Genomic DNA, 57814 nt, shown 5'->3' with positions numbered 1-57814 from the left:
AGCTCAACCCACTGAGCCACCCAAGCGCCCTCAAAGCCGAGGGGTTTTGACTGTGGCTCTGCTGGTCCCGGACCTCAGCATGTTGTAGATGTACCACTTCACACTGTCCAAGGCCTGAGGCAGAGGAACTCTCATGACCCAGAGCAGAGAGTGGGAAGTTATTGAAAAGATCCAGAAGAGCTTCCTCAGCCCTGCAGCAGACTTGGACCCTGGGCCAAAGGGTGAAGGGGGTTGTACCCAGGAGCCTGTGGCTCTTCCCACCCCACCATGGGGAAGATTCAGACTCACTCAACAGGAATTCATTGAGTGCTGCCTTTGTAACAGGCACTGTTCTAAGCATTGAGGAAGAATAGTGAGCACAGACAAGTTCTTGGGGGAGACAGACAAAAGACCCTCGTTCTATAGAAACATCTTACAACTACTTACATCTTGAAAAAATTTAAGTGCAACTTCAGATCATCTTATTGACATTAATTACTTCTCAGCCTTTTAGCTAAGATCAAGTGTATCATCTTGTTAATGTCAATCTACTTGGAACATTGACCTATTGTAATTAACAAAAAATTTTAGTCCCTTCTTGCTTGTGTATAGAGCCAGATTCTGTGTGTCCTGTGTATAATTTATTTAGATTTATGCCTTCCATCAATCTGTCATCTCAAACAATACATTTATCAATTCAACAAATATTTATATGTTTTAAAAAGCAAACTCAGGTTGTGTGCTAGATCTAGAAGGAAATATAATATTAATTTGAGAATAGGTAAAGAGATTTAAGTTCTCCAGCTGGGGGTCTGGGTGGCTCAATTGGTTGAGCACCCAACTCTTGGTTATGGCTCAGGTTGTGATCTCAGGGTCATGGGATTGAGCCCTATGCTGGGCTCTGTGCTCAGTGTAGAGTCTGCTTGGGATTCTCTCTCTTTTTCCCTCTGCCCCTCCCCGCCGCTGGCATGCACTCCTGCACTCTCTCCAAACAAATAAATAAAATCTTAAAAAAAAAGAGAAACTTAAGTTCTCCAAGTACTTAGAATTTTCCAAGGAAGGACATATTTTCATGAAGTAAAAATGTAAAATGCTACACGTGATTATAACTAAATATTGACATTAATAAAGGGATTTTAAAAAGAAATATTGTATAGCTTGAGCTATGTGATGATTACACAGGTGTATATGTATGGAAACATTCATCGAGCTCTCCATTAAGATTTGTACATTTTAAGGTAATAGCTCAATTTAAAAGTTTTTAAACACGATAAATGATTCATTGAACTATAATTTACACACCTTTCTGTATGTATAATATATTTTAAAAGTCTAGACAAGTGTCTGAGGATTTGAAGAAAGTGGAACGCTTGTACATTGCTGGTGGGAATATAAACTGGTTCAGCCACTAAGGAGAAAAGTATGGCGGTTCCTCAAAATATTAAAAATAGAAATACCATATGATTCAGTGATGCCATTTCTGGGTATATACTCAAAAGAACTGAAAGCAGGGACTTGAACAGATAGTTACACACCCATATTCATGGCAGCATGATTCACAATAGCAAAAGCAACTCCAGTGCCCTTGGATCACGAATGGATAAACAAAACGTGGCATATGCATACAATGGAATATTATTCAGCCCTAAAAGTTAAATTCTGACACATGATACAACATGGACGAACCTTGAGGACATGGTGCTAAATAAAATAAACCAGCCACAAAAGGACAAATACTGTATTATTCCATTTATATGAGGTTCCTAGAAAAGGCAAATGATATCGACAAAAAGTAGAATGGTGGTTGTAGGAGCTGGAGGGAGGAGAGCACGGGGAGTTAGCATTTACCGGCTACAACTTCAGTTTTAGAAGATGAAAAAAAGTTCTGGTGATGGATGGTGGTGATGGTTGCACAGCAATGTGAAGGTACTTAGTAACACAGAACTGGACACTTAAAAATGGTAAATTTTGGGGCGCTGGGTGGCTCAGTGGGTTAAGCCTCTGCCTTCAGCTCAGGTCATGATCCCAGGGTCCTGGGAGCAGTGAGCCTGCTTCCTCCTCTCTCTCTGCCTGCTTCTCTGCCTACTTGTGATCTCTGTCAGATAAATAAAATCTTTTTAAAAATGGTAAATTTTATGTTATGTACATTTCATCACAATTTTTTAAAAGACTACTTTAAAAAAAGACAAGTGATAAGAGATGAAGTCAGACTGAGGTACCGGGCTCCTGGGCCGGAGGAGCGGGGGCGAGGGGGAGTGCGGGGTGGGAGGGGGGGAGGGGAAGCCAGTTGAAGGCTATTAACCTAAGCGGATTAGCGCACAAAACCGGGCTTGGCAGTAACAGAGGCTCCAAGCTAGGTGAGTCATCCGCCCCCGAATAGCCATATCTGCAGTCCCTAGGCCTTCGTGACACATGGCACTGCCCTGGGGACAAGTGGCTACCCTTAGCGACGGGTAGGATGCCTCAAAGACTGCTAAACCGCCGCATTTCCGCTTCACTAAGAGTCCTGTGATTGGCCAGGCTGAAAGGAGCGCCAGCCAATCAACTGCGGGTCCAGGGGGCTTGTGCACCCCCACCCCAGCACGTTGACAGCCACGTGGGCAGCCGCTGGGAAAGCTCCTGCCCCTGGCTCCAGCGCCGAGCTCTGCGCAGGCGCACTTCGCTCTGCTCAACTGGGACTTGGGTGGGGGCACGCGTGGGTGGTGGTGGTGTCGCGGACCTGGCCGCGGCCTCCGGAGCTCCCAGTGTCCCTTCTTTTGAGGCAGTTATGGCTCTCTTTTTCTTATTTATCTTTAGAGAAGTAGTGGATTCAAACACAAGCGTTTACATAGATTTTTTTTTTTTTAATTAACACAGAGCCCAACAGTTTGCGTGGAACACCGATACAAACCCTTTAACGCAGAGTCCTCAAAACAACCCCAGGGAAAATAGCAGCTTCACAGGGTTGGATCCTGGCAGACAGCTCCGTTAACTAGGAATGGAGGTTAAAATCACCAGCAGTGAGTCACCGTGACATCATAAGCCCCGGTATGAGAAGGGAACATCACCTCTCTGGTATCCTTCCCAGTAATGTGAAAACCTCAATCTAATCGACATAAACTAAACTGAGAGAGGGTCTACACAGTCACTGGCGGGCTCTCTTCAAGAGCGTCAGATCATGAACGACTGAGACTCTGTCACTGACTGGAGGAGTCCAAGGAGACATGACAACATAATGCAATGAGATCTTGGATTGGGTCCTGGAACAGTAAAAGGACCAGTAGAAAACCTGGAGAAAACCAAATCAAGTCTGTAGTTTATTAATAGTATTGTACCAAGGTTAAGCTCTTAGTTTTAAGAAATGTACTATGGTTATGTAAGATGTTAACACTGGGGGCAGCAAGGTGAAGGGTATATGGGAACTCAATGCTATTTTTGCAACTTTTCTGTAAGTCTAAAATTATCTCAAAATAAAAAGTTAAAAATAGGGACGCCTGGGTGGCTCAGTGGGTTAAGCCGCTGCCTTCGGCTCAGGTCATGATCCCGGGGTCCTGGGATCGAGTCCCGCATCGGGCTCCTTGCTGGGCGGGGAGCCTGCCTCTCTCTCTCCACCTCTGCCTGCCTCTCTGCCTGTTTGTGTGCTTTCTCTCTCTCTCTTTCTGACAAATAAATTAAAAAAAAAATCTTAAAAAAAAAAGTTAAAAATAAACCTAGGAAGCAGGCACTATCAATATGCCCATTTTCCAGAGGAGGAAACTGAATCACAGAGAGGTTAAGATACCTATCCAAGGTCACACAGCCAGGAAGCACCAGGGCATGCCCCAAACCCATGGAATATGGATCCAGAGCCCCCCCACCCACCCAACTCTTAACCACAGCACCACAGAACTGTTATGTCATTGACACAAAATGCTGCATACTCTGCCTTTATCTGTGTCTGTCTCACCTGTTCCCTGTTGATGGACCTACAGAGTGATTTTATTAAAAGGCCACTGCAGGGGTGCCTGGGTGGCTCAGTGGGTTAAAGCCTCTGCCTTTGGCTCAGGTCATGATCCCAGGGTCCTGAGATCAAGCCCTACACTGGGCTCTCTGCTCAGCAGGGAGCCTGCTTCCCATTCTCTCTCTGCCTGCCTCTCTGCCTACTTGTGATCTCTGTCAAATAAATAAATAAATAAAATCTTTAAAAAAATAAAAAAAATTAAAAGGCCACTGCAATAAATGTTCTTTTCACACCTACGCTTGTACTTCTTAGGTATATTCTTAAAAAAGAGATTTTTCTGGATCTGAAGGTGTATTAGATAGCAGGATTCTCCAGAGAAACGGAACCAACAGAATAGAGAGCGGCAAAGACAAAGACTGTGTGTGTGTGTGTGTGTGTGTGTGTGTGTGTGTGTGTGTGTGAGAGAGAGAGAGAGAGAGAGATTATAAGGAAATGACTCACATGATTATGGAGGCTGAGAAGTCAAGTATCTGCAGTTGGCAAGCTGGAGACCCAGGAGAGCAGACGATGTAGTTCTAGTCCCAGTCTGAAGCCCCGAGGACCCAGGGAGCCCATAAATTCCAGTGTGAGAGCTGGCAGGCTTGAGACCCAGGCTGATGTTCCAATTTCAGTCCGAAAGCAGGAAAATACCAATGTCCCAGCTCAAAGAAGTCACATATAAGGAGTTTCTTTCTCTCTCTCCTTTCTATAGATTTTATTCATTTATTTATTCTTGAAAGATTTTATTTATTTTTGCGTGCGCATGAGAGAGATCACGAACAGTGGGGAGGGGTAGAGGGAAAAGCAGACTCCCCGATGAACAGGGAGCCCAATGCAGGACTCAATCCGGGACCCTGCGCCAAAGACAGACGCTTAACCACCCAGGGGTGCTAAAGATCTTATTTTTAAGTAATCTCTACCCCCAGTGTGGGACTCAAACTCACAACACCAAGATCAAGAATCTCATGTTCTACTGACTGAGCCAGCCAGGTACCCCATGAGGAATTTCTTCTTATTGAACAGAAAAGGTCAGCCTTTTTGTTCTATTCAGGCCTCCAACTGATTGAGTGAGGCCCATCCATATTGGGGAGGGCAAGCTGTTTTACTGTCTATAAATTCAAATACCAATCTCATCCCCAAAATACCCTCACAGACACAGCCAGAATAACGTTTGAATCTCTGGGTACCCCAGGGCCCTATCAACTTGATATGTAAAATTAAGCACCAGAAAAGGTAAGGACTGGGGCACCAGGGTGGCTCAGTGGATTAAAGCCTCTGCCTTTGGCTCAGGTCATGATCCCAGGGTCCTGGGATCGAGGCCCACATCAGGCTCTCTGCCTGGCAGGAAGCCTTCCTCCTCTTGCTCTGCCTGCCTCTCTGGCTACTTGTGATCTCTCTCTCTATCAAATAAATAAATAAAGTCTTAAAAAAAAAAGAAAAGGTAAGGACCTTGTCATTTTGAAAGCTATCAACACATCGCCCACATCCATCAACCCCGTTACCACAGCTTCCCCAGCACCACCTGTTGTCAAATGTTCTGAATTTTGCCAATCTGGTAGGCTCTTCTTGTTCAAGAAGATGTTTTTCCTATAAAACATCTTGCAAAGCTCACAGCTGGACAAGGCAGCGGTGGAATGACCTACATAACCCCAGCTACATCCCCCATCCACCCTCCAACTGATCTTCCAGGGGAAGGTTGGTATGGAAACACAAAAGAGACACCCAGCTCCACTGTCTTTAGTCCAGGAAGTGCCTGGAAAGTATGACCTTCCTCTGGGCGTGGTTAAACACCAACATTTCAGACAAATGTGGTTCGAGTCCTGGATCACCAGTTTTTTTTTTTTTAAGATTTTATTTATTTATTTGACAGAGAGAGAGATCACAAGTAGGCAGAGAGACAGGCAGAGAGAGGGAGGGAAACAGGCTCCCCGCTGAGCAGAAAGCCCGATGCGGGGCTCATCCCAGGACCCTGAGATCATGACCAGAGCTGAAGGCAGAGGCTTAACCCACTGAGCTGCCCAGGTGCCCCCTGGATCACCAGCTTTAATTCCATTTATCCAGGGAGCGTTTTTGTTTTTGTTTTGTTTTTGAGTCCCTGTTGAGTGCAGGCACTGTACCGGCCACTAGAGTCAGAGCAGTGAACAAAACAAGCAAAGTCCAGGGGCGCCTGGGTGGCTCAGTTGGTTAAGCCTCTGCCTTCAGCTCAGGTCATGATCCTGGAGTCCCAGGATTGAGTCTGACATTGGGCTCCCTGCTCAGTGGGGAGTCTGCTTCTCCATCTGACTCTCCCCTTCTTGTGCTCTCTCTCTCTCTCATTCTCTAACAAATAAAATCTCAAAAACAAACAAACAAAAAACAAAGCCCAGGATCTGTGGAGCTTTTATTCTCATAGGATGAAATAGAAGTAAGCGAAAGGAGATGATAAGAAAAAGAAAGCCTGGAAGGGAGATAGAGAGCGGTGGGGTTTTTAAAATTTATCTAATTTTTGTCATTAAAATACACTTAACATACAATGTCATATTAGTTTCAGGTGTAAACGGGGGCTTTAAAAATGATATATTGTTGGGGCGCCTGGATGGCTCAGTGGGTTAAAGCATCTGCTTTCGGTTCAGGTCATGATCCCAGGGTCCTGAGATTGAGCCCCGCATCAGGCTCTCTGCTCAGCAGGGAGCCTGCTTCCTCCTCTCTCTGCCTGCCTCTCTGCCTACTTGTGACCTCTGTCTGTCAAATAAATAAATAAAAAAAAAATCTAAAAATGATGTATTGTTAAAGATTTTATTTATTTATTTGACAGAACTCAAGAGAACACTAGCAGGGGGAGTGGCAGAGGGAGAGGGAGAAGCGGGCTCCCTGCTGAGCAGATCTTTAACCAACTAAGCCACCCAGGTGCCCCGTTAAAAATGATTTTTTTAAGTAAAAGTTTTTATAGAGGCAGACATAGCTAGGTCAGGTGCAAACACTAATTGAGTAGTTCCTCATGCCCATCTTTTCCCAGTCAGTCTGAGGGTGGGAGATGCTATTGTCTTAGAGCAGATCTGGAGCAGGGAAGGCCTCTCCAAAGTGAGTGACATTTGAGCAGAGGAAGTAAGGGAGGGGCCATGCAGGCATCTTTTGGAAATGTTTCCACTGGAAGGCACTGCTAGTGCAAAGGTCCTGGGGTGGGAGCATGTTTGGGTGCTCAAGAAATACTTGTGGAAGGATCTGGAAGCAGCAGGAGCAGTGTAACCCTGGGAGAGTGGCCTGGACTCTCCGAACCTCGAGTTTCCCTATCTATAAAATGGGCCTGCAAGTTTCCACCCCAAGAGAGTGGCAAGGAGGATTAAATGGTTGAGCTTGGCACAGTGCCTGGCATGGAGTGAGCTCTCCAGAAACAGAAGCCATCATGAACAACAGCTTCTGCTTGTTTTCAGGAGTGGGGAGCTAGGTGAGAGGGGCCTGGCCGAGTGGGGCTGCCCAGACAGGTAGGTGCAGGGGGAAGGGGGCTGCGACTCTCTTCTGGAGATGCACAAGTTGTGTGTGTGTGTGTATTTTAGATGGCCCTGAGAGAAAGGAAGGTTTGGGGGCTCTCCAAAGAGTAAGGCAAGGCAGAGATTTTCTTTTCATGACTGTCCTAGGTCCTTCGGGTAAACTCCATTTCTTATGAGATCCCACCTTTCATTTAGACGGGAAACTGAAGCACAGAGGCGCTGGGGCCTGGGAAACACCAGAGAGGAGTTAAGTAGGGGACTGTGTAGGGGGCCAGTAATGTTGGGGGGGGGGTGTCCCCAGGGGTTGGACCTCTGGATGGGATCAGCCTTCTTGTTCTGCTTCTGCCCCATCAACCAGACAGAGACACATAGAAAGACAGAAACATAAAGAGACATCGAGTGAAAAAAACAGTGACTTAGGTGAAACAGAGACCCGGAGATGGCGAGATATTGGAGAGAGGGGAACAGAGAGAGAGAGAGAAACAGTGAGATAGGCAGATTCATATACAAAAACAGGAAAAGACTAGGCAAGGTCGAGACGGGCAAATTGCAAGAGCTGCAGACACAGAATCCGAGGGACACTCCAGACCCAGAAAGGGCCACCCCCTAGGGAGACCCCGGGCTGCCCCGTCGGGGGACGCGCCAAGAGCGTCCCCACCCCGCCCCCGTCGTGCCTGGGCCGTGACTTCAGAGTCCGCGCGGATTCTATAAATGGCCAAGCGGCCGCGGGCCGGGGGCGGAGCCGACTGAGTCAGCGCTTTGCGTCACCGCCGGCCCGACCCCGCCAGGCCCCGGCCCCGCCCTCGCTGCTCCTGGGCCGCCAGGGGGCGCCGGTCGCCTGCTCTGCCGAGGCGCCGGCTCTCACTTGCGTAGTAGCGACCCGCGGCCCCGCCGGGGCGGAGGTGGGGGGGAGGGGCCGCGCCGCTCCGCGTGGGCAGGATCCCGGAATCTGCGCGTTCGAGTCATGGCCGCATCGGTCTTGTGCTGTGCAACGCCAGGCGCTCGTCTTCACCTCTCTGTGCTTCATACAGACCCCACCTCCGAAGGCTGTTGTGAGGAATGAGTTAACAGACCCAATGCACTCAGAATATAGCAGGAGCTAATTGTTAGCTCATTCTCCCTTGTCCTATTTTAGTCCCCTTGTCCTTAGCATACTGGTTTAACCCAGTGGTTCACAAACAGGAAGGATATGCCCTCCCTCCCCCCCCCCCCCCCCCCCCCCCCCCCCCCGTCCCCGAGGGACATTTGGCAATGTCTGGAGACGTTTCTGTTTGTTAAGACTAAAGGAGTGCTCTAGGCATCTAGTAGAGGCCAGAGATGCTGTTTAAAGTCTTAGGAGGCCCAGGAGAGACTCCAGAAGAATTATCCAGCCTTGATGTCCACAGCGCTGAGGGTGAGAAACCCTGACAGCCTGGTGACATTAGGCACAGGGGCCTGGCTTCAAATTCTGCTCTGCCACTGCCACTTGGAAAGGGATTCCATGCCCCTGCCTCAGTTTCCCCATCTGTAAAGTGTGCATAATAACAGCATCCATTTCTGAGGGTGTTGTGAAGCATGAATTGATACACGTACAGTACTTGGAACAGGGCCTGACATTAGCATGTTACAGCCATGCCCTAAGCATGTGGCCAGCAAACTGTATGTCCTTAAGGTATCATCAGTATATGGCAGGTTGCTGACATGTCATCCAAGTGTCACTAATGTTGCCTTGACATACGTGGCATGATGTGGTCATGTCATCAGCCTCTGTGGTCCTGTGGCTGTTTGCAGGTGTTTCCTCCAGACCACCCTGGCTGGGACAGGGAAACACAGGGGGAGTCCGTGGCCTGAAACCTGCTAACACAGTCACTCCATGATGACCCACAGGTAGATGGAGAGGGTGTCATCCAGGATCTCTGCTCCCCCAGATCCTTATGAGGGACTGGAGGGGACAGAAGGGGGGGTGCCAGATGTTCATTGGAAATATTACAGTTATCCTGAGTCCTTCCCTGTGCCAGCCACTACACAGTGAGTACGCACTATCCATCAGCCCATTTCACAGACGTGGCAACAGAGGCCCACTTAGAGACTGTTGGTGTCTTAGGTTAAACCCAGGGTGATGCTCACTAAGCTACCACAGGTTGCAGGGAGACGAAGAGAGATGACCTCAGAGATGAGGAGAGATGGCCTCAGTGACAGACACAAAGAAACCAGGAGGCCCAGCCAGAGGTCCAACGAACAGTAGAGGGTCGGCAAGGTTGGGGAACACTTCATCTCTTATGACCAAGCCCCCCTCCCAAATAATAACCCAGGCTGCCCCCCTAGGTGGAAACAATGACACAATCAGCTCCCAATACCAAGGCCCTGACATCACGGGGTGGGGGGGATGGAGGAGGGAGGAGGATCGCTGAGGTGGGGTGGGGGGGAGGGTGCCCCGCCCCTTGGCAGGCCCCTGCGGCCAATGGGAGGGCCTTGGAAGAGGCCCGGGCCGCCTCCGGAGCTTCAAAAACGTGTGAAGAGGGAAGAGGTTGCAGACGGAGCCTTAGCAGCTGCCTTGGTCCTCAGAGGGTCCTTGGAGCTACTGCTACCGCCGCCCACCGCCAGCCAGCATGTCCTCTGCTCACTTCAACCGGGGCCCTGCCTATGGCTTGTCTGCTGAGGTCAAGAACAAGGTAAGGCCCCCACCAATGGGTCATCAGCAGAGGTCAAGAACGAGGTAGGGCCCCCGCCCAGCCCACACACCCTAGCAGGCCAGAGACCCACTCTTGGGGTTCCCTGGACTCCCTCTTGCATATTCCATGTGACCTGGAACCAGAAAGGGAAAAGGACAGATACAGGGTAGGGTCTGCCTTAATCCCCATCCTGAGCATCCCAGAGCCCTCAGCTACTGTTGGGGGGCAGGCAAAATGGAGGGCATACAGGCAACCACAGGTCAACTGAGGGGGTCGGTCCCTTGTAAAGTCCCCCACTTGATCAGAATCTTCTGTTAATCTGTCACCTGTTGCTTATGTGTTCCTGGGGTGCTGGGAAAGGGCTTGATTTTCCTCACACAACCCCATCTCGGAAAGAAACTGGGGAGTGCTTTAGAGCTGGGATTCTGGGGAGATCCTGAAGGAAGAGGCAGACAGCTGGGGAGGTGAGAGTGTGAGCATTAGGAACACGTTAGGGGTCTCCTAATTTTGAGCTGGGAAAACATCCAGATACCGCCTTCGTGATATGGCTGGGTAAACTGAGGTCTGGAGAGGAGAGGCGAGGAGCTTGGGTTCTACATAAAGGAGTTGCAGAACTAGGATCCTGGCCTCACGTCCCTGGAAACACACACACACCACGGAATGGGGTTCAGCTTCTCCAGGGCAGTGAACTTCCAGCTCCCTGGAATGCTCCCGTGAGTGTTGCCAGGAGTCCCAGCGCCCCATTTGACAGAGGGGATCATTAAGGCCCGAGGTGGCTTTTCCCAGTGTACAGCGAGGAAGTGGGGAGCTGGGATTGGATCCTGAATCGGGGGATCCTCGCAGCTGGAGGAGGGGGCTGGTGGGGGGCGGGTGCTCTGGCCAGGCGGGATCCAGCGCCCCCCTCCTCCCCCCGCCGCTGGCCCCAGAGCTGCGCGAAGCCGCCGCGCCATATAAGGTGGCCTCAGGGAGCCCGGCCCGCGGGGCCGCGCTATATAAGGGCCGGTTTGCTTTATAAAGCCGGGCTGGTGGGGAGGGGGGCCGCAGGGCGGGGGCCAGGTGAGGGGCCTACCTCTCCCACCTCCTCCTCCCCCAGCAGAAGGGCCAGCTCGGTCCCCCAGAGTCTTGGAAGCCTGTCTGGGCTGGGGCGGAGGGTTCTGAAGAAACGGAGGGGGCAGGGTGGTGGTGGGGGGGAGAGGGTGAGAGACGCAGAGATTCTGGGAGCCTGAGACTTGAGAGGGACGGATGGGGAGGGGAAGCCGGGAGCCAGATAAGACCGAGACAGGGATGGAGAGGCCGAGAGAGGAGACAGACGAGCCCCACCCCCACAGAGGCAGGGAACCTGGAGTCGGAGACCAGAGCGACTGGCGAGGGAGAGAGGGGCGTGCCAGGCGCCCTGCCCCAGCCAGACACGGAGAGATGGGGACAGGAAGACAGGGCCGTGGAAAGACGGAGCTGGGGAGAGACAGAGGGCATGGGGATGGGGATGGAGAGAGAGAGAGAGAGAGATACAGCCATGCATGTGTGTGGCCAGGATTAAGACAAAGACAAGCCCCCCCATCCCCAAGCCTCCAGCGAGAGCCCAGGGGATGAGGACCTAGGGAGACACTGAGGCAGGCAGACATGCAAGACAGAACAGTCCCAATGCAACGCAGGACTCAGAGCCACCTCCCTAAGGCTCCTCCTCCCCTGCTTGAGGTGCCCAGGGTCCCAGCAGGGGGTTGGGGGGCAGGGCGGCGGGGGTGGGGGAAGCTAAGCCCCAAGTTTGGCTTGGAGGGGGAACCAAGAGGCCAGGCACCGGCCCCCCAGCTGAGTACCCCGCTCTCCACCCCCCTTTGTCTTCATTCTCTGGTGCCAAACCTCAGAATGTCCGGAATGGCCCCCTGGGCAGGTGCCACCTCAGCCCTGGCCCTCAGCCCACTTCAGCCCCCCCATGGACACTGGGGCAGAATTGCCTTAGTTGGGAAGGGATGAGGAAGATCAGGCCTAGGGAACCTTGAATTGGGTCCGGGGAGCTAACTCTGCTCCCCAATGCATCCTTACCACCTTTTCTGTGTCCCCCACCCCCAGCTAGCCCAGAAGTACGACCACCAGCGGGAGCAGGAGCTTCGAGAGTGGATCGAGGGGGTGACAGGGCGCCGCATTGGGAACAACTTCATGGATGGTCTCAAAGATGGCATCATTCTTTGCGAGTGAGTGGAGCTGGCTCTGCCTGGGCTGCCCCCGATCCGGGCATTTATCCCTTCCCCCTCACCCCCTCAACTGGGAGCTCAGAGCTGGGTTAGCACTTTATAGCTGAGACCTTGAAAGACGGTGGTAAAGAATCATTGTACCCATTTCAAAGGGAAGAAAACAGAGGCTCAGTTCAATAAAACACATCACCCAGAGTCCCGTTCTGTTCCCAACAGAAATGACCAGAATCTAGGCTTAACCACCATCAGAGAGGGCAGGCCCATTTATGGTCTCCAGAGTTCCAAGAAAGAGTTCAAGCATAGTGTGCTCAAGGAGCAACTAAAAGGCAATGGGCAACAAGGGCCTTTCGTCACTGGCTTGGTGACAAGAGAGTTATGCCATGGTAATTTGAGTAGGTCTTGGTTTTCTACTCTTCTCAGAACTTAAATCACCGAGAGGAATGATTCCCTGGTTCCAGATTCCATAGCAACACTAATGCAGGATAGGGCCCTGAGGCCATTGGGGTCCTGTCTGTATCTCTGAGTCTCATCCAGGGCAGGGCGACTGTGATGGCCAAAGAGTGACCTTGGGAAGCTTCCCGAAGGTGCAGGCTTACCAAGATCTAGGTGCTAGAAAGGTGGCGCAGTGGGGAGATCTTGTTCTACCATATCCAGTGGGAATAAGGAGTACGAGGACATCTTGGTGTCCCAGCTCAGACGGGGTTGCTCGGGCCTTTAAGATCTAGAACTACCCACTCACTCAGTCATTCATGCACCAAGAATTTATGGAGCACCTGCTGTGTGCCAGCTCTAGGCACTGGGGAAAATAAACAAAACAGACTCACCTCTGAGCCCACATAGAGCTTGAGTCCCAGTGGGGGAGATTGATCAAATAATTAATGAAATAATCCAGTACTTGCCTGTTGTGGGAAGTGCTATGGAGAAGAGAAGCAGGGAAGGATGGGGGAGGGGAGGGGCAGGTAGAGCAAAGGGTTGCTGCTTTGCACAAAATGGTCTGAGAAGTCTTTCAGAAGAGGTAGCATTTAAGCAGAATCTTGGATGAAGTGAGTGAGGGGGCTGTGAGGGCATCTGAGGAAAGAGTGGGCCAGGCTGAGGGAGGAGGAGAGGGATAGCTGTGCAAAGGCCCTGAGGTGTGAGCAAGCATCGTGTGTTGAAGGACCAAGTGAGGAGAGATTAGGGGAAGTGGAGGGAGTTAGCTGGGGGTCTTTTAGTCACGCTAAGGATCAGGATCTGCATGCTAAAGGGAGACTGGGGGGGCAGATTTGAGCTGGGAGTAGCTGGAATTATTTTGAAAAGGCCATTCTAGCTATGAGGGTCTGCAGGGGACAAGGTAGAAGCTGGACACCACAGGAGGCCCCTGCAAGAGCCCCGGAGAGACACACCGGGCAGCTCAGAGCAGGGCAGAGGTGGCAAGGAGCCATAGGCTTCTGAATATCTTCAGAAGGCAGAGCCAATGGCCATGTGGAGGGGTTGGGTGTGGGAATGAGAGAAAGGGATAGGAGAGTCAAGTGCAAATCTGAGGGCTTTGCCTGAGCCTTTGGGAGGGTGTGTTGCCTGAGCCTGGGAGGATGGAGGGAGTTGAGTTGGGGGAAGCGGGTGCCAGGAGTCTGGGGTGGGGTGTCTTTGATTCAAGATGCCATGGAGGGCGCTGGAATGGGGACTGGGAGGCCCGGCTGCAGGGAAATAGCGGGGAGTTGGGCGGATCAGTGGCATTGAAAGGTGAGAGACTGGAGGAGATCAAGGCAGTGAGTGTGGCCAGAGAAGGGAAGTCTGAGGCCTGAGCTGTGGGCTGTCCACAGTGCAGGTACCCCCTAAAGGTCAAGGAGATGTATACGTGGTTGCCAGGGAGATGGGGGTGCAGCGGGAGACTTGCTTAGGGGGGATGAGAGGGCTTTCTGCTAGAGACCTGAGCCCAGCTTCCGGGAGGTTAGTTCTCTACTCAGTGCTGCCCGCGTGTGCGGGGTGGATCGGGGGCTGCGGCTGGGCTGGCTGTAGTAGGAAACGGCAAGATGGCCACTGGCGGGCGCCTGGGTGGCTCAGTGGGTTAAGCCGCTGCCTTCGGCTCTGGTCATGATCTCAGGGTCATGGGATCGAGTCCCGCATCGGGTTCTCTGCTTGGCAGAGATCCTGCTTCCCTCTCTCTCTCTCTCTGCCTGCCTCTCCATATACTTGTGATCTCTCTCTGTCAAATAAATAAATAAAAAATCTTAAAAAAAAAAAAAAGATGGCCACTGGCTGTCATCCTGACCCCTTTGCCCACGGCGCTGGGCATGGGTGCGGAGGGTGGGGCTCACCTTTCTCCCCGCCCTCCCTGACCCCTTGTAGGTTCATCAATAAGCTCCAGCCAGGCTCCGTGAAGAAGGTCAATGAGTCAACCCAAAACTGGCACCAGGTGAGCCCAGGCTGTTTTACCTCTCTCAACCCCTGGCCCGTAGCCCCTCAGCCCCCTCACCGTGCTCCCCCTCCACTGACCACCGCCTGCTCCTCTCCAGCTGGAAAACATCGGCAATTTCATCAAGGCCATCACCAAGTACGGGGTGAAACCCCACGACATTTTTGAGGCCAACGACCTGTTCGAGAACACCAACCACACCCAGGTGCAGTCCACCCTCCTGGCGCTGGCCAGCATGGTGAGTGGGGCTGAAGGGTAGAGGTGTGGGCCTGGGCACGGGTGGCTTTGGAGGGTCTAGGCTGTGAGGGGGGACACCCAAACGCAATGTGGGTGGGAGGGGGAGAGCAGGGGCCAGGAGGGGACCATGTAGCCCCGAGGCTCCCTCGCCAGCCCGCCGCTCCCTTCGCCCTCTCCAGGCCAAGACGAAAGGGAATAAGGTGAATGTAGGGGTGAAGTACGCAGAGAAGCAGGAACGGAAATTTGAGCCAGAGAAGCTAAGAGAAGGGCGGAACATCATCGGGTTGCAGGTACTGGCCCTTCCTCACCTGGGTCTTGCGGCTGAGCTGAGCAGAGATGGGGATGGGAGGGACGGGCGCATCGAGGAGGCCGGGAGGGCACCCAGGTCCTGCGGGCTTTGTGGCACAGACTATCTGGCTTTAAGTCACACATATGGTAGGCACCGTGCTTGCCATTTCCGTACCTTAACTCACTCCTCCACACAGATGGGGGAACGGGGCCTGGAGAAGCTAGTTCACTTGCCGGGACTGCCCAGGAAGATAAGTGGCTGGGCTGGGGCTCGAACCCTGGAGGTCAGGCCCTGGTGCTCTGAACCACTTACAGGTCATGGGACATGCCTTCTCTGGGCCTCAGTTTCCAGTCCGGACCCCTGAGACTGGATGCCGTGACTTGTTAGAGGGCCGCGCAGGCGTCCTGGTGACATGTGATGTCTCATGGCCCGGGATGAGGCTCTCTGTGATCTTTGGGGTGACTCTCCTCCTGCTTTGCTAGATGGGCACCAACAAGTTTGCCAGCCAGCAGGGCATGACGGCCTATGGCACGCGGCGTCACCTCTACGATCCCAAGCTGGGCACGGACCAGCCCTTGGACCAGGCCACCATCAGCCTGCAGATGGGCACCAACAAAGGAGCCAGCCAGGTGGGTGCGGGGGATCCTGGGGTGGGGCCCCAGTCCTCCGAGGTTCCCCCCCGCCCCCACCCCAGGCCTGATCTCTCTGCCCTCTGCAGGCCGGCATGACTGCACCTGGGACCAAGCGACAGATCTTCGAGCCCGGGCTGGGCATGGAGCACTGTGACACGCTCAACGTCAGCCTGCAGATGGGCAGCAACAAGGGGGCCTCGCAGAGGGGCATGACGGTGTACGGGCTGCCGCGCCAGGTCTACGACCCCAAGTACTGCCTGACGCCCGATTACCCGGAGCTGGGCGAGCCCGCCCACAACCACCACGCGCACAACTACTACAACTCCGCCTAGGGCCCTGGGCCCCCACCCCGCCTTCCCCACCAGGGAGGCTGGCTGCTGCTCTCGGCAGGGCCAAGCCGGCCCCGCCGACCCCCTCCCCCTGCATGGCGTCCTCCAGCCCCCTGGCACCTGCCTACAGGGTTAGCGTCTGGGGGGGCAGACTGGGGGGAGTTGTAGGTTGGGGGGGAAGGGGGCCCTCTTCCCCAGAGCGCCGCAGGATCCTACATTGAGCCGGGTGTGCCCAACAGCACCCAAAGGACGCACTGAGCACAGCTACCCCAGCTGTCCCCCCTCCACTCCCTCCCAGGTGGGTCCCCGCAGGACAAGAGGTCCCCCCAAGCAAAGCCCCAGAGCCCAGGCTCGGCCTGCCCCCACCCCATTCCCGCAGTGGGAGCAAAGTGCATGCCCAGAAACCCAGCGGACACACGCGGTTTGGTTTGCAGCGACTGGCATGTGTGGATGTGACAGCGGCGTTTGTCAACGCGAGCACTTTCTTTTTCTATTTCACTGGAGCACAATAAACAGCTGTAAAATCATTGCCTTGGGGCTGCTCTGTCCTGGAGCTGCGTGGCTCTGGCGCATGCGCCGACAGCCAGGCCTCAGATGCGCTCCGTCTCCCTCATACACTGGGGCGCGGGCACACATACCACACACACCGTGAGACACACACACACAGAGCCCACAGCCCTCGGCTGGACCCAGGACAGGCACGCACGCACTTGTGTGTACAGTGTGCATACACTCTGCAGCCTTGGGCGCACACACACACTCCCCTTTCACAGACAGACTCATGCAGGACCCGCTTCCACTCAAGACACATCAACACACAGCCTCCCCCACAACACACACGGTACCCACACACATGCTCAGCTCTGGCGTGCCTCTCTGGGAAGCCTGGGGTTGGGGTGAAAAAACGCCCAAGCACTGGGACAGGCACAATGGGGTGTGAATCACAGTTCCACTTCCCATTAGCTGGGTGACCTGCGGCAACTCACTTGCCCTCCTTAGGCCTGTTTTCCCATCAGGAAGAGGACAGACAGCCTCCTGGGGACAGGGGGAGGTTGACATGAAACAGACGGGGGATGACATTTGGCACTGACTGATGAAAATGGACAAGCCGGGTCCTGGAGGCTCTCGTGGGCAGCAGGGCCCCTTCCGCCCTGGGAGGGCAGGTGGACAGGTGGGAGGGGTCGAGGCAGTGGAGGACGTGGGCACTTTGGGGGCCCAGAGCAATGGCCCTTTGAACACTGGCACGGAGCTGGTGAGTAGCATTGCCTGGCACAGCTGCCCTGTGCACTCGGCTCACCTCTTCTCAGGGCTGATTCCTGAGCCTGGCCTGCCAGCCCAGGGCCCTAGGAATGTGTGGACAGCCTCAACCTCCCCACATTTCAGAGGGGACCCTGTCTTCCCAGGGATGTGGGCCCTGGTCGTCCTGCCTGGAAGCCACCACCTGCAGAATTCCAAGGAAAGAATGCAGCCATGGCGGGGAGGGGGTTAGAGAACAGTGCTCTCCCCTTCCTTCCCCATAGCAGGGATGATGCTGGAACACAGGGACTTGCAGAGACAGACACCAGAAGACCGGCACGCACAGACGCATGCAACCCCTGGGGCCTCGTAAAAGGGATTCCAGGCGCTCTTGGCCTGTCCAGGGCAAGTCCTGCTCCCCCAGGACCAGCATGGGGAAGCTATGCCGAGGAGGATCCATGCCTGGCCCAGGGCCTGCCTCCTCAGGAAAACAGCACCATATTAGCACTTGGCCTGTGTGACTGGGGTGGGCGGGCCCTGGAAGCCAGAGGAATGAGCCCCCTTTCTGCTGGACCCCTGAGGGCAACCCCCCGACCCAGGCTCCTGTCCACGGCTCTGCCCATCCCCACTGGCTCCTACCTGGGCCAGAGGACCTTACCTGGGACTTTGGAGGGGGAGGTGGGAACACCAGGGAAGGGCATGTCAGGGGGAGGGTGGGCCTCTGGGGGGGTGGGGGGGTACATGCCAGACCCAGTGGCTGGCCTAGTGGCCCAGGCTTTCAGCCAGCTCAGCATCTCCCTCCGTCGGCTGTTCACACCCCTTACTGCCCTGGGTGGGTCCCAGAGTCATTCAAACCTAGGCACTATGTTGGGGTCCTCCAGCCTCAGCATGGTCCAGAAGGTTCCATCATCCTTCCTGCTATACCAAGGAGGAACGCAAAGCACAGGTCACCTGGTGCCCAGGTTGGAGGCTGGGAGCAGGTGCCGATCAGCCCCAGTCAGCCAGAGCACCAGGATCTCCATAACTGCGAGACTGCCTGAGGCCACCGTGTGACACACGGCTGTTCACCATAAGCCGGGTTCAGAGGCATTTTTTTCCAGAATCACCAAGCGATTCACTCAATTCCACCACAACCTAGAGGACACATCAGATCCCACAGGATAAGGGCTCCATCTCATGAGACTGTCCCTCCGCTTTTGGGCCCATTGCCAAGTCCAGGTTGTCACCTGTGCTTCTGATCCATCAGTAATATATCAGGGCTTCCCATGACCACCTCCCCAGGTTTGACTCAGTTACTAGAGTGGCTCACAGAACTCAGGGAAACATTGTATCTTACTAGATTAGCGGTTTATTAGAAAAGAATGTAAATCAGGAACAGCCAGAGGGAAGAGGCGCCCAGGCCGAGGTGCGGGGCTCGGAGCGTGGAGCTCCCACGCCCTCTGCAGGTGCCCCACTCTCCCGGCAGCTCCACGGCTCGCCAGCCCAGAGCTCAGCGGATCTCACTGAAGTCCTTATACAGCTTAACCTGCAGCTCCCCTTTACCTTCTCAGAGCTCGTGGGAGTTACTGAGGGGCCCACTTGGTGAGCACGCCGTCTTTTTGGTGACCAGCATCAACTCAGGTGTGATCAAAAGGGGCGCCGTTGAGTGACACCATCATTCAGGAAACTGCAAGGGTTTGAGGAACTCTGTGCCAAGAACCAGGGACAAAGGCCACTATTTATTGTACCTCGCGCATGCAGCTGGCCCCATGTCCAGCCTTCAGTGACCCCCTCATCACCCCTGGAAAAAGGTCCCTTTTGTGGACCCTACCTCTACCGTGCTCTCAATTCCTCCCCAAAGAAGCTGCGAGCTGCTCCCTCAGCCTGGACCCTGGACTCACAGGAAGACGGACTCTGGGCCATGAAGCCAGGCCTCCCGGGCTCAATGCCCAGCTCTGCAGCCTTCTGGCTAGGGGACTTCAACCCAGTAACTTGCCATTTCTGGCCCAATTTGTCACCTGTGAGCCTGGAGCACCTGCCTCATGGGGGGACAGGGTGGGCCTGGAGTGTGTACTTCCATCAGGTCACCCCCTCCCACCCCAGGAAGCCTTCTCTGGTCGTCCTGACCAACCTCCCATCCCACCCCAGGCTCCATTGGTCCCATTTTGTTGTGCGTGTAAATGCCTGGCCAGACGTCCGTGGGTTCCTTGGGCCCAGCACTGCCCCAGTTTCACCCCGAATGCCTGTTGCGTGGACAAGATGGACAATTTGGACTAACCAAACCCCATCCCCAAAGGCCCACCGGGCCACCTCTGAACGCCTCTGTCTCCTCCTCTCCCTCACTGAGCCCCTGGGCCTGACCCAGAACCCAGGAAATCACAGGGAGGCAGGAGTTTGCATCGGCTGCTTTATTTAAGGGCTTGTGGCTGACAGCTAGCCCCGACCCAGCCCCTCCTCGGCTACAAAAGCAACTGAACATGAAAAGGGGCTGTTCTGCCAGGGCCTGGCCAAGGGGGCTACGGGATCGTGGCTCTCAATCTCAGGCCACAGGCGTTGGAAGGCAGGGAAGGAGGGAGGGCAGTCCAGTTCAAACGGGCAAGGTGCTGGTGAGGTGGCTGAGGAGGCTGGAGGGTCCTGAGGCAGCCTCTGCTGGCCTTGCCCTTGCCCAGAAGGTCAGGACACCAGTTCCAGGCAGGAGCAAGCAAGTTCAAGGCTTTCAGAGCCCAGTGAAGCACTTCAGACCCCCGGGGGCCCAACAACCCCACCTCACCTCCAGTCCCTGCCCACAAGCACACTTACAACCGCACACACTCACAGCCACACTCACTCCATATACGCAGAGGGCTGGGAAGGCCCTGGACCCACACCCTGGACCCTGGAATGTCTCTGGACTGGCAGCCAAAGGGGCAGGTCCACGGCAGGTGGCGCTGCCAGGGGAGCGGGTCCTCTGCATCGCTACTGATTGGCTGCCTCACAGGCATCTATCCAATCGCTGTACACGTCCACTGGTTCTGACAAGTCTGGGCCGCTGAAGTCAAGGATGACCGGTGGCACTGGGCCCCTTCCCTGTACACACCTCTCACTGGTGTCAGCCAGGTCCCCACCCTGCACCCTATGGAAACCAGCGGGTGGCTCCTCTTCCCCCAGGCAGCCACAGCCCTGCACCGCAGCAAAGAGCAGGGCCAGATGAGCAGAGATTCGAGTCCGGTCCCCCTGCTCCTGGCCAGGTGCCCTGGGGTAGCCCACCCGGGGCAGGGGAGTCCTGACTGCCCCCAACCCTTCCCATTCGACCCCACCTTCCAGGAAAAGCCTGGTTTCCCAAGGATACATGTGATGGGCGTCTGGAATTCCTCTAGGCACACAGTACAAGAGATGACTCCAGTGTTGCGGGCACGATCCCTGGAACAGGAGGAGGGGGAGGGACTGGTGAGTAAAGGAGTCTGTGTCTCTTGGTGATGATCCCCCCACCTGGGAAGGTCTGGGGCAGAGAGGAGGATGGTGGGAGCAGGGAAGCTGCCTCCTGACTTTGGGAGGAGGGAGAAGGTCGGGGCCCCCACTCACATTTTTACATCACAAGACTTCTCGTGGTTGCAGAAGGGGCAGGTGAACTGGGTCTCTAGGGTGCCGGTCATCTTCTTTTTGGGGGGTGGCTTCCGTTTTGACTTTCTGCGCCCCATGTCTGAAGGACGGCAAACCTGGGGGTGGTGGGAGCAGAAGTCAGCAACTCGGGGAATCCACAGAGCCCTCCAACTTGATGCTCTAGGAGGCAGGCTGGGAAGGCGGCCTGGCTGGCACCTCAGGCCCTGCCCCTGAGGGAGGAGGCGCCCAGTCCCCAGGCAGGTGGACAGGCAGGGCACACTCTAGGCAGGGGGCATGGCAGCAGGCTCTGGTATCAATCAGGAAGCCTGAGTTTTTTTTTTTTTTTAATTTTTTAATTTTTAATTTATTTGACAGAGAGATCACAAGTAGGCAGAGAGGCAGGCAGAGAGAGAGAGGAGGAAGCAGGCTCCCTGCCGAGCAGAGAGCCCGATTCAGGACTTGATCCCAGGACCCTGAGATCATGACCTGAGCTGAAGGCAGAGGCTTAACCCACTGAGCCACGTAGGTGCCCAGGAAGCCTGAGTTCTAATCATGGCCCTCCACTTACTGGGTGACCCCAGGCTGGTGACTTAAATTCTCTGTGCCTCAGTTTCCTGTCAGTAAAATAGAGATGAAGCTGCTATTTCAGAGGGGTCTCGTGGAGCTGCTATGACACATGATAAGTGAAGTACAGGACCTGGCCCGTCCATCATTGGCGCCCACAAAGGACGCCACTGTTCCTGGTGAGGAGGACACAAGGGACTCCAACTGACCAGCTGCACAGGGCTGGGCAAGGCCTAAGCACTCAGAAGCCGATGATTTTTTTTTTTTTAAAGATTTTATTTATTTATTTGATAGAGAGAGATCACAAGTAGATGGAGAGGCAGGCAGAGAGAGAGAGAGGGAAGCAGGATCTCCGCTGAGCAGAGAACCCGATGTGGGACTCGATCCCAGGACCCTGAGATCATGACCTGAGCCGAAGGCAGCGGCTTAACCCACTGAGCCACCCAGGCGCCCGAAGCCGATGATTTTAGGAGCAGCTGTTCCTCTCGTCAAAGGGACATGCAAGTGGCACCAGGAGGAACGACTCTCAAGGCATTTGACAGATTCTCGGGATGAACCTCCTGGGCCGCTCTCCACAGATAAAGAACTGGTGGGCAGAGAAGATGGGAGAAGCATCAAGTATACAGAAATGCCACATACCAAGTCTGAGGACAGGTGTCTGAGGCCAACATTTGGAGACCACACAGGCGGGGGTGAGGAGCAGGGTAAGGAGGGAGCAGGGGCAGGTGGGGGGGTTTGGATGGAACCTGGGGGCAGTGAGGAGAGGAAGGATGAAATCTCTTTTTTTAATAAAAGATTTTCTTTATTTATTTGACACAGAGAGAGGGAGAGAGAGAGAGAGAGATCACAAGTAGGCAGAGAGGCAGGCCGTGGGGAGGGGAAGCAGGTTCCCTGCTGACAAAGAGCCCGACACGGGGCTCGATCCCAGGACCCTGAGACCATGACCTGACCTGAAGGCGGAGGCTTAACCCACTGAGCCACCCAGGTGCCCCTGAAATCTCTGCCTTTCTAAGGCATCAAGGAGAACCGGGCAGAGGTCTGGATGAAGTCGGAACCAGGGCTGGGCTGTTCAGCGAGGAGGGATGGCAGTGGCTCAGTCTGAGACGCCTTAGCGGAGTGAGTGTGGCAAGAGAAGGAGGGGTCCAGGATGACTCCCAAGATGGTGGGGGATGGAGAGGGTGAGTGGGAGAGAAGGTGGCATCGTTCTCTGATGTCTAACACACAGGAAGAACAAGATGTGGGGGAAAATGATGGGGTCAAGTACCAGAGGGACATTTAGGGACAGACATCTTGGAAGCAGGGGTGACCACTGAGCACATCCCCATGCCAGACACTGTGCTCAGGGCTCCATGATCACTGAACCTGGGAGTGCCTTCCCAAAGCACTCTCCCCCCTTGCTGCTCCCCCTCTCCCCAACCTGTATGGCTTTAACTATTCCACACTGACACGAGAGGCCAGAAGCCTGCCACAATAAACAGAAAAATAAATTTCACTCATATTTAGCAATCGCTCTCTACATCCCATCCTCATTCTTAACCTGGGGTGTTCCCAATTCTCTGAGTGACCAGAAGTAGTCATTAGAATACCCACAAGCCCCAGGAATCCCCCATTCTGCCTCCCCTCCTTTGCCCTGAATCCCAACAACACTCTCTCCTCTAGCTCATTAACAAACACAGTTATTAAATACATCCTTAAAAACAACCACCTCATGGGGCACCTGACTAGTTCAGTGGGTTGAGCGTCTAACTCCTGATTTCAGCTCAGGTTATGAACTCAGAGTCATGGGACTGAGTCCTGCGTAGGACTCCCCGCTCAGCACACAGTCTGCTTGAGATTCTCTCTCTCTCCCTCTGCCCCAGCCGTAGCTCACAAGCTGGAGTGCTCTTTCTAAACAAAAAGACAACCACCTCTTCACTCTCTGGGCTTTTCTAATAGAGCTGTCTGCACTCACTGCCTGCATTCATTTCCTCCCATTCTCCCCCTACCTCCCCACCAATCTGCTCATCCCCTCCTCAGGGCACTGAACACATTGTTCCCTCCTCCCACCCTTCCCCCTGTGGTTCTCAGAACTCACTGGTGGCTCTTTTCGGTTTCTGCTGCTGCTGCTCCCCCCAGCCCCATCGTCTCTAATGGTATATGAGCCCCGAAGGTCAATCTTTGGGGGTCTACTTCATTTGCATTCACCTCCGTGGAGATCTCGCCCCACCTCGGGGCTTCAAATGCCTCCTCTATACTGATGCCTCCTGATCTCACCATCCTCAGTGTCTCCTCTCAACTGCAGACTGGCTCGTTTAACTGCCTCGGCTACACCTTCACCTGATGCTAAGACACATTTAAACATAGCAGCTTGGGTTTTGTTTGTTTTGTTTTAATTTATTTGACAGAGATCACAAGTAGGCAGAGAGGCAGGTGGTGGTGGTGGGGGGGAGCAGGCTCCCTGCCGAGCAGAGAGCCGGATGTGGGGCTCCATTCCAGGACCCTGAGACGAGGTCCTGAGTGGAAGGCAGAGGCTTAACCCACTAAGTCACCCAGGCACCCCAGCAGCTTGGTTTTGGGATGCTCTTCCGGTCTTCCCCATCTCAGCAGATAGCAAATCCATCTATCCAAAAAACTTGGACTCACCCTTGATTCCTTTCTCTCTCTCTCACACCCGTTATCTCATCCTGATCTTACTTCTCTACCTCTAAAAGAAATCCAGAATCTGTCCACTTCTCGTCAAGACCAAGGTCTGGGTCCAGAGTCCTGGTCATGCTCACACAGCCTCCTCATTGGTCTCCCCGCATCTCTTTCCCCACCCACCTCCTTCCAAATGCAAATTATATGGCGGCAGGGATTTCCGTCTTTTCTTTGTATCTCCAGAGCCTGGAACTGCTGGCACACAACCAATGTTTACGGAATAAATGAATGAATGAACCAATGCCAGGCCCTTCTCTAACCACAGCAAGGCTGCATTCGAGGCAGACAAAGTGCATGCTCTCATGGAACCTCTATTCTAGTAGAAGACGACAGACCCTCAACAACGTCGTAAGAAAAATAATTTCAATTATCAGTAAGTGCTATGAGATTAATCAATCAGGGCTACGTGAATACCTCCGGAATGGGGCTACTTCAGGTAAGAGTGGGGTGGGAAGGTCCCTCTGGGTAAAAGTCATTTAAGCCGAGGCCTGAATGATGAGAGAGAGCAACCACGTGAAACAGTCCAACCTGATGGAACAGCAATTGCAAGGGCTGAGGTAGAAGCAGCTTTTTTTTTTTTTTCTTTTCCCAGAAAGAGAAAGATCGGTACAGCTGAAGCTCAGTGAGCAATGGGGAGAAAGGGTACGAGATGGGGCAGCCGAGGAATGCAGCCAGACCTCAAAGGTGTGGCCATTTCTATTGACCCATGTTTCTCCACTGCTAGGGGCAGTGTTTTGTTTTCCCAAAGCCGGTCCCGGGTACCATCTGTAACAGAATCAACTGGCGGGGGGGATGGGCGTGGTGGTGGATATTTCCGAACCTCATCTCAGATCTGCCCCCAATGGAACAGCGTGGGAGGCACGATTTGCCCACCGCTGAATCCCCAGCACGGGTAGTGCCTGGTATGCATTAAGCGCTCAATAACTACTTGTTGAATGAATAAGTCTCTTGAATCAGAAGGTACGGATGCACCCCAGAATCTCCTTTTACCCGGCATCTGCAGCACCCCTAACCCAACAGCGGAACAGGGGTCTGGCTTGTACACAAAGCTCCAGGGGCCTTAGCCTGCCCTGTGGCGACCTAAGTCCAAGCGCGCCAAGGGGGCCCGGAAAAGGAATCGGTCCCTAACCCTGCCGTTACTCACGAGGCGGCGGGTGAGCGGTCCGTCCAAGCTCACCGAGGTTTCGGCGACGCCTCTCGCCGGCCGCCCGTGGGAGCCGGGCCACCGTGCAGCCGCGCTTAGCGGGCTGGGGTCCGAGGGAGCCAAGCTCCCCGGCAGGCCACCTCCCCCCCCAAGCCCTGGGTCCTCGACGCCTCCTCCTGGACCCCCTGTGCGTCTCCAAGCAGAAGATCGCCCAGTCACGCCAAGCCCAACGCCCGCCGGTGCGAACAGTCACCTACACTCTTCTCCCTTCGTTGCGACGGCCTCGTTCACCCGGAGACAGTGACTTCCGTCTCCCGCCGGAAGCGGAAACCCTTCTCCTCTTCTCACCCGCGACGAGGACCGCCCCGCGGGCAGGCCCCGCCTCCTCCAGTGCACACGCGTACTCGCGTACCGGGCCGGGCGGCGGGGTCGCAGTGCGCCTGCGCGGGGGCGCGTGCGCCTCTGGCTATGGTACTGCACGGCAACCCTTCTGCTGCGTTCTCAGAAGGCTCGGCTACCGGGTTTCCGGAGGGGCGGTGGCTGAGTTTCCAGCGAGGGAAAGGCTGACTTGCCCTTGGCCGCAGCATCTTCACTTGTCTTTTCTCCCAGTTCAAGCCCCAGCCCCTCGCAGCCCACCTGGGTCTCCCCAACTGCGGACACATTCAAACATCTCAGGGCTAAGGAATTGCAGATACCATTACGGCTGAATCGGTGACGGGGGAGCTTGTCGGACTGTCTTCTCAAACTTTAATAAGAGCCTGCGGATCTTCTTAAAGTTCAGGTCTGATTCTTTAGGTCAGGTGTGCGGTCTAAAAGTCTGCATTTCCGACTAGCTCGCCAGTGACGTCCATGCTGCTAGTCCGCGGACCACGCTGGGTGCTGAAGTTGTAAGAAAAGACTGGATAGGCATACATGGACCAGACCACGTGGAGTGTTGTGGGCCATGTTAGGGACCGCTTTGGAGTTGGAGGAAGAAGGAATAAGGGTTTATGAATCCCACAACTTAGGGAAGAGGCTGGACATAAAGAATCAATTACTACACTCTTCAGGGTAGTACTGCACTGTCGCAGAGGAGAATGTGTGGCTCTCAAAGCATATGATGTGGTGGGGACTGCCAAGCCAGCCTGAGAGCTTAGGGAAGGCTTCTCTGGGAGGCTGACGCTCAGGCTGAAATCGAAGGCTGGGCCGGAGTTACACAGAAACATGAAATTTCTGGAGTGAAGGAGAGAAAGGAATCAAAGATGAAAGCCACTATCTGGAGGCCCTGGGTTCTGCCTCTCAGGGAGATGATTTGGAGGAGAAATCAAGCGTTGTGTTCTAGCCATGATTTTTGAGACAAGCAAAAAGAGGTATGGGACAGGTCATTGGAAGTGGAGTCTGGGGCTCAGAGGAAGGATCTGGATGTGATTTTGAGAGCCACTCACCTATGGAGGTGATCTGAAGCCTTGGAGCCTGAGGAAGTCATCTGGTTTCAGGGTGAGGGGCAAAATATGGCAAAAGAAGAGGGCTAAGAAGGAGACTAGGGGCACCCCATCCTTGGATGTTAGGAAAAGGTGTCAGCAAGAGACAGAGCAGACTGATGAGGTAGGGCGGGGAGAGGTAGGTGTCCTTTTCCAGCAGCCTCCAGAAGAAGGTGTTTCAAAACAGGGAGAGTTGGTCAGCTGTCTCACATGTGGTTGAGACATTCACTGAGATGAGGAAAGAGAATTGACTCTTCTGACTCTGCAAGTGTTTGGTCACTGGTGACCTTGATAAGAGCTGTTTTCATTAGAGCGTTCAGGAAAATAATTATCGAGAGGTATTTTAAGTTGAGCTATCTTCAAGGTAACCCCTAGGGGGCAGTATTAGCCTTGGAACTGACTAGCGACCTTTTTCAGTGCGGATACAAACTTGTATACGCTGTGGATGGGATCCCACTGTATGTTACCTTGAAATTTGCTATTACCCTGAATAGTCAAAACACATCCGAGTAGCTTTTGTTTTTAGTAGCTACACAGTTCGTATTGCAACTCAGCCATAGTATATATGGACAATCCCATATTTGCTCATGATTGCCGGGTTTGTTAGTTTCTTTTCTTTCTCCTTCTATTTTCTATTTCTGTCTTTCTCACTTTCTTCTACCTTCCTTCCTACCCAGCTTTATTAAGATAATAAGTGACAGAAAATAAATCTCAGGTAAAGTACGAAATTTCATGTTTTGACATATGTTTCCACCCATGAAACCATCACCACAATTAAGATAGTGAATGTATCCATCACTCCCAAAAGGTGTCTTTTTTTCTTTTCTTTTTTAAGATTTTATTTATTTAGGGGCACCTGGGTGGCTCATTTGGTTTAGCGGCTGCCTTCGGCTCAGGCCATGATCTCAGGGTTCAAGTCATGATCTCAGGGTCCTGTGATCAAGCCTCATATTGAGATCCCTACTCAGTGGGGAGACTGCTTCTCTGTTTCCCTCTGCCTTCTGCTCTGCCTTGTTGTGCTCTCTCTCAATCTCTCTGTCAAATAAGTAAATAAAATCTTAAAAAAGAAAAAGGACCAAACTCCTAGCATGGCCCACAGGGTCCTGCATGGCCTGGCCCTTCCTATTAAATTAAAAAAAAAAAAAGATTTTATTTATTTGAGAGACAGAGACAGAGCATGAGGAGGGAGGAGGAGCAGAGAGAGAGAGAGAGAGAGCAAGAGGGAGAAGCAGACTCCCTGCTGAGCAGAGAGCCCAATGACAACATGGGGCTTGATCTCAGGACCCTGAGGTCACAACTTGAACCCTGAGATCATGGCCTGAGCCAAAGGCAGAGGCTTCTCCGACTGAGCCACTCAGATGCTCCAGCACCCCGCAAAAGTTTCTTCATGCTTCTTTGTAGTCAGTTTCCTGCCCCTGCCCCCAGCCCCTGGCACCAACTGATCTGTTTTTAGATCCTATAGCCCTTATATTTTTCAGAAAGTCCTATGGACAGAATCATACGTTATGTACAGTCTTTTGACTTTAGCTTCTTTAGCTCAGCTCACTCAGTTTGAGACTTGTCTGTGTTGTGTCTATCAGTTGTTTCCTTCATTCTATCACTAAGTTGTATCCCATTGTGTGGATGGACCACAGTTTGTTTATCCTCGCCCCTGTTGATGGCCATGTGGGTTGTTTCCAGTTTGGGGCAAGTTATGAGTAGAGCTACTCGCAACCGTCTCATTATTATCTTTGTGTGGATGTACTTTTTCATCTATTGTGTCTTCTTTCTTTCTTTCTTTGATTTTATTTATTTATTTGACACAGAGAGAGAGAGAACACAAGCAGGGGCAATGGGAGAGGGAGAAGCAGGCTCCCCGCTGAGGAAGGAGCCTGAGCGGGGATCGATCCCAGGACCCTAGCATCAGGACCTGAGCCAAAGGCAGACGCTTACCCAACTGAACCACCCAGGCACCCCTGTGTTTTATTTCTATACTAAAATATGTGATCCCTCCGGGTTTTAGTTTTTGTCTCTTGTCTGAAGTAGGGCTTAGGCTCTGTCTGGGAAAATTGACAAGGCAAATAACACCTTTCTGCGAAGTTACAGCACCGCCTTCAACCTGCGTCACATTCTCATGCGTTCTTGAATTTGTTTCTGGATTTCCCCTGGATGTTTTCTCTGATCTCATGTCACGTTGTTTTGATGACAGTGCATATCGTAAGGCAGGTCTCTTACCTTCTTATTTCTGATTCTTGGCCTGCGAGGTTGTTGAGGGTATACACTGACCTCCATGACCAGCTGCTGGCCTCAAGAGAACGCTACTGCCTGTCCTGGCCCTGGTGCGAGGAGCAGAGTTGGGGAGATAATAATATCCATGGTGATGGTGGTCGGATCACTAGAGGTTGCCTGGGGAGAGTGAGAGGAGATGAGAGCCTGTGAATGGCCTTGAGGAGCTCTGCATCGTGTGGTTTCTTTCTAACAGTGGCTGCGTGCTAACTGGCATTCTCCCCAGAGCAGGATGGAAGCCTTCCGAGGGCGAGGGTCTGCCCTGCCATATTCTTTTTGGCTTTAATTGGGTCTGCAGCTTCCTGACACAAGGCTTGGTGCTTGGCAGCAGTACTCGGTTGCTGTGGAGAAGGGGGCCTGGCTGACCATCTCGCTCCCCGCCCCTCATTCCCTGTGTCAGCTTGGATGTGTCACTTCTCCTTTCCACGTGCTGGGCCTGTGAACAGGGACATTGGGCTAATTCCACACTCTGGGCCCTGTGAACAGGGACATTGGGCGGACTTCTGATTCAGATCCCCGCCTGCCCGGAGCCTCTGAGTCAGTGGGAAGAGGCTGGGTAGCTGTGAACCGCCTGGACAGTTGTGGTTAAGATTAAGGGTCTGCCACTTCCTGGGCTTGACCTTGGGCACATCACTTAATCTGTCAAGCTTCTCGAATATCCTCAGAGAAGCAAGGATGACTCTGGCCCTGGCCTCATGGGTTGGGACTAGAAGTGATGGTGTGTTGTTGTGTTTGTTTTTTTTTTTTTTTAAGATTTTATTTATTTATTTGACAGACAGAGATCACAAGTAGGAAGAGAGGCAGGCGGAGAGCGAGGAGGAAGCAGGCTTCCCGCAGAGCAGAGAGCCCGATGTGGGGCTCGATCCCAGGACCCTGAGATCATGACCTGAGCCGAAGGCAGAGGCTTTAACCCACTGATCCACCCAGGTGCCCCTTTGTTGTTTTTTGCATAGAGCTTGGCAGGCAGGTAAACGTCAGCTGGAAGGAGCCCAGGGCTAGCATTTTGGTGAGAGGGCTTGGCTTCATGTCCACAGGAACCTGCGCGTCTGTAACAAATGTAACAAGATCGACTTCTTTTAAGTAGCAAATAGAAGGTGCCCCTTTCAGCCTGTTCCTCTCCCTGGAAGTAACTCAGTTGCATTTTGTCGAAGTTGTTATTTCATTTCACTTGGTGGGGCTGACAGTTGGAGCCCCACAGGTGGGTCCCTGCCCTGTGGCAGATGAAGTGACAGTTGAGGGCGGGCCAAGGGAGCAATGTCTGTGACCGGCCTGTCCCTGGCTGGTTCAGGCAGTGTGTGGGTGGGTGTTACTTAACTCCCCCCACCCTGACCCCCGCAACCCCCTGGGGGAACTAGACTTCTCTGCAGTTTTCGACTTAGGATGTCCAATGTCCATTCTGCTTTCAACATTTTATTGTAAGAAACGGGCCCTGATATAGTTCTGCTTCTGGAAGTTTTGCTATGTACCTACTTGCACAGATATACAAAGGCACACGGCTCCAAGGGTATCCCCTGGAGCTGTGTGTTTTTTGTTTTTTTAAAGATTTTATTTATTTATTTGAGAGAGAGAGATTGAGAGAACAAGTGGGAGGAGGGGCAGAGGGAGAAGCAGACTCCCTGCAGAGCGGGGAGCCCAATGTGGAACTCCATCCCAGGGCCCTGGGATCATGACCTGAGCCAAAGGCGGGGCTCGATCCCAGGACCTGAGGACCATGCTGTGAGCTGAAGGCAGATCCTTAACCGACTGAGCCACCCAGGCACCCTGAAGTTGTGCTGGAAAGAGGGAAGGATTGGAAAAGATTTCACCGGACCCCAGCCAGGAGCCAAGCTCCATGGCCATTATAAAGAAGGGCGGTCCTACTTGTGGGTACGTATCCAATTTATCCTACAAACATATTTGTACACGTAGGTAATGAACACATAGAGGCATTTCCCGCGGCAATGTTTGAGGACAGCAAAATTGTTGGAAGCAATGCAGACAATCCTCAGTAGGTAGCTGGCTAGTTAGATGGACAGTGGGACGGGCGGGGCCTCTGTAGCTGGGCAAGAGCCAGAAGCTCCCCTGAGAGCTGATGGGCAGATCTCCAGGTGTAACAGGCGGCAACAGCCAAGTGCAAAGTGAACCTTTGGGGCTGTGGGAAATGCTTCTATCTTGATGGTGGTGGTGGGTTTGTGGCTATGTGCCTGTGTTAGAACTCAAGGAACTGAGTTTAAATGTGTCAATGACACGGCCATACCACCGGTTTGAACACAAATAAGCAAGGCGCAGATCCATGGGAGAGGGGAGAAAACAAGTTCACGTACGCTCTTCTTTGAACAGAGAAACCCTGGAAGGAAACAAGGCATTTACAAAGAGTTTTTTTTTTTTTTTTCCTTCCAGGAGAAGGGGACAGAAGAACAGGGAGGGGAGCAGATAGTTCCTTTTTCTATAAACCTTAGTTGTTGTTTTGTTTTGTTTTTTTTTTTTTTTTTATCCCCATGATGGCATTACCAATTCCATACAGAGATGAGCAAAAGGGAATGTTCTGTTATGGACATGTTATGTTGTTGTGAGCAGGAGCGTGCGTCCAGCTCTGTTGTGTCTGTCGTGTTGTCTTATGCAGGAGGAAGGCTTGCTTGGCATGGTAACCCTGCTTTCTGTTTGGTCTTTCCTTAAAATCTCATCCATGCCTCAGGCCAGCTGAGATGGAGGCCCAGAGCAGCGAGTGGGAGGGTCTCCAACCCTCTGGGACGCAGGTGATGGGACATGCCAGTGAAGGGAGGAAAGAGACGCTCAGGGCATACGTTCAGCCAATGCAACTGTTCTTTTATTGAATATTCGGCAGTGACAGAAAGATGCTCGATTCAGGAGAAGGCTTTCCCTCCCTGCCCCCCACGCCCAGAGCTTGGGTTGCACAAGCCCGGCTACGGGGCTGCAGCGCTCCAGCTGGTACACGTGTCCCTGTGTTTTCCACATACGTGGACGTCTTTGTCACAAGGGCCACCAGGGACCACAGCTCCTTGTCTGTGGTTCTACTCCTGCTCCACTGCAGCCCGGCAGGCCTGTGAGAAAGCCTGCCCCTGGGCATGGGTCCCAGCAGAGCCCACCCACCCCCTGGCAGGGAGGTTCCTCTGGCTCAGGCCTTAGGGTGGTGGACTCGTGGGCGCTCGGGCCTGGCTCGCCTTGGCAGTCTGGTCTTGAAGAGAGACTTGCCCGAGGCTTCGATGTAAGTGACGCTCATCTCTTTGGGGCTGATCTCCACATAGGCAAAGCCACCCAGCGAGTCCTCGGCCCCATAGTGGAAGCGCAGGTAGCCGTTGGGGACCTTGCGCTGATGCTTTTTCGAAGGGTCCATGAAGTTCCCGGCCCCGCTCAGCACGTAGCCCACGCCATTCTCATCCTGAAGGTACTGTGTGCGGAGGGCACTGGGTCAGTGGGGGGCCCCAGCCCCTTCGAGAGGTTGTCTGTGGCCCCCCTGTCCGGAGTCCAAGGTCAGGTGTGTCCCTGACCAGAGAGTCACCCTGGGCAAGGACCAGAACCCCCTGGGGTCTCGGCCTCCTTCCCTGCGGCCATGTATCGATCCTGCTTCACAGCCCGAGAACTGAGTAAGCAATTGGCCACTGGTGGCTAGTATGCTGACTGTTAGTAACTTCAGGCTGTTTCCCTGGTTAGACAGCATACAGCTTGAGGGACATTTGGGAGACCCCCCCCACCTCCCCTGCAGACCACTCACCTGCAGGTTGTGGTCATGGCCACACAGGTAGGCGGTGACCTTGTATGTGGCCAGCAGAGGCATCAGCTGCTTGACCAGACAGCGGGTGGGCCCGTGCTCGGCAATGGACCACACGGGGTAGTGGCCGGCCACCAGCACGTAGTCCTCCTCGGCCGCTGCCAGCTGCTTCTTGAGCCAGGCCAGCTGTGTGCGGGCCAGCGCCGGGTCCCGGGGCCTCTCCGGCTGCCGGCTGAGGAAGTCGTCTGAGTTGCCACACAGCGTCACCGTGTCCAGCATGAAGATGGCCACGGACACGTTGGACCGTGGGACTTTGAAGCGCAGACGGTAGTAAGGACTGGGGAAATTCCTGCGGGGGAGACGGAGGCAGGGGGTACGTGTCTTGAGCAGAGGAGCCCCAGGTTCAGCGCAGGCCTGGGGGCCTCTCTGTCCACTGGGGCGAGGCAGGGCAGAGCGGGTGGGGCAGGCTCACCAACGCTGAGAGATCCTGGAATAGGCTATCTGTGCCGAGACGTTCCCCAAGTGGTCGTGGTTGCCAGCCAGCACGTACCAGGGCACATTACGGAGGGAAGAGGCCGAGAACACATCCTCGAAGGTCTCCTGCAGCCCACAGAAGGGACACCCGCCCCCCACACCCCAGGGTCAGGCAGCTCCCCAGATGCTCCCACCAAGTTGGGGGCTGGGGACATGGAGTGCTCTAGGTACCCACAAATGTCAGCTTCCCCCACCCTCTCCAGAGTCCACAGGTCAAGTGGCTTTTCCACGTGTGTCCCCCACCCCACTCTAAGGGGCACACACCTGAAACCTCTTGTCATTGGCATCCTGCACCCCACTGAAGTAGAAATTGTCCCCCAGGGACAGGATGAAGTCTGCACCGAGAATCTGCACAGTCCTGGCAATCTCCTTGGCATTGGCCATTTCCCTGGCAGTGTGGAATGGGGCATTGGGGACTCCTCCCCAGTCACCCAGGGCCACAAAGCGCAGGACGGGGTTGGCTCCATCAGCCAGGGGGAGCACCAGCCAGGCTTGCAGGATGAGCAGCACAGTCTGTGTGTCCATCTGGGAGGAGGAGAGATGAGTCCTGTGCTGAGGCATGGGCAGTGGGCCTTCAGGACCCCTGCTCAGAGACAGGGAGACAGCTCCCTGCAGGGCTGGCCCAGGGGGAAGCCCTGGGTGTGGCCCTTGTTCCCAGGACTTCAGGCAGGAGGATCAGAGGGTAGGCAGGGTCCAGGGTCAGGGAAGGGTGGCTGTGCTGGCCCCTTTTGGTTGCCCTCATCCCACACCCAGCACTCACCCTGGGGGAGGCACAAGGCAGTCAGCCGGGGGCTCAGAGGCAGGTGAGCTCCTGGGCAGAACTGGTGGGTCACCGAGCCTTTATTCCCTGGGGCGGAATTGGATCATTAGTGAGGATGATGCAGTTTCTCCGCAGACTGTTCCAGAAGCCCTCCCCTTGGGTCATGTGAGCTTTGGAGTTCCCCAGTGCTGGACACGGGATTCAGGTGGGGGTCTGGCCCCCGAGTGAGTGCAGCCTCTGTGTTTGCCCACATGAGCTTGTTTGTGTAATGGGCCCAAGGCTCCCCGTTATCTGTGTGTGTGCCGTGTCTGTGGCTGTATATCTGTGTGCCCCAGCCAGACCCATCTTGTGTGTCCATGCACTCCCAGGACGTGTTTGCCTGTGTCTGGGTGTGTCTGCGCTGTTTTCTGTGTGTAGCCAAGCGTGCCTGCCTGGGTCACAAGTCTGCGTGTGCCCGGGAGTCCTTTGTCCCTGTAGATGTGTACGCAGAGCCTAGCAAGGCCCGTGTGGCGTGTGGGTGACCTTTGCCTGGGATCTAAAGTGGAACTGCGTGGGCCATCGATTTGTGACCCTGCACTGTGGACTGACTTGTGTTGTGGGTCTATGTTGTGTCTCACATGAGTTGTGGGTTTGACAACAACTGGGTTTGAGTCCCAGGGTCACCTCCCTCCCCCAAACACCAGGGTCTCCCTTTTCCAGGAAGTCCTGCCCACATCTTCGCCTCCTCCCCACCCCCCATTCGCCACAGGAGGAACCTAGGCGGGGGCAGCTGGTGACACACCACGTGACCACTGATTTTTGACCCTCACATACACAGCAGCTGCTTGCAGGCCTCTCAGTGCCGGCTGCCCCAAGAGTAGGCAGGTGGGTGCTTGGGCAGTGCCCCCCACCTCCCTGTACCGGTGCCCTGTCTGACCTGCCCCTCACCAACCTGCCTTCCTCCTTCCGCTCTGACTTGTCCCCTGCACACTCACGATGGGCCAATTGGGGGGGGCCCTCTTTTCAACACGGAGGTCACTGGCTCAGGGAGGTGAGGTGACCTGCCCCAGGTCAGCCAGCAGAGGCTGGCTGTTTGTGCTTCCCGCCCCCGCAGCCCGGACAAACAGGAAGTGGGTCACCCGGGCAGGCGGAGCACCCCCCCTCCCGCCCCCGGGCCCCAGCGGCGTTCACACCCGCGGGGCCGTCTCACCTACCCTCTGCGGCGGGAGTAGCAGTAGGCCTGGCGGCAGGGGTGCGGGGCGCTCGCGGTGGCGGGGCGGCTCGACTTGCAGGAGGCCGTGGCCTTCCCGCCAGGTCCAAGGGTCCCCGGGCAGGCCCAGGTGATCCCCCGCGGGGAGGGCAGGCGCCTGGGCCTCCGGGCCCTCGGCCGCCGCGCCTCCGAATCCGGCTGAGCCGCCGAGCGCTGCCACGCCTCCTTTGGGGCGCAGGCGGCACATCTGTAGAATGGGGTTCAGCAGCCCAAGGGGAGGCTCAGGCCCGCCGACTGGGCTACAGCTGGGGCCAGCGACGGGGCTTAGACACCAGAGTTCTTCCCTCTGCCCCCACGCAGGCCGAGTCGCCCGCCCCCTTCCTTCACACCTGGGGCGCCCACAGCCCGCGGTGGCTGGGTAGGGCTTCACTCTGGGCCTGGCCACCCTCTAGTGAGGAAGTATGTCGTCTTCAACCTCAGCTTCCTGGTCTTTAAAATGGGTGTGAGGGCAGACAAGTCAAATCTTCCCTAGAAAGAATGCCAAGTAAGTGTAAGTGGAAAGGGCCCTTCCAGGAGCTGGAGTTAACCCTTCCAGCCTCCTTTTGCGTGTGGTCTAGAGTCAAAGGAGTTAGTGACTTTCATCCAAAGAATAAAGTATGGGAAAGCAAAAGACAGGAACCTTCCCAGGGGAGACACCTGGCAGACACCCTCTTAACGAATCGGTCCAGGCTAACAGCCCTGGGGATAAGTCTCACTGACATCATGTCATGAGAAGGACACCTTGCCTCTGTGGGTTTCTCCCCAGGAACCTGTAACCACAAGTGGAGGGTGAGAAAAATAACACCCAGGAAACACCCAAATTGAGTGATATTCTACAGAATACCTGACCCGTATTTGCAAAAATGCGCCAGTCCTGGAGAAGAAAAGTTAGAGGAGTGGCCACAGATTATAGCAGACCCAGGAGACATGAGGACAAAATGAAATGTGGGATCCTGGACCAAAAAAGGGCCAATTGTGGAAAAACTGGTAACATCCAAATAAAGCCTGAATTTCAGTGGAGTACCCTGCACCACCTTTTGCCACTTTTCTGGAAATCTAAAAATATCCTAAAATTAAAAAAAAAAAAAAAAAAAAAAAGGTTTTTCTTTGAGAAAGGGGACTGATCCAAGAAACCTAAAATTTTATTCAGCACATATTGAACACCCACTGTATGCCCAGTACTGGCTGATCCAGCAGTGAACAAGACAGACAGGAAAACCTGCTCTGTTGGGGCAGGGAAATTATACTCTAGCTGTTAATTACTTACCTTTCTTTGGGGATGGGGTGGGGCATTCTCTTTCCATTTTATATTTTATGTGCTGTTTGGATTTTGGCTTGAAAAGTATTGTTAGTCATTTTGCTAGACTTCCTCTTGACATATCTATATGTTAAAATGTAAACCCAGGAAACAAAGACCTCATTTCAGATTCAGGGCAATGGTTGTTTTCTGGGGAGATGGGCTGGGGACAAGGGGACTGGGAAGGGGGCCTCTACTTTCTCCTTACTGTTTCCATTCATACACCCACACAATATCTGAAGCATTTAGGACTAAGTGTTAATATTTGCTTCTTTATGTGGAGGGTATTGGGGTATTTTAGGGATTATCTTCTTTGCTTCCTGTGTTTTTTAATTTTTTTGAGATCCCACAAGATTATATGTATTATCTTTTTTAGTACATAGTCTTCATAAAAAGATTAGAAAATATCGAAAAACAGAAAGAAAACCATTACACTTACCTCTCATACTCCTGCCCAGAGAGTCACTATCCATTAATTTTTTTCCTGTCAATTATTCTATGCCTACATTTGTCTTCAGAAAAGTGGGAAACAATGATATATACCATTTTATAGCTTTTCCAAGTGTTAACATTTTCTATATATTTTTTTTAAATGAAAAAGTGCAGGGGCACCTGGGTGGCCCAGTTGGTTGAGTCTGACCCTCAGTTTTGGGTCAGGTCCTGATCTCAAGGTTGTGAGATGGATCTCCATGTCAGGCTCTGTGCTGAATGGAGAATCTGCTTGAGATTCTCTCTCCTTCTCCCTCTGCCCCTCCCATGTCTCTCTCTCATATAAATAAATCTTCTTAAAAAAAAAAAAAGTGCAAAAGCATGGGAACATGATAAAAATAAACCAGACTTTGTGTTGAGCATGTAAGGAAACCTGTGGATTCCTGGCTTTATCTCTCTGGTCACCTCCTGGATTCTGAATAAGCTCTTATCCTTCCATTTGCCCAGCAGAGCCCTGTTCTGCCCATTTTCGATGGAGGTGGATGAGGATTTGGCTCCCTCTTGCTTTGTGTCCCAACACCAACGTCAATCCTATGGTTGAGTTCCTCCTTTGGCTTCTGAAGGCCCTGCCCTCCCCACTTCCCCTTCCCTTGTAGTCACACTCCTGTGGCCTCTCACCCTTCCTGGAATAGAGCCCCATTCTGACCTCAGGGCCTTGGCTCTTGCCATTCTACTTGCCTAAAATGCCCTTCCTTCCCCCAGATACTCTGAGGCTTCTCCCCATCATATTCAAGTTCATGTAACATGTCAATAATACACCCCACCCTCACCTGACTCCCTCTTACCCTCCTCACCCTCTGGAACCCTTATCACTGCCTGGCAAACCACACAACTGCTTATCTCATTTTCTGTCTCCTCACCAGAATGATCTCTTAGGGGACACAAACTCTCTTGGCCTGGTTCACTGCTGTTTTCTTTGGCATCTGGAATCTGGAGCACAGAAGGGCCATTGCTAAGGAATTATTTGGGGAATGATGGAATAAGCAACACCCTCAGGACACACACATTCCTCCCTTCTGTCTGAGTGTCCAGACTCCTACCCCTACTCTCCTGGCTCCATCCCTTGAGTGAGTTCCACCAGCTCCCTTATAGCTTGCTTTGGCTCTAACCTGGTTGTTGTTGTTGTTGATGATGATAATCTGCCCAGGACAAGACTCTTGGAGATATTTCAATGACTCCTGATTAGATTCTGCATCTCTCTTTTGTCTGGGTCACAGTGCTCAAGTAACACCAAGGACAACTAATTCCTACCTCAGGGCCTTTGCGCTTGCTGTTCCCACTACTAGGCCACTCTCCCTCATCTTCTTGTCAATGAGTACTTGGCTTAAATGCCACCTTCTTGGACTATCCTGACCTCTTGACTCAATTAGCAGTACTCCCTACCCCCCACTCCCCAATCTCTATGTTGTCAAGCACCCCTCTCCACCTCCCCACTGGGATTTCCCATGAAAGCATGTCTGCATGGACAAGCAATGTACACTCAATGGGGACAGATGAGGATACAGTATTAATATGACTCTGACAAGTGTAGGTCAGTGAAGGGCTCTGTGTACCAGTGAGGATAACCCCAGGTAGGAGGCAAGTAGATGGTCTCGGGATAAGGGGCTAACGGGAACACAGAAACAAGGTCCTGGAGCCATGGACTGTGGGCTTGATGTGTAGGTGAGAGGTTTGGAGAATGGGTTCCGAGGTGTGTTTTTACAAGATCAATTTGGGAAAAAACAAGACAAAAGACAGATCTGTATTTATATCCTCTATATCAGTTTTTCTCTCCTATTTAGCTGTCCATCCATTTATCCATCTCTATATTTGTCTATCTATCTATCCATCCATCACACTATGTCGTGATTTAGAACTACAAGTGTTGGTTGCCATACTCCAAGAGGAGATTCTGGAACCAACAGAAGCCCAATTAAAAGTGGTATCCCCGGACTGCCTGTGTGGCTCAGTAGGTTGAGGGTCTGACTTTTGGTTTTGGCTCAAGTCTTGACCTCAGGGTCAGGAGATAGAGCCCCAAGGTGCGCTCCCTGCACAGCGGCGGGGCGGGGGGGGTGTGTGTCTGCTTCTCCTTCTCCCTCTGCCCCTCCTCTGCTCTCTCTCTCTTGGGCTCTCTCTCTCTCTCAAATAGATAAATAAATAAATATTTTTAAAAGATTTTATTTACTTGTCAGAGAGAGAGGGAGAGAGAGCACAAGCAGGGGGAGGGGCAGAGAGACAAAGCAGACTCCCTGCTGAGCAGGCAGCCCAACGTGGAACTCAGTCCCAGGACCCTGGGATCATGACCCGAGCGGAAGGCAGAGGCCCAACCAACTGAGCCACCCAGGCGCCCCAGTAAATAGATCTTTAAAAAAAAAAAAAAGTGGTCTCCTGGGGGAGGATTGCTATGGGAAATTATTACTTCCTACTTTATCTATTTCTTTATTGCATTCGTCTTTAAAGATTATAAGCTGGTGATATGTGGGTGATCGGGGAAACAATATTTACCTATATAATCATTCTGATGACATCATGGATGATTGGGTGAAGGCGCAGATGATTGGGGTGAATGAGGGTGAACCTACAGTGAGCAGAGCCCCCCTCCCCGGCCCCAGGGGGCTGGCGCGATGGAGTCAGCGCTCCAGGTCGGCTATCGAAAGTAGTTGGCCCTGGGGGCTCTGTGGCCATCGGCCTGGCTTCCGACGCCGGCGCCTCGGCTGTTATTTAGCTGTGTGACTGGGGGCCGGTGACTTTACCTCTCTGTGCCTTCGTCCTGCGTCTCTGACGCAGACGATATCAGGGTGTTCGCTGCAGGGTGTTGTGTGCATCAAAAGACCTCACGCGGGTGAAGACGCCCAACCGCACCTCGCAACTGTCCAGCCCTTGAAATAAGCACTTACCACAGTTCATTGTCATCACGGGAAAGGGTGTCATTAGTACAGACCAGGGCAGGGGTAATTTGGATAAACTGAACATGTGTAAGAGGCAGAAATGGTAGGTTGGGGACCAACTCATCCCAATTTGCTTGGGCTTTCCCTGATTTTAGTACCGAACGACCCGCAGCCCGGGAGCCCTCAGTCTTGGGTAAAACCGGAGGGCAGCTGGTCACCCTGAGATAAATCTCGGGACCCGCTGGTGAGAGGGAGAAAGCTCTGACAGCTCCCAGCTTTGGGGCCTGGTGAGAGAGAAGCGCAAGGAAGAGCCTCGGGGAGAGAAACCATTTTGGGGGGAAGGGGACACACCCAAGTGCGGCTGTTTTGAGCTGAGATGCTTCTTGCCTGTCTTGGCGAGAGAAGACAAGTTTTCCGGTGGAAGCTCAGTTCAGGGGTCCCCACATTTTGTTCTGAAATATTTCGAACATACAGCAAAGTTAAAAGAATTCTACAACTGTCGGGCGAATACCCACACAGTCCTACATATTGTAATGAACATGTGAATGTATTCCAGTATCTGATTCCTACCCATTCGTCCATCTTACTTTTTCTTCTTCTTCTTCTTCTTCTTCTTCTTTTTTTTTTTTTAAGAGAGAGGGTGAGAGTTCATGTGGTGGGGGTGGGGGGAGCAGAGGGCGAGGGAGAGAATCCCAAGCAGACTCCCTGCTCAGCACGGAGCCCAGTGTGGGGCTCAGTCTCCCAACCCTGAGATCATGACCTCGGCCACAGCTACTTAACCAACTGAGCCACCCAGGGGCCCCACTCTTACTCATTTTATTTTTTTAAAAATTTTTAAAAAAGATTTTATTTATTTATTTGACACAGAGAGAGAGATCACAAGTAGGCAGAGAGGCAGGCAGAGGGTGAAAGGGGGGAAGCAGGCTCCCTGCTGAGCAGAGATCCCAATGCGGGGCTTGATCCCAGGACCCCGGGGATCATGACCTGAACCGAAGGCAGAAGCTTAACCCACTGAGCCACCCAGGCGCCCCTCTTTACTCATTTTAAAATGTCACAAACACCTGCACACTTTCCTCCCAGTACTTCAGTGCCTATACTATCAACCAGAGTTCAATAGCTGTTTATAGCTCTTTTCTTTGATGTAAAATTTGCATACAATGATGGGGACAAATGTGTACACTTCCTGAGTTCTCGTAAACCTCAGCTAGAGCCATGGAAGAAAGAACTTATTCACTCCCAGTGACACTCAAACCAAACAAACAAAATTACCAGAGGCCACCCCGGCTTTGCCACTTTATAATAAGCTCTGTAACCTGGAGCAGATGACTTTCCCTTTCTGGGCCTCAGCTTCTCATCTCTAAAATGGGCTAGTAAGGGTACTATCTGAGATCAGACACAGTTATTGTGGATATTAAACTACTTAATTTACATAGAAATACTGGGGAGGGCCTGGCCCCTAGCAAGTGCCTTAAGAACACTCACTTTTGGGGCGCCTGGGTGGCTCAGTGGGTTAAGCCTCCACCTTCGGCTCAGGTCATGATCTCAGGGTCCTGGGATCAAGCCCCACATCGGGCTCTCTGCTCAGCAGGGAGCCTGCTTCCCCCTCTCGCCCTCTGCCTGCCTCTCTGCCTACTTGTGATCTCTCTCTCTGTCAAATAAATAAATAAAATCTTAAAAAAAAAAAAAGAACACTCACTTTTAACATTAGCCCATTGGAACAGTCAAAGGAACTAGAGTTGGTGGAAGAAGAAATAATGGGGTCAGGATGTTCCTGAAAAATGTCAAAGAGAGAGAAGGAAGCCGTGAGCTAAATCCCGACCCCCACCACCACGGAAAATCAGCAGGTGAGGGCTCCATTCCCCTACGGGCAACTAGAAGGATCCAGCACATTCAGAATGATGGAAATGACCAGAGAAGGCCCTGATTTCTCAGGCATTTGCCATTCATCACACGCGCTGCAAAAGATCTCATTTATTTTAATCATGAGCACATGCTTTTGTACTTTCAATTTCAGTTTAATTTGAAAAACACAGGCAAGATTCTGACACCTGTTACAATGCGGATGAACCTTGAGGACATCCTGCTGGGTGAAATAAACCAGTTACAAAAGGTCTGTATGATTCCACTCATAGGAAGTTCCTAGGGCCCTCAAATCCATAGAGATGGAAAGTAGAGGGGTGGGTGCTGGGGGGGGGGGAGTGGGCAGTTAAGGTTTAATGGGGACAGAGTTTCAGTTTTGCACCATGAAAAAGTCCTAGAGGTGGGTGGGGCCGGGTGCACGACCACCTGAGTGTACTTAATGCCACTGAACCGTACAGCTAAAGATGGTAAACTTTCTCTTACTTGTATGTTACCAAAATTAAAAGCTGACAGAAAAGCACAGAAGATAATCCCCCCAGACCCCTGTGTCTCCACATGAAGAAGCAAAAGTTAATATCTGGTGGTAATTACTTCAGGTGTATGTTTTCCTTTTGTAAAAGAAAGAAAACAGGGTTGAAGTTGAACCCTCCCCATACCCCCCGTAATTTCAATTCAGAAGGTCCCTAATAGTTTATAATGAGAAGCCCCCTCCCTCTCAGGTCCTTCAACTACCTCCTCTCACCCCTGCTTTGGAAGGAACAAGTTATCAGATTTTTCTGTCTCCTTCCAGAGATGATTAATTCCAGGTTGGTAACTTTAAGTTGGAAACTACTTGATAATTTGGCCAGGTTTAGAAGTAGTATCTCAATGTTTAAAAGAACATATTTCTCATTATTTATATTTAATTTTTAGGTTTGTAATAACTGCTAAGGAGTTCAGAAGGGTTTGCTTGGTGGAGGCATTTAACAAGATTAAAGGATCAGATGTATGACTTTTATTATTTTTTAAAAGATTTTATTTATTTATTTGACAGACAGAGATCATAGGTAGGCAGAGAGGCAGGCAGAGAGAGAGGGGAAGAGAAAGAGGCAGAGAGAGAGAGAGCCTGATGCGGGGCTCGATCCCAGGACCCCAAGATCATGACCTGAGCTAAAGGCAGAGGCTTAACCCACTGAGCCACCCAGGTGCCCCTCAGATATATGACTTTTATAAATGCCATGTACAACGTTTAAGCGATTTCAGCCCACGACATTTCTAAATGGATCCAAATGCATAGCCAGAGACCTCTTTGCCAAGTGATGGTCCACTTATCTGGGTAAAAAAGAAACATAACAGCTGTGATTGGAACCAAAGGCTTAAGGGAAACTGTTTCTAAAAATATAATTTTATTTGTTTATATATTTTTAAAGATTTTATGTATTTATTTGTCAGAGAGAGAGAGCACAAGCATGGGGAGCTGCAGGCAGAGGGAGGAGCAGGCTCCCCGCTGAGCAGGGAGCCTGATGTGGGACTTGACCCCAGGACCCTGAGATCATGACCTCAGCAGAGTCAGACACCCAACCCATGGAGCTACCCAGGCATCCCTAAAAATACAACTTGAATGACTGTACATCTACAAAGTAACCACAACGATGCATTTTTCAAGGCACTGAAGCTGTCCCCAACCCAGGCATTGTCCTGAACTTGTTTGCTTTGGAACCGGTAGGGCAGTGTGGCGGGAGCAGAGGGAGTGAGGGCCACAAGGTGAAGAGGGGGTGTGTGGGACAGACAGGGGCTTTGGGGGCCGCAGGGACTGGGGCTTTATCCATAGTGAGGTGCACACCATGGAGGATTCTGATCAGAAGGACTGATCTCACTGGTTTTGCATAATTTCCACTAACTGTTGGACTTGGGCCTTGGGCACTGGGTGGGTGGGACAGGTGGGGAAAAAAAAACTGGGTCGTAGGGATTTCCCCTCTACGCATTTTTTTTTTTTAAAGATTTTATTTATTTATTTATTTGACAGACAGAGATCACAAGTAGGCAGAGAGGCAGGCAGAGAGAGAGGGAAGCAGGCTCCCCGCTGAGCAGCTCCAGGGCTTGATCCCTGGACCATGGGATCATGACCCTAGCCAAAAGCAGAGGCTTAACCCACTGAGCCACCCAGGCGCCCCTCTCCTCTATGCATTTAAAAAAAGAAAAAAAGAAAAGAAAAGAAAAAGAAAAAGAAAAGAAAAAGAAAAAGAAAAGAAAAGAAGAAAGGAAAAGAAAAAGAAAGAGAAAAAGAAAAGAAAAAAAAAAAGGAAAGGAAAGGAGAAAGGAAAGGAAAAAGGAAAGGAAAGGAAAAAGGAAAGGAAAAGGAAAGGAAAGGAAAGGAAAAGGAAAGGAAAGGAAAAGAAAGAAAAGAAAAGAAAAGAAAAGAAAAGAAAAGAAAAGAAAAGAAAAGAAAAGAAAAGAAAAGAAAAGAAAAGAAAAAAAAGGCGGAGGTTTTGGCCTGGGAAGCTGGCGGGCTGGGGGAGTGGGGGGCGCCCAGCAGGGACCAGATCGCCTATGTGCCTTTCTCTGACCCTTGGCCTGTGCACTGCTGCCCCCGCGTGGCTACAATGCGAACTGCAGCAGCATCCCGCAGACACCGTTTCCGTTTTGGTGAGCCAAGGCTTCTTCCAGACTCCTTGTGCAGGGCATGGAGAGTCCTGAGATGTATCGGTCCAGGGATTGCTCCAAAGAAACTCTGAGTGAAATACCTGGGGATTCAGATACTTTCAGGATAACCCGATGGGCGGTGGGCTTCTTGGGAAATTGCACACTGCATCTGCTCCAGAGAGATTCTCAGAGGAGGGGTCCACTGCAGCATCTTCAGGGACCAGTGGGAGCATCAGGGAGGCACTAAGAAAAGACATCCTAGGCAGAAGGAAGGGCCTGAGCAAAGCAAGGTCAAAGCTGAATTCCTGATACATCCTCCCGTCTTACTCCTGCTAACTGCTCCTCTCAGCCTGGATCATGGGGTCACCATTGAAACCCACACTTGGTCCTGAACTCCTCTCTTGCTCTCACTCCTGCCATCCCCATGGCCACCACCCAGAGCCAGACACCTGTCACTTGGGTAGCTGTCCCAGCCTTTAATTCCTAGTCATCTACTGCAGTCCCAAAGGGACCTATTACTGGTATCTACTCTGCTCAGCTCCCAAGCTCCTGCCCCGGCTCTCCACTGCTCCGGAGAGCAAGTCCACACCCTTCATCTTGGTGTATTGGGTAGTGGGAGACCCAGCCTTGCCTGCTCCGTCACATCATTGGCATGAACAACTACACGAGCAGTAACAGTAATAATAACGGCAGCTACCTCTAGATACACGCTGTCAAGTCTGTGTCATGTGGTTTAGAGGTGGCTTCACGGTGGCTTTATCATCTCCATTTTACAAAAGGGCATGCTGAGGTTCAGAGAACTCAAGGGACTTGTCGAAGGTCACCGGCCTGATGGTGAACTCAACTCTTTCCAACTCCAAAACTCATGCGTAATCCCAACACTCTGTCCCCATCATGACACATCTCTGCTGTGATGGGTTTAACTTCTTGCCTGTTCCTCTGTCTTAGTCACTCAGCCTGCTCTAATGGGACGCCATCAGCTGGGTGGCCTAAACGGCAGACATTTATTTCTCACAGTTCTGAAGGTTAGGAAGTCCAAGGTCAAGGTGCCAGGCAATTCAATTCCTGATGAGGGCTCTCTTCCTGGCTTGCAAATGCTCACCATCTCACAGTGCTGTCACATGGCAGAGGTAGACAGAGGACAGAGGTGGTAAGGGGGAGGGGAACCAAGGAGGGGGAGGCTCCCTGGTGTCTCTTCTTAGAAGGGCAGCATCTCATCAAGAGGGCCCCACCCTCATGGCCACAATCAAACCTAATCACCTCCTGAAGGCCCCTGTCCCTTTCTATCACATTGGGGGTTAGGGCTTCAACATATGAATTTGGAGGGAACAAGCATTCAGTCCACAACATCCTCCTTCCAAAGGATGGAACCTAATTCCCCTTTGAGTGTGGGTCAGACTTTAGTGACTCTTTTTACTTTCCTATTATTCTAGGCACCTTCGCTGAAGAACTTTCTTTCTCTCTGTGGCTCAGGTTACTGCCTAATATCCTTTCATTTCAACCCAGAGGACTTTTTCCACCATTTCTTGCGGGGTAGGTCTAGTAGTAATGAATTTCATCAGCTTTTGTTTAAATGAGCATATTTTAATTTTTACCTTATTTTTTTAAAGAGTTTATTTATTTATTTGATAGACAGAGATCACAAGTAGGCAGAGAGGCAGGCAGAGAGAGAGGGGGAAGCAGGCTCCCTGCCAAGCAGAGAGCCCGATGTAGGGCTCGATCCCAGGTCTCTGGGACCATGACCTGAGCTGAAGGCAGAGGCTTTAACCCACTGAGCCACCCAGGCGCCCCACTTTTTTTTAACCTTATTTTTTTTTTAAAGATTTTATTTATTTGACAGAGAGAGATCACAAGCAGGCAGAGAGGCAGGCAGAGAGAGAGGAAGGGAAGCAGGCTTCCTGCTGAGCAGCGAGCCCGATGCGGGACTCGATCCCAGGACCCTGGGATCATGACCTGAGCTGAAGGCAGAGACTTTAACCCACTAAGCCACCCAGGTGCCCCTCAGGGCTGGTTTTTTGTTCGTTTTTTTTCTACGAATGCATCAGACCTCTTTGTTTCTTTGCTTTGTTGTGTTTTGTTGAAACTGATCATTGAACCTTATAATATGATAATTCTGGAAATTTAATTCTCACCCTTTCTCCAGGGTTTCCTTTTTCTTTTTTAAATTGTTGTAAGGGTCTCTGTTCTGTAGATCAGCCTGAGGTTGAAGCTTAAGGGCTTCAGAGGTCCTTTTTTTTTTTTTTAAGATTTTATTTACTTATTTGACAGAGAGATCACAAGTAGGCAGAGAGGCAGGCAGAGAGTGAGGGGGAAGCAGGCTCCCTGCTGAGCAGAGAGCCTGATGCAGGGCTCTATCCCAGGACCCTAATATCATGACCTGAGCTGAAGGCAGAGGCTTAACCCACTGAGCCACCCAGGTGCCCCTCAGAGGTCTTTTCTGAACCTTTGTTTTTCCTTGGGCATGTGCAGTGGTTTTCTAAATTCACCCATAGATGTGGTTGCTTATGAGTGTCACCATCCTTACTTAAATGACTGGCTCCCAAAAGGAGCAAAATGGTGGGGGGAAGATCCCAAACAGATACTATTCCTTAAAATCTCATGGAAGCCAGGGTGCCTGGATGGCTTAGTTAGTTAAGCATCTGCCTTTGGTTCAGGTCATGATCCTGGGGTCCTGGGATTGAGCCCTGCATCGGGCTCCCTGCTCAGCGGGGTCTGCTTCTCCCTCTCCCTCTGCGCCTCGTGCTTACTTGTGCGTGAGTGTAGGCACACATGCTCTCTCTCTTTCTCTCCAGTAATTAAATAAAGTCTTAAAAAAGAATCTCCCAGGAACCACTTTAGCTGGTGGGGGTTGAAATAATGACTGCCAGCCTTGGGGTCTGTAACTCAGTGATCAAAAGTGGTAAGAAGCAATCAGAACATAGAGCCCAGATAACTGGAAGACAGTCTTTTAGTCCCACCTCAGTTCAGGAATTACAGGCCACTTTCACCAAAGCTGTCTGCCATGGAGTGAGTGGTGGGTAATAGGTAGGTCCCTCCACTCCTGCACTAAAGGCTGAAATTAACTGCAATTTACCAGCCACAAGATCAAAGCCGGGAAAGTTAGAAAACTGGAACAGGGAAGTGCAAGTCCAAATAGATTCCATAGTTTCAAAATAGTCAATTCCAGACAATTTGTGGCAGTATAATTGTCTAGGTAGGAAAAAAAAGATTCCTGGTGTTTCGTACTCTGCGTCTTCCTTGACATCACTTGTGACACAGCTGCTTTTAGATGGCCTAAAACCTCAGAGAAAGTCTCTAGCTTCTACTACAGAATTTAGACAGTCTACTTGTGTCTTAACCCCCTAATCTCTTGCCCTGGGCATTTGTGGGTCTTTATAATGTATAGCTTTTATGAGCAGTGCCTACTGCTTTTCCCACTTGAGATTTGAGTGAGGTTGAAGAGACACGAGCCCCTTGCGCCAGTCCTTTAGGCATCTGCCAAAGAAGTTAGAACAGTCTTACACATAGATTAGTGAATAAGGTCTCTCTGTTCCTCCAGCCCAAGGGCCAGGATCCCAAAAGCGGAACACGAGCTTTGGATGCAATCCAAAGGGAAGAGAAGCATAGTAGACCATCCAGGAGAAGCAGAGGCTACAATAGAGAGGGAAGAAGTTTCTGAGAGTCAGCCTTGGCCAACATGAGGGATCAAACCTCCCTGTCATGAGATTGGCTTGGTAGAGGCAGGGTCTATCTCTGAGCTCAAACTCCCTGTCACCCAGGACTGGTAAGAAAGGCATAGACTTTAGGGAGTTAGAGGATGGTCTTTATATCATCCATGGTCCAGTCAGAAGTTACACAAATAAGGAGAATTGAATATAAACATTTTTGACTAGGTATTGAAGAACTGAAAAACAGAAAGAAAACTCAAAGGCAGAGAGGAGGGAGAAATAGGAAGACTTTGCCTCTCTCTGGTATCAGGGGAATCAGGAAGAAGGTGAGAGAATAAGTATTATAAACTTGGAAGGTGGTTTCTGGGGGGCTTGAACCCAGAACACTGAGAAAGCAGTGAAGCTTGACTTATGCTAGTTTCCCCCAAGGAGTGTCCATGAGACTGTTTCTGCAAAGCAAAGAAGCTGGTGTGACAGGAAACAGGAAAAAGTGAGTCCCTTCCCCTCCCTATAGGCTTTCTCTCTGTCAGTACCACCTTCTATTGGTTGCATCTAACCAGGAACCTCTGGAAAGCAGACACATGGTTTGCTGAGGCCCCGTTCCAGCATCACATGAGAAAGCATAAAGGATGGGGTCAAACCTGAGAATTAGTTATTTCATAAGTAACAAAGTCTCCCACTCTCCCTGAAGGATACAATCTCCTGAATTGGTAAAATGCACAGATTAAGTGCTGGCGAAAGTTTGTGTTACAAAGGAACTGTTCAATTCAGGAAAAACTCACATGTGTGTTGTCCTTTATAAAAAGAACATTCATCTGATTTTTCTTGCCCCTTTTATTTTCCCCAGTAAAAGGTTTGCTCTTGGGGCACCTGAGTGGCTCAGTTATTAAGCGTCTGCCTTTGACTCAGGTCCTGATCCCAGGGTCCTGTGCACCTGGGGCTAGTGCTTGCTATGCCCATCCCAGGTGAACATTCTGAGGACATGAAATGCACCCTATGGGCCTAGACAGAGCCAAATCCAGGGCAGAGTCCTGCCCAAGGAAGGGGAACCAGCTCAGGAAGAGGAGACCAAGTGGCCTGAGGAGGAAAGGGTGTCATGGGGATGAGAGTGAGGAGGTATAACGTTGAAGCAGAGAGCTGATTTCCAGAGAGAGAAGGAAGAGAGAGCCAGAAAGAGAAATAGCAAAATCCTGAGATATGGGGGAGTAGGAGACCAGAGTGGGGTGAATTATGTAGGATGGGAAAGCGAGATCCCTGTCGGATGGAGTAGTACAGATGAGGAGAGTCACTGGGTTTCAGAGATCAATAGGGTTTAGAACAGGAAGAAGTTAACTATAGGACATTTCAAAACATACTACAGAGTTCCAGTAGCCAAGATACTATGGGACTGCCATAAGATTAGACACAGATCAATGGGAAAGAATTGAGAGTCCAGGAACAATTCCCTACATTTTTGGCTAATTTATTTATTCATTCATTTATTTTTTTTATTTATTTTTATTTTTTAGAGAAGGAGGGAAATAGAGGGAGAGAATCTTAAACAGGCTCCATGCCCAGTGCAGAGCCTGACATGGGGCTCGATCTCACAACCCTGAGATCATGACCTGAGCCAAAGTCAAGAGTTGGGCACTTAACTGACTGAGCCACCCAGGTGTCCTGGTAATTAATTTTTTTAATTGCCTAAGACAATTCAATGGGGAAAGTCTATTCAACATGGTGATGATGGGACAGTTAGATATCAACATGCAGAAAGATGACCTGAGAACCCCTACCTCACATCATACAGAAAAATTAACTCACACTGAAATGGTGAAAAGTAAAAGTATAAAAACATAAAAGTTATCAGCAGATGCAGGATAATATTTTTTGGCCGAGTGGTAGGGAAGAAGTTTGTTTGTTTTGAAGGAAGACCAAAAGGAAACATCCTAATCCAAAAGCATATGGTGATGTGTGTGTTTCAGTCTCCAAATTCCTCACCAAAATGTGGTCTCTCATGGCTGTCCTGTTTCTCTACTTATAGGGTTACTGTATTTATTTTATAATTTTCACAAAAATAATTATTCCTGACTTTTTTCCACGTCATGGTAACACAAAAGCTTATTTTTTTCTGAAAGCTTTCATAGATATTCAAATCAATAATTAACTATTTAATTTCTGTGATCTTTAAAAATGGACAGAAGCCATAAATAAATACCCCCTTCCACTTAGGTGGATACATCACCCTTTCTCTAAACACCTCTTGGGAACTAGTAAACATGACAGTTACGGGTTAGTAAATGTGAGGAGTGAGGAGCAGAGTATCTTAGAACATAGCATTTTATCCCTCAGGAATTATACGGCATCCCCTAATATTAGACTCTGTGTCTGTGTGTGTGAACGCATGTAATTTTCTAAGGAAGTGGGATCATTTATTCATTCATTATAGTCAGTCATCTTGTTCTCTTATCTTCCAAACATGCCCATCTGACCTGGCAGAAAATGCTACATCTATTGTAAGTGGATTAAAGATATTGTTTTAATTAATGACAATTGGATGTTTTGTCTCCTTTTTATCCCCCATGACTTTCAGCATCCAATTCATAATGCTTTTATATCTGGTAGTTGTAATTCATAAAAAGATGGGGAAACCTTAATGTTTAAGAATTCAAAGGCCAGGGGTACCTTGGGTGGCTCAGTTGTTTAAGCATCTGACTCTTGATCTCAGCTCAGGTGTTATTATAGGGATCAAGAGTTCAAGCCCTGCATGGGCTCAGTGGAGCCCACTTTAAAAAAAAATTCAAAGTCCAATCTCTGTCTTTTGATTAGAGCATTTAACCCATTTACATGTAAAATAAGTACTGATAAAGAGGGACTTCTGTCATCTTGCTATTTATTTTGTATATGCCTTGCAAATTTTTTCTCACATGCTTTTGAAGGATAGTTTTTCTGGGTATGGGATTCTTGATTGATAGTTTTGTTTTGTTTTTTAATATATCAGCCCATTGTCTTCTGACCTCCAAAGTTTCTGATAAGAAATCTGCTAACTTTTTTGAGGATCCCTAGATTCACTTTTCTCTTGCTCCTTTCAAAATTCTTTATGACCTTGGCTTTGACAGTTTGATTATAATGTGTCATGGTGTGAGTCTCTTTGAGTTCATCTTACTTGGAGTCCATTCAACTTCTTGTATGTGTCTTTCATCAAATTTGGGGAGTTTTCGGCCATTGTTTCTTCAAATACTCTTTCTTCTTCTAGGCCTCCCATAATGTGTATGTTGGTCCATTCAATAGTGCCCCTTAGGCTCTGTTCACTTTTTCAAGTCTTCTTTCTGTCTCTCAGACTCAATAATTTCCATTTTCTTATCTCCAAGTTTGCTGATTCTTTCTTCTGTCTGCTCAAATGTGCCTTTGAATCCCTCTGATGAAATTTTCATTTCAGTTATTGTACTTTTCAGCTCCAGAATATTCCCCCTGAATAGGTTTATTTTTAAAATTTTTTTCTGTCTTTATTGACATTTAGTTGACAAATAAAAATTGTAACCTGACTTTTTTATGTTTTCTATATCTTCTTTTAATTTTTAAAATTTATTTAATTATTTATTTTTAGAGAGATTGAGGGAGAAAGCAGAGGGGAGGGACAGAGGGAGAAAGAGCCTCAAGCAGACTCATCATTGAGTACAGAGCCCAACACAGGGCTTGATCTCATGACCCTGAGATCATGCTCTGAGCTGACACCAAGAGTCAGATGCTTAACTGACTGTGCCTCCCAAGTGTCCCAATTTTGTTTCCTATTTCTTATTGACATATCCACTTAGTTCATACATTGTTTTCTTTTTCCATATCTTCCTTTAGTTCTCTGAGCAACCTTAAAACATTGTTTTAAAGTCTTTGTCCAGTAGATCTGCCATCAGGTTTTTTTTTCAGGGGCAGTTTTGGTTGGTTTATTTTTTCCTTTGAAATGGCTGTACTTTCTCATTTCTTTGTATGCCTTATGATGTCTTCATTGAAATTTGGACAATTGAATCTAAAAATGTTATAACTCAGGAGATCAGATTCTCCCCCTTCTCCAGGGTTTGCTTTCTAATTTTGTTGTTGTTGTTATTATTTTAGCAGTGCTTGGCTGGTAGAGTATGTGACTCTTGATCTTAGGGTTGTAAGTTCAAGCTCCACATTCTTTGTAGCACTTACTTAATTTAAAAAATTTTAAAAAATTTTTGTTGTTTTATTGTTGTAGGTTGTCTCTGTGCCAAGGATCAGCATGACGTATAAATTTAGGTATTTTCTGAGAGTATGACTTTCCTTGGGCATGCACAGTTGACTTTGTAATTTTCCCTGTATACATAGTTGATTTTTATTATTCTCATCTGACTCCCAAAAGAAGGGGGAAAAAAATCAAAGAGGACAGAAGGGCACTGACACTTCAAATACCTTGGAAATGATTTCGCTTATAGAGGGAAGCTTACAACAGTGCAGGGATTTGCAGCAACAGTGGCCACTGCTTCTTTGGCTTGCACCTCTGTGATCAGAAGCAGTAATCAGCCATCAGCGCACAGATCCCTGATATTTGGGGAACCAGGTCCTTTTTTCCCACCCTTTCTTCCACAAGCTGTGTGAAAGCTGCTCCAAGAACACGTGCACAGATTACTGCCACCAGGCTAGAGGTGAGGGTGGGTGGCTGCTACTGTGCAAAGAGCTGAGATTAATTGTAGTTAACCTCAGTTTGCCTTTCAAACCATCCCCTGGAATTTGCAAACCTTCAATAGACTACAGAGTGCAAGTGCTTCTATCAGACAGATTTTACCAGTGCAATTGTTGTCTAGGTAGGGAGACATTCCTTGTGCATTCTGCTCTGCCATCTTCCCAGCTTCCTCTGCTTTTCTTATACTAATGGTTACATCAGGTCTCTTCCCTAGTGTGAACTCCTCCAAGAGTGTCCTTCCTCCCACCTCAATGACTCCTACTACTTTCCAAGTGTGGATTTTTTTTTCATCACATTTTTCAGAATTAGGGAAATCAAGGTTCACAGGGTTTATTGCTTTCTTAAGAACTTACAAAAATTAACCATGTAGTTGAGATTAATTGAACAGTGTTACCTTTACTTCTATTAACTGTATTCTCCTATATAAAAAGTCCTCTGGGAAACTGCTTAAATCCTTTCCAGAAATGGAAAGGCAGTGGTGCTCCCTCTTGTGGTGAGGGCAGCCTTAATACCCACACACTCTTACAGCAGGGGAGAGTCAGTTTAAAATATGCCCTCAATGTTACAGGTTAGGGAGAACAGAAACAAAGAAAATGGATGAGGCACTTAACCAAGATATCACAGCCTATCTTGGAAGATCATTTCAAATTAATAATTTAAATTGAGGAAGGGGCGTTTGGCTGGCTCAGTCAGTAGAGCATGTGACTCTTGATCTGGGGATCACGAGTTCAAGCATGCTGGGCATAGAGCTTACAATGAATGAATAAATGAATGAGTGAATGAATGAATGAAATTAGGGAAATTAGAGAGGTGTAGGTGGGTTCAACCTGGAGCCAGTCAGATTGCTTGAAAGAGAAAGCTATTTATGTGATGGTTAGGACTTAGCTACAGGAATGATTGGATGGATCAGTAGGGGTGAGAGTTGAGTTTAGACAGAGTTCCAAATTGGTAAATTGGACATGTGTATCCCCAGGGAGGGAACATCTGGTGACAACCAGGAACTGATGAAGGTCGGAGAGCTCTGAAGCAGAGGAGGAAGTTTAGATTCAATGAGTTGTTTTATATAGCAGTTTGTTAATGGGAAAATGATAGTTTATGGACATCTTTGTAGTCTCAAAGAAATAATTATTTGCCAATATTTTTATCCATAAACAGTACCTTGGAATTTTTCTTCTCTACCATATGCAAAAATACATTTATGATGTTTTGATACATGTATATATTGTAAAATGATGACCACAATCAAGCAAATTAACATACGCAACACCTTACATAGTTACCTTCTCATGTGTGTGATGAGACTGTTTAAGATCTACTCTCTTAGCAAATTTTAAGCATACAATTTAATATTATTAACTGTATCTCCAGAACTTATTTATCCTGTGTAACAGAAACTTGTTACCACACTTTGACTAGCATCTTGCCATTTCCCCATCCCTCAGTCTTTAGTAAATATCATCTTACTCTCTGCTTCTGTGAGTTTGACATTGTTAGATTCCACATATAAGTAAGATCATGCTGTGACACCTGGATGGCTCAGTCGGTTGAGCACACCTGACTCTTGACTTTGGCTCAGGTGGTGATCACAGGGTTGTGATCTCAGAGCTGTGAGATTGAGCTCTACAACAGGCCCCACCCTAGGTGTGGAGCTTGCTTGGAATTCTTTCTCTCCCTCTCCCTCTATCCCTGGCCCCTCTCCCCTGCTCTCTCTTCTCTCTCAAAATAATAAATGAGATCATGCAGTATTTGTATTTCTATGTCTGCCTTATTTCATTTAACTAATGTCCTCTAGGTTCATCCTTATTGTTGTAAATGGCAGAATCTCCTTCTTTTTTAAGGCAGAATTATACTCCAGTGTGTGTCTGTATCTATAGATACGTAATATTTTTTTCATTCATCTGTTGACAGACACTTAAGTTGTTTCGATATCTTGACTATTGAAAATAATGCTGCAATAAACATGGGAGGACAGATAGGTCTTTGAGATACTGAAGTGGGGTTGTGGATCAAATGTAATTTTATTTTTAATGTTTTGAGGAATGTCTATGCCATTTTCCATTATGACTCTACCAGTTTACATTCCCAACAGTGTACAAAGGTTCTCTTTTCTCCACATCCTTGCCAACTCTTGATCTTTTGTCTTTTCACAATTAGCCATGTGAGATGATATCTTATTGTGGTTTTGATTTGCATTTCTCTGATGATTAGTGATGTTGAACATCTTTCCATATACATCTTGGCCATTTGTATGTTGTTGTTGTTGAGAAATGTCTATTCAGATCTTTTGCTTACTGTTTTTTGTTGGTTTTGCTGTTGAGTTGAGTTCCTTATATTTTTTAGACATTAACTACTTATTGGTTTGCAAATATTTTCTCCTATTCTTTTTTTAAAAGATTTTATTTATTTATTTGACAGAGATCATGAGTAGGCAGAGAGGCAGGCAGAGAGAGAGGGGGAAGCAGGCTCCCTGCTGAACAGAGAGCCCGATGTGGGGCTCGAACCCAGGACCACAGGATCATGACCTGAGCTGAAGGCAGAGGCTTTAACCCACCGACCAATCCAGGTGCCCCTGTTTTCTCCTATTCTTTAGTTTGTCTCTTCACTCTGCTGATTGTTGTGCAGAAGGTTTTTAATTTGATGAAATCCTACTTGTCTGTTTTTGGTTTGTTGCCTATGCTTTTGGGATCATATCCAAAAAAAACCAATTTCCCAGACTAATGTCAAGAAGCTTTCCTCCTGTGTTTTCTTCTAGTAGTTTTACAGTTTCAGGTGTTACATTTAAAGTCTTTAATTGATTTTAAGTTGGTTTTTAAAAAAAGATTTTATTTACTTATTTGACAGAGAGAGAGAGAGAGAGAGAGAGAGAGAGAGCGCACAAACAGGGGAACAGCAGATGGAGGGAGAAGCAGGCTCCCTGCTGTGCAAGGAACCTCATGCGGGACTCGATCCCAGGACCCTGGGATCATGACCTGAGCTGAAGGCAGATACTTAACTGACTGAGCCACCCAAGCGTCCCTTAAGTTGATTTTTGTATATGGTGTGAGATAAGAGCCCAATTTCATTCTTCTGTACGTGAATATCCAGTTTTCCTGACACCTTTATTAAAGAGACTTTCCCCATGTCTGTTCTTGGTATCCTTGTAGAAGACCAATTGACAATAAATATTTAGATCTGTTTCTGGGCTCTCTGTTCTAGTCCACTGGTCTATATGACTATTTTCATTTCAGTGCAATACTGTTTTGATTATTATAGCTTTGTAGTACACTGTGATGTCAAGCAGTACGATTCCTCCAGCTTTTTTCTTCTTATTCAAGATTGCTTTAGTTATTCTGAGTCTTTTGTGGTTCCATCTGAATTTTAGGATTTTTTTTTTCAGATTCTGGAAAGAATGACATTGCCTGTTTCTTCTAGGTTATCTGATTTGTTGGCATACAATTGTACATAAAAGTCTTTCATGATCCTTTTTATTTTTGAAGCCGCATTACAATGTTTCCTCTTTCTGGCTCTATTTGAATCGTCTTTTTTTTTTTTTTTTTAAGTCTAGCTCATTGTTGATTTTACTTTTTCAAAAATCCAAATTTTAGGTTTGTTAATTATTTTTACTCTTTCTCTATTCTCTATTTCATTTATTTCTCTCTAATCTTTGTTATTATTTCCTTCCTTTTGAAACTTTGGGCTTAGTTTGTTCTTTTTATAGTTTCTTCAAGTTAAATTTAGTTTATTTGAGGATCTTTCTTTCTTTCTTGTTGGTATTTATCACTATAAAATTCCCTCTTAGCATTGCTTCCACTGCATCACATGAGTTTTGTTAGGTTGTGTTTTTATTTTCATTTGTTTTGAGATATTTAGAAAACCTCTCTTTGATTTCCTCTCTGAACCAATGGTTGTTCAAGAGTGTGGGAACTAGTTTCCACATATTTGTGAATTTTCTTGCTGTTAATTCATTTCTTTTTTTAAAAATTTTTATTTATTAAAAATTTTTTAAAAAATGTATTTACTGTTCAAGAAAGAGAGAGAGAGCACAAGCAGGGGAAGCGGCAGACAGAGCAGGCAGAAGGAGAAGCAGGCTCCCTGCTGAGCAAGGAGACTGATGTGGGACTCTGACATGGGAACTGAGGACTCTGGCCAAGATCATGACCTGAGCCGAAGGCAAACACCCAACAGACTGAGCCACCCAGGTGTCCTGTTGTTAATTCATTTCTGGTTTCATCACATCTCATCTCATACTGTGTGAAAGGATACTTGGGATGATTTTTACCTTCTTAAATGTACTAAGTCTTGTTTTGTGACCTAACCTGTGATCCTATGATCTATCCTGGAGAATGTTCTGTGAGGATTTGAGAAGAATGTGTGTTCTGCTTGGATGAAAAGTTCTCTCTCTATATATCTCTCTTTCTCTCTGTGTATAATTGCTTAGTTTCGCTTGATATATAGTTCAAGGTAGCTGTTTCATTTATGATATTCTGTTTGGATGTTCGGTCCATTAATGAAAGCAGGTTATCAAAGTCTCATACTATTATGACATTATGATAATCATACTATTATGATATTGTCAGTTTCTTCCTTCACGTGTAAGTATTTGCTTTATGTACTTAGGTGTATTTATGTGGTGGGTGCATACATATTTAAAATTGTTATATCTTTCTGTTCAACTGACTTTTCTAAACTTTACATGGTGAACTTCATCTATTTATCATGAAGCAGAGTTCTGTCTCTTTTGAATTTTACTAAGTTCATATTACCATTAATATATCATTTTTATTATGCTGAAAAGACTTTTTTTAGTTTCTTTGCCTCAGTCTGTTTCACACATACTGCTTTGTGAAGTGTGGGTCATCCAATTTACTTACCCACCTCACTGCTTATGGGACAGAGTTGACTAGTTCGTTTTTTTTTTTAATCTTGTTGATAATGTCATTCTTCTTTTTGTCTTTAAGTGTTGGTGCATTATTAAATTTTTTACACATTGGGAAAAAATTGCTGGGCTACAGATTATAGGTAAATTCAAATTTACTAGGAAATGCTGATAGAAGATATGAGTTAACTATCTGACCATTTATGCATGTGCATTTATTTATTCTTTGCAATTTGCCAACACCT

General features: G+C 49.9%; 3 protein-coding genes across 7 annotated transcripts; 1 reads left to right on the top strand and 2 right to left on the bottom strand.

Moving 5' to 3' along the window:
• The first annotated feature begins 9900 nt into the window (after window positions 1–9900).
• On the top strand, window positions 9901–16650 carry CNN1 (calponin 1). Its single transcript, XM_047701585.1, has 7 exons — window positions 9901–10055; window positions 12123–12244; window positions 14570–14636; window positions 14737–14874; window positions 15053–15163; window positions 15645–15791; window positions 15881–16650. Exons 1-7 carry the CDS (start codon window positions 9993–9995, stop codon window positions 16124–16126), a joined length of 894 nt encoding a protein of 297 aa, XP_047557541.1. The 5' UTR covers window positions 9901–9992; the 3' UTR covers window positions 16127–16650.
• A 2067-nt stretch (window positions 16651–18717) lies between these two features.
• On the bottom strand, window positions 18718–25548 carry ELOF1 (elongation factor 1). 3 transcript variants are annotated; one of them, XM_047701608.1, is made up of 4 exons: window positions 25335–25548; window positions 20900–21033; window positions 20635–20737; window positions 18718–19045 (listed from the first exon to the last, which is right to left on the bottom strand). In XM_047701608.1, the coding sequence occupies exons 2-4, from the start codon at window positions 21013–21015 to the stop codon at window positions 18986–18988; spliced, it is 279 nt and encodes a 92-aa protein (XP_047557564.1). In that variant the 5' UTR covers window positions 21016–21033; window positions 25335–25548; the 3' UTR covers window positions 18718–18985. The 3 variants fall into 3 exon arrangements, with proteins under 3 accessions (XP_047557564.1, XP_047557556.1, XP_047557566.1); XM_047701600.1 differs by having other exon boundaries at window positions 18723–19045; window positions 25302–25548; XM_047701610.1 differs by lacking the exon at window positions 18718–19045 and adding an exon at window positions 19732–20358 and having other exon boundaries at window positions 20667–20737; window positions 25302–25548.
• Window positions 25549–31814: 6266 nt separating this feature from the next.
• ACP5 (acid phosphatase 5, tartrate resistant) lies at window positions 31815–35565 on the bottom strand. 3 transcript variants are annotated; one of them, XM_047701562.1, is made up of 6 exons: window positions 35223–35565; window positions 34030–34116; window positions 33534–33794; window positions 33208–33335; window positions 32739–33084; window positions 31815–32414 (listed from the first exon to the last, which is right to left on the bottom strand). In XM_047701562.1, the coding sequence occupies exons 3-6, from the start codon at window positions 33792–33794 to the stop codon at window positions 32142–32144; spliced, it is 1008 nt and encodes a 335-aa protein (XP_047557518.1). In that variant the 5' UTR covers window positions 34030–34116; window positions 35223–35565; the 3' UTR covers window positions 31815–32141. The 3 variants fall into 3 exon arrangements, with proteins under 3 accessions (XP_047557518.1, XP_047557523.1, XP_047557529.1); XM_047701567.1 differs by lacking the exon at window positions 35223–35565 and adding an exon at window positions 35004–35132; XM_047701573.1 differs by lacking the exon at window positions 35223–35565 and adding an exon at window positions 34957–35113.
• Between the last annotated feature and the right edge of the window lie 22249 nt (window positions 35566–57814).

Source organism: Lutra lutra, chromosome 1 (assembly GCF_902655055.1).
Source record: "Lutra lutra chromosome 1, mLutLut1.2, whole genome shotgun sequence".
Lineage (NCBI taxonomy): Eukaryota > Metazoa > Chordata > Mammalia > Carnivora > Mustelidae > Lutra > Lutra lutra.
The sequence above is the reverse complement of the archived record's forward strand: the minus strand, read 5'-3'. Positions and strand labels throughout refer to the sequence as shown.

What these genes read in the sequence shown, in the direction of transcription:
- CNN1 (XM_047701585.1), top strand. Translation starts at nt 9,993, where the DNA reads ATGTCCTCTGCTCACTTCAACCGGGGCCCTGCCTATGGCTTGTCTGCT. An exon ending in GATGGCATCATTCTTTGCGA is followed by an intron (nt 12,245 to 14,569) that starts GTGAGTGGAGCT and finishes GACCCCTTGTAG; the next exon opens with GTTCATCAATAAGCTCCAGC. An exon ending in CAACCCAAAACTGGCACCAG is followed by an intron (nt 14,637 to 14,736) that starts GTGAGCCCAGGC and finishes GCTCCTCTCCAG; the next exon opens with CTGGAAAACATCGGCAATTT.
- ELOF1 (XM_047701608.1), bottom strand. Translation starts at nt 21,015, where the DNA reads ATGGGGCGCAGAAAGTCAAAACGGAAGCCACCCCCCAAAAAGAAGATG. An exon ending in AAGTCTTGTGATGTAAAAAT is followed by an intron (nt 20,738 to 20,899) that starts GTGAGTGGGGGC and finishes CTCCTGTTCCAG; the next exon opens with GGATCGTGCCCGCAACACTG. An exon ending in AACCAGGCTTTTCCTGGAAG is followed by an intron (nt 19,046 to 20,634) that starts GTGGGGTCGAAT and finishes TTCTTGGCACAG; the next exon opens with AGTTCCTCAAACCCTTGCAG.
- ACP5 (XM_047701562.1), bottom strand. Translation starts at nt 33,794, where the DNA reads ATGGACACACAGACTGTGCTGCTCATCCTGCAAGCCTGGCTGGTGCTC. An exon ending in CCAATGACAAGAGGTTTCAG is followed by an intron (nt 33,336 to 33,533) that starts GTGTGTGCCCCT and finishes TGTGGGCTGCAG; the next exon opens with GAGACCTTCGAGGATGTGTT. An exon ending in TCCAGGATCTCTCAGCGTTG is followed by an intron (nt 33,085 to 33,207) that starts GTGAGCCTGCCC and finishes TCTCCCCCGCAG; the next exon opens with GAATTTCCCCAGTCCTTACT.